This window comes from Bos grunniens, chromosome 29 (assembly GCF_055505025.1).
Source record: "Bos grunniens cultivar Pamir isolate PY7600 chromosome 29, Bosgru_T2T1.0, whole genome shotgun sequence".
In the NCBI taxonomy this organism is placed as follows: Eukaryota; Metazoa; Chordata; class Mammalia; order Artiodactyla; family Bovidae; genus Bos; species Bos grunniens.
In genome coordinates, this window is record NC_141193.1 from 14,177,327 (window position 1) to 14,249,415 (window position 72,089).

Below are 72,089 nucleotides of genomic sequence, written 5' to 3' on the forward strand. Positions count from 1 at the left end.
TTCCCAGATGCTTGGTGGTGGGTGGGTGGGTGATACCATGTGACTGGTCCTAGCCTATCACACCTAAGTGGATCTGTTACCCACTTAAAGTTCCAATGAGAGACATGGGCACTCTCTTTCCCTTTTGACTCGGCCACCTGCCAGCCTTAGCCCGAGTCCCCGAGTGACTGTGATGAGCAGGGGACCCCATCTCTCCAGTCTCCACACAGCACTTTTGTGAGGTATTCTGTGCTGTCCTTGTTTTGCAGAGAAAGAGCAGGCTCTGAGTCATTAAACGATTTTCCTGAGATGACACAGGTAATAAGTGACAGCCAGGAATGGCAATCAGGGGTGTTTGACACTAAAACACATAACTTTCACTTACTCTTACTCTCTGGCAAATCTGTGTTAAATAAAAAACGAATAGGAAAATGGGAATACCAGCCATTTCCTGGAAAACAGAAGCTTTGTCAGGGTACCACGGCTGTGGGCAGTAAAGAGGGCACTGGGGTCCTAAGAAACCCATGACCAGAGGGGATGTGAAGGGGATAATCTATGGACCACATTGTCCCGGTTCATATTTTTGCATGTTGAAGAGTTAGAATCCTTGGTCTGTAGCCTGATTCCTTCCACCTACAGACTCATTAATGCAGTAAAGGAATATGCGGGCTTCCCAGGTGAAGAACCCGCCTGCCAATGAAGGAGCCCTAAGAGACACAGGTTTGATCCCTAAGTCAGGAAGATTCCTTGGAGGAGGGCACGGAAACCTACTGCAGTATTGTTGCCTGGAGAATCCCATGGACAGAGGAGCCTGGCGGGCTACAGCCCACGGGGTTGAAAGAGTCAGATACGACTGAAGCCACTTTGCTTGCGCGTACAACACGCACGTAAAGGATTACGCAATGAGTCTATCCGTGTGCCAGGTCTTGTGCTGAGGGTGCCCTGATGGGCGCTCTCCAGCTCCCCGCTGTCAGGGACCTACAGGCTGTCCATAGAGCCCACTCCTTCCATGTTTCAGACAGAAGCAGCCACCCCTGTAGAGGCTAAGTGGCCAGTCGTTTGCTCTGAGAGTTCTTGAGAGTCGAATCTCAGCTCCCCCACGTGCTCTTGGGCACAACTTCTGAGACTCTCTGCTGTTCCATTTCTCATCTGCCCTAAGCTCCACTTGACCTTGTGGAGTGATCGCCAAAGTGATGGGATAAGCATCTGCAAGGACAGCCCAGATGTCTTTTAAATGGGAAGTGGTACATGGACGAGAAACCCTCTTCTCCCAACCCTCACGTTTAGTTTTTAAAGAGAGAGGAGACAGATGTATTTCCACCAGTTCTGAGGCTTTTTAAGAGGAAGGGGTGGGAACTCGACACTGAAAAGGAGCCACTGTAAATGCTGTGACCAGTGGAATTTTTGTGGCCTGATGGCTTTGAAAATAAACTCCAGGCTGGGTGTAATCGCACCTCCTGCCACAGGAGATTAGCTAATGTGGGTGAAGCACTTGGAGTTCTGAAAGCAAAACACTGTCATGATTAGCAGGATTCTGATACCTCCCTCTTGAGATTCTTAACCGACTTGCTCCGTGCCCTTTTGGCAAATCCTTGTATTGCTGCTTCCTGAACCGGGAACAAAATTTTCTGGATCAGATGGGCTCCTCCACTGCTCTTCAGAAGACCTGTTAGGTGGAAGGTCCTGGGGTCTCAAGGAGGAGGTGGAGACTGGGAGAAGGAGGAATCAAGAGAAGGAAAGAGAGAAGGAACACCAACACAGCTCAATTCTCTCTTCCCCTTAAGGCCTTCTCCAAAGCACTGCGTTTGTCTACAAGAGCAAATGAGGTGTAATTTGTTACCAAAAGCAAATCTTGACTCTCTCACTATAAAAAGTCTAAAATAAACAAAGCCCAGGGGAAAAGGGACCTAAAAAGAAAGAACACTGATGCAGAGAACAGATGGTTATCATGAAAATGGGAGGGACCAACGTATCCCCTGCTTGTGTCCCTCCCAGATGGTCCCTGCTTGCCACCTGGGTCCATCCCAACTGCAGAAGATCCCCTCAGCCCCCTTTCCCAGGCCGGCTGGTCACCCACCTCTGCGTGCCACACCCTCTCCCACACCTCACCTGTCACCTTGCCTCTGGCAACAGTGTCAGCATACTTTTAAAATTCCTTCTGGAAGTTGCTCATGGCCCTGGAGCAGGCATGCTGTTTCCTCTGTGTTATCATGGCAGGCTTACATGATGCAGCCGCCTTGGTTAGAGCTGTACAGTGGTCCTTCGTTTGCCACTAAAATGTGTTTCTCTCTGATAGAGTTTAAACACTTCAAAGGCAGGACTCTTATCTTACTTACATCTGAGTACATAAATGTGTGCCTTGATAAAACCACACTGCATTCACCAGTACACGTTGAACATTCCCCAAACGTGCCCACCGGTGCCAAACTACATGGAAGTGGCAGAAAAGCCTGAAGGTCTGCCTCCCAAGCAGGAGCCTCCTGCAGAGTCTTCCACTTTCCGCTAACATGGTACCTGAACTCTTCACTGCGGACAATCTCTTCCTGCAGGGACTTCCCTGGGGGTCTGGTGGTTTAGACTCTGCAGAGGCTTGATACCTGATTGGGGAACTATGATCACTGTGAGGCACAGACAAAAAAACAAACAAACAACAACAACAAAAACCCTAAAAATCTCTTCCTTTGGATGGAGACAGGGTTCTCCTCCTCCCTGGGATATTCTCAGACTCTCAGATAAAGTCTGGTTTTGTCCTGCTTCCAAACGACTGGCCTGAGAACTCCTACCCTCACCTCAGCACTGAGGTCTGGCTGAAATACCCCAAAGAGCCTGGCAATGATACGTATATCAGTTACAAGAATTAACATGCTCTCCAAGTCTTTCTCTTCTTAAGTGGCATGGCCCCAAAGGAACTCATTGTTACTGTCTGTGTTTGGGGTTGGGGAAGGCCAGGGCCCCGTATTCTCAGGAAGACTAAGTGGGTAAGAATAGATGCTACCCTGGGCAGAACACAGATCCCCTTCAGAACACAGATCCCCTTCAGCAGGGTCTGTCATGGGCAGGCTCTGGGAGATGAATGCAGCGTCGATGCAGGTGGTTCTGTGAGAAGTGTATTCCTTTCTGAGGCTGAGCAGATCGTGGAGAGCTGGGGGCCATGAGGGCACCTTTATTGAGAGAGACAGCTAAGGGCCTACAGAAGGATGAGTGATGGAAAGATCTGGAAAGTGATATAGCCTGGAAGGGGAGGATTAAATGGCCAGAGGGAAAGAGGGGTTTCTTTGTGGATGAGGATGGAAGTGAGTCATCAAAGCTCAGAGAGATGACTTGAAGACAGATACCCAGAACCTAATTTAGAAAATCAGGGAGGTGTTAGGATGACTCCGAGCAACCCTGGAATGTATTTGTAGGCTTGACCCTGACTTGCATATGTGAAATTGCATAATTTGAGGCTAATTTGTTTTGAATTTCTGCCTTATGGGTCTCTTTAGTTTGGATAATCCAAGAACATCTTGTGAAAAACTTTGAACTGGGGTTTAAGTTGAACATGCAACACAGCTGAGTGTGGAAAAGAACTGTGTACACATCTGAAAGAGAAACCATTTAAAACCATTCCTTAAATCCCTAAGCAGAACAGTGTGTGACTGGGAAGAGCAGACTCTTTGCCCCCATGTTCCCTGAGGCATCCCCCCTTGCTCTGTGTGTTGTTCGTGAGGCTGACCTGTGCTCAGCGTCTGTAGAGATGTCAGGTTACCTGTGACATTTTCCCGTAAAGGAAGGATGAGCTCTGGGGTCACACATACCTAGGTGCACATACCCCAGAGCCTCTGTCCCCTGTGGGTGACACAGGGAGGCCTGTGCTCACATGCCCTTCCTGTAGGCCTAGAGTACAGGTTGGGTGTCAGGTGTCCAGCAGGACCTTGACCCACAGGAGGACCCCATCTATCCCTCCGCTTCTCTGGGGACAGCAGTGGATGGACGGACACAGTGGTCACCTGCTGACTCCAGCAGGTCCTCTCACCTCCGTGACCTCTCAGCCGCTCTGTCTCCTCCGACTCTGCCCTCTTCCCTCCCCTTCCTTGGCAGCTTCAGAGCTTTTACCAAATCTCAAATCTCACTTTAAAGCCCCATTGGGAACACTCCAAGTGCTTCCTGTGCCCACAATCTCCCCAGGGATTTCTGAGGACTTTGATGAATGGGTCCTGCTCCCCTGACGTTCTCTCTCATAAACACATCTCGCCTTCACATTCTCCCTCCACTCCGCCCCGCCCCACCACACATGCCCATCTTCCTGCCCCTTAGCACCTGCAGGACGCCCTTTCCCGAAGGACACGCCTGTGAATATTTTGTCCCTCTGCCTGGACGGCCCCATATTGAACTCCCAAGGGCCTGTCTTTTATTTGATCAACTCCAGTCTTCCGAGTTCAGCTTCGAAGTCACTTCTAGTGTGCTGTCACCTATTCGGTGCTGCTCTTCATGGAATGGTGTCTTGTGTGTGTGTGTTAGTCGCTCAGTTGCTAAGTCACGTCTGACTCTTTGCTACCCCTCAGGCTGTATGTAGCCTGCCAGGCTCCTCTGTCCATGGGATTCCCCAGGCAAGAATACTGGAGTGGGTTGCCATGCCCTTCTCCAGGGAATCTTCCCGACCCAAGGATTGAACCCACGTCTCCTGCATTGTGAAAGTGAAAGTGAAGTTGCTCAGTCGTGTCCAACTCTTTGCAACCCCATGGACTGTAACCCACCAGGCTCCTCCGTCCATGGGATTATCCAGGCAAGAATACTGGAGTGGGTTGCCATTTCCTTCTTCACTCCTGCACTGTATGCAGATTATTTACTGTTGCGCCACCAGGAAAGCCCGAGGTGTCTGTAGTCCTGTCTTACTGTCTCTACTAAAAAGACCTGCTTACTTGTCCTTCTGCAGACCAAGCTCCCAACCTCCAGGAGAAGCATCTGGTCTTGTTCACCAGGGTCTCCTTGGCCCAGAGAACAGTCCAGAATAGGTGCTTAGTGAATCTATGTTTTAAGCTTCTGTGTGGAATAATGATGGGCTTAAAGAGAAGTTGCAGAATGCCAAGTTCCCATACATCTTTCACCCAGCATCCCCTCATGGAAAATCTTATAAAATCATGGTAAAATGATTGAAAGGATATTATCATTTGATCCAATACTCTTAACTAATCTACAGACCTTATTTGAATTTCACCTGTTTTGGTGCTGTAATATTGTGATTTATAATATGAAATATGTACTTGGTTCTTGTCCCCATTGCTAGCTCAGAGCTCCTAAAGCTCTCGGAATTTTCTATTAAGAAAGCAAGCAAGGTGTCTTTTGTTATGTTAATGAGGTGACATTTGGAAAGCCCCAGGTCACCTCTGACCTCTGGATGGGGGTTGGTTGGGGGGGTGGGGGTAGGGAACGACAAACCCAGTGATTAGAGGTTTGTTTTTCAGCCCTTCCCCCAACCCTAACTCCAGGGATGAGGTAGAGCTAGAGATTGAACTTAATTACCAGATGTCAGTGGGCTGACTGAGCACGCAGGCAGGGCCAGTGGGCTGTTCCATCACACCTACATAATGAAGCCTCCAGAAAACCCAGAAGGACAGGGTTATGAGAAACTTGGAGAGAGTGGACACTCAGAGGGACTGCTCTTTCTCCCCACATCCTGCAAGGTCTCTCTTCTCTGTGCTGCTCCTGAGTCATTTCCTTCTTTGGTAACCTGGTAAGCATAAGTGCGTGTGTGCTCAGTTGTGTCCAGGTCTTTGCAACCCCACGGACTGTAGCCTGCCAGGCTCTGTTAGTCCCTGGAATCCCTTTCCTTATGTTTGGCTTCCCAGGTGGCCCAATGTAGGAGACACAGGTTCGATCCCTGGGTGGGGAAGATCCTCTGGAGAAGGAAGTAGCTACCCACTCCAGTATTCTTGCCTGGGGAGTCCCATGGACAGAGGAGCCTGGTGGACTACAGTCCATGGATCACAAAGAGTTGGACATGACTGAACAACTGAGCGCACGCACACACACACACACAAACAAGCACAAGGGGATTCAGTTCAGTTCAGTCTCTCAGTCGTGTCCGACTCTGTGACCCCATGGACTGCAGCATGCCAGGCTTTCCTGTCCATCACCAACTCCCAGAGCTTGCTTAAGCTCATGTCCACTGAGTTGGTCAGGCCATCCAACCATCTCATCCTCTGTCATCCCCTTCTCCTCCTGCCTGCAATCTTTCCCAGCATCAGGGTCTTTTCCAAGGAGTCAGTTCGTCACATCAGATGGCCAAAGTATTGGAGCTTCGGGTTCAGCTTCAGTCCTTCCAATGAATATTCAGGACTGATTTCATTTACGATAGACTGGTTGGATCTCCTTGCAGTCCAAGGGACTCTCAAGAGTCTCCTCCCACACCACAGTTCAAAAGCATCAATTTTTCAGCGCTCAGCTTTCTTTATAGTCCAGCTCTCACATTCATACATGACTACTGGAAAAACCATAGCTTTTGACTAGACGGGTCTTTGTCGGCAAAGTAATGTCTCTGCTTTTTAATATGCTATCTAGGTTGGTCATAGCTTTTCTTCCAAGGAGCAAGCATTTTCTAATTTTATGGTTGCAAGGGGGTTAGGGTTTGAGAATTTTGGAGGACACCTCAGACCATAACAGCCCAGGCCTTCACAGGGCATTACTTGTCCAACAGGCTGTCAAAGTGGGGCATTTCTTATGGTCTCAGTTTCTGGCGGTGATGGGAAAGATTAAGAATTAAGGAGGGAGCAAGAAAGGTGGAGGTTTCTCTAAAAAAAAAAATGCTTTGCATGCATGCATCTTCCTAACTGCTGCTCAGGCCAACTGAGATAAGCTTAAAGGAAGCTCCCAGGGGCTTTGACACACACCCCTTGGATTAGGAAAGAATGTGGAAGAAGGTCTGAAGGGAAGAGGCCATTCCTGGCTTGGGGATGGGGAGGGCCGTGTTGGGAGGATGAAGAGAAAGCTGCAGTTACCTGAGTGGTACAAGAGGCTGGACAAGAAGAAGAATTTTCAAGATCCAAATACAGATCCCAGGGCAGAGCCCAGCCATGAAGCGGCTTGAAAGCCTCTCTACCCAAGGGGACCACCCACGTGGGGATGCTGGGAGGGTGACCTCAGCAGAAGAGGATCGAGCTGAACCACCAGCTGTGGGCTGGGAGGGTGTTGTGAGCAGCAGCCAAGGCAGGTGACACCCACATCAGAAAGTGGCGGTGACCGTGCCCAGTGGGAGGGGCTCAGAGGAACCTAGAAAAGCCCCATGAGAAAGAAAGACAGCCTTGGGTCCTCAGCACAGAAGGCCCCATCACAGCTGCATCTGTCACATAGGGAATGTGCACCCCACCACTGCCTTGCACCCCCAAAAAGCCGATGCAACAAGAAGCCTGAGAAGGACAGGAAGATCTGAGTGGGCAGCATGGTAGGGCTTAGTACCCTGGGTACTAAGCCCGGCAGGGGAGGCAGAGGGAGCCACCAGAAGAGAGTTTGATAAAAGAATGGAAATGACCTGAAAATTCTATGGGACCTGCAGGAAGGAAGAGGGAACTGAGAAAGAATTCAACACAAAGTGCAGAAAAGTCCCCTCCTATTTGCACTCTGCTACGTTCAGTCCTTCAGAAATAAGGTAGGACAGTTACAAACAGTTGTGCTCACCAATCCAGCCAGGTGGGGCTCAATGCTCTGTGGGCACCACCTTCAAATTCTTAATCATTTTTAACTGGAGGCCCCAAATTTTCGGATTTCCCTGGTGGCTCAGATAGTAAAGAATCTGCCTGCAATGCAAGAGACCTAGGTTCCATCCCTGGGTGGGGAAGATCCCCTGGAGCAGGAAATGGCAACGCACTTCAATATTCTTGCCTGGAGAACTCCACGGACAGATGAGCCTGGTGGGCTACAGTCCATGGGGTCGAAAAGAGTTGGACACGACTGAGTGACTAACACTTTCACCCAGGTTTTTACTTTGCACTGAGCCCTGCAAATCAAATAGGTAGTTTTGGTTATATAGAGAGCAGGGACTTAGACGTGTTCTATGTAACCCCACGGGATACATTAGATCTGATCCAGGGGAGGTAAAAAGAAACAGCTTTTAGCCCAATATTAGGAAAAGTTCTCAAAACTGGTGGTTGCCCAAAATGGAACAGGCTATATAAATAGGAAGAGCTTCTGACACCAGCCTCCTTACAGCAGAGGAGGGTCAGCTACTTGGCAGGAATATTGGAGACACAGTTTAAGCATTGGACTCTGTACCCTCCAAAATCCCTTCTAACCCTGGAATTATCTAAGTCTTTGATTAATGAATCTCCTTCGAGGTGTCTGCTTTACCCTCTTCACCAGGAAATGAACTCACTAGTGCTGAGACAGGTGAGGGTCTTGCCAAGTCCAGCCTCTAACCCTCCACGGTTGGGAGTTTTGCTGACTCCCTGGGTTTCTGTCCAAGTCGTGAGCTGTTGTTTTCCTTGATGAGGACATTACTGCCATTACTCACTGTATTTTTGATCATCGTTAAGTTGGACGTTGTTATGGCTGGCACACTGTGACTTCCAGCTTCTAAGAAAAGGCCTAAAAAGACTCAGAAAGTGTCTTGGGCTTAAAGCCATGTTCATTAATCATCGTTCTGACAACAAAGCATAAACAGACCTAACAAATACTGATTAAATGCAACTTTAGACATCTATGCTTGTGTTTTGGTTCTTGTCTTCGGCATGATTATTAGTCTTGGGGAAGAGGTTTCTCAGAGAAGGAAAGAAAGTCCAAGGCTTGCTGAGACCTTCCACAGGTAACCGCTCAGCCTCTACCTTCATGGGGCTGGTCTCTGAGGCTTCAACCTGAAGGACCAAAGCTCCAGTACAGACACCATCGGGGATGGTCCTGGGTCAGGAACCCACAGGAAATGGGTGTACTTGGTCATGCCCAGTAAACTCATATTGGAAAACTCTGGGCTTCTTTCATAACCACATTTTGGCCTTGACCTTTCTAGCATTTAGCCTCCCGACAATGGAGTCTGTGTGTCTCCACACCCTCCGTGCAGGCCCCCTAATTACCACCATCCGTTAAGCTGTCAGGAAGAAACCCCTAGCTCAATCCCGTCTTTATCAGACTCCGGCTGCCAATGGGGTCAAGACAGGCGTCAAGTCTGACCCGCCTGGAGCCCCTGTCCTGTGCTGGTCCCCACGCTCACTGGGGCCTTTGTGATGGGGCTGGGGACAGCCACCTGGGGCCCCAGCTCAGTCCCCTCAGATGCACTGCAGACAGGGCGGAGCCAAGAGCAACAATGGGGCTGACTCAGCGAGGGCCTCCTTGTTGGCTTCATCTTCGGGGAATTTTGCACACAGGAGTTATGCGGGGTTGTCAAAGCCCTAAACTGGAAACGGAGACTCTACTGAATAGGCAGGAATCTGGTGTCAGGGAAAAACAATTCCTCAGCTTGGACCTGCTGTCAGAGACCATGGAGTCATAGATGTTATCACTGCCAAGGAACTTAGTGGTCATCCGACTCACCCTTTATTTTACAGGTCAGTGTAAGTGTGGCCAAGGGAGTAGGGTTTGACTTTCATCGGTGAGCCTGGTTTTCTTGAGTTCTAGGTGAGTAATATTTTAAAGTGAGCTCTATATAATAAATCCAGGCGTGTTACTATGTGGCCCCATGTTACTCGTTGTCTGTTTGATGCACGTGTGTTTTCTTTCAAACAGAAGATCATAGATTCTCTCCAGGACAATTATTTCTTCTCTATTCCCCACAGAAAAGTGCTAGCAAAGAAAGTGCTGAGGGTTCGTTCATGATCTTTTCTGGTTTTTTCTTGTTTTTCTGTCCGAGTGTGTTTCTGTGTGTCAGTGTCTCCCTAAATAGATGATAAAGGCCATGTGCAAATTAAAATAGAACCCTCACATCTCATTGCTCATCTTGCTACTCCATTTAAAAGATGAGAACACTGAGGTCCAGAGAAAGGAAGTTATTTGCACAGGATCACTCACCAATAGATGATCTAAACGCAGGTCCACAGTTTATGCAGGGCTCTTCCCATAACTCCAAGGTAGCTGCTTGTGATCACATATTAATAGATACAGGTTGAAGGGGACAAAGGAAATGAGGCATCAGAATAGACCCTTAGTACTTTCCTGACCAGTGGTTAAGACTCTGTGCTTTCATTGCAGGGGGCCCATGTTCAATTCCTGGTTGGAGAACTAAGATCCCATATGCCACACAGTGCTGGCAAAAAAGAAACACAAAACAAAACCAACCAAACAACAACAACAAAAATTGACCCTTAACTGATAACATGATCATTGTTATTAGTAATACTACTTGAAGCGTGCAGAGCTATTAGTTTACAAAGATAAACACTGTTAACAGTTTCTTATATGTCCCTCAGTAAGCCACGTGCATTCTTATTTACACAAGGGGAAATTCTGCCATACCTGTTGCTCTGCACATTGCTTTTTTCACTTGCAAACATTTCTGAGGGATCCTCCCACACCCGCACATGCAGGTCCACTTTATGCTTCTTCAAAGGCCCTTAGGGTTGGAGCGACCACAGCTTATTTCACCAGCCCTATAGTGACGGACAGTTGTTTCCAGATTTGTGCTTAGAGGTATCTATTTTTCACACTCTGCCCTGAAGAGTTTTAAGTAACTAGCTTGACATCAGATTAGCCAATCTTTCATAGTTTTATGTCTTTATTTTAGAAGATGACAGAATTGAAGTCCAGAGAAGTGTGGTCATTTCAGCTGCTAGGGGCAAAATCCTAAGAAGCAGGACTTTGTATTCCTGCGTCCTCTTCCACAGGTCACTGCAACATGCTTGGGCCACTTAAGGGCGCTGGACCTGCTGGCCTTGGCTACTTATAGAGGCAGTCAAGAGCCACCACCAACATCATCTCCAAGGAATAGCCACAATCTGACCCAACAATCTTCGCTGAAAGAACTGATTCATCAAAAGACTCTCATCATGGTTTTAATTTTACTAGCCCAAAGATCACTGGATTAAACTTCCCATTTCAGTGGATGAACCCAACTGCTTTGAATAAAGATATAATTCAATAAAAACTTAATACTCTCATAAAATTGAGTATTCTCTGGTTCCCCAATGAACTCCAAAACATATTAGATTTCTTCTGCAGATGACATGAGATGAGTGGCTTTCACTGACTAACCCTATTTACGCCTTTTAAAAATACATTATTATTTAAATGTTCAAATTTCTTTTATCCTACAAATCTACAGAAGAGCAATCACAGTGTTCCTGGACAAGAAAGAGCTGGTGGAGGGGTTTTATCATGTGGGGAATTTTAGGACATTCATTCAAGAATTAGAAACAAAAATCATGTTGGGGTTGTACATGTGTATCTCATGAATGGTCTCAGGCAGTGGCTCCTTCTGCAAATCGCCACGTAAGGAGTTTATCACAGATTGAGAAAAAGAGAGAGCTTAAGGAGAAGGAAATGGCAACCCACTCCAGTACTCTTGCCTGGAAAATCCCACGTATGGAGCAGTTCTGGTAGGCTACAATCGATGGGGTCGCAAAGAGCCGAACATGACTGAGCGGCTTCACTTCACTTGAGATTAGGACTTTCTAAGGGTGAGAATCTGAAAGTTACACTGACTTTTAGACAACTGCTTTTTGCTTGCTTGCTATAAAGAAACAAACAGAGCGTCTTTATTAAATAGCAAAAACCAAAGTTTCTGGTTGGGTTTCAACAATGAAAATAACAGTAGCTGCCATGCATGAAACCCCTGCTCTGCAGGCACTGTGATCACGGCCATACATTTTAGAAAAATCTAAGAGAGAAAGAGAAATATCTGGGAACTTCTGGACACCAATTTCTAAATAACTTCGAAACAATCACCAAGTGCCCACGGGGTATGTCCCAGTGTAGTCTTAGGTTTATGTAGAGTAGTTGGAAAACAGACGAGCAAAAGTGCAGGGTGCTAATGATTGTCCATCATTCCTTCTGGATGATCAATGGGAAGCAAGGTCACCTAACATAGCATCTTGGACCAGAAGAAGGACACTCCCATAAAAAGGGATCCTGGCTCAACTCTTGTGTGCTTTCTGCGTCAGGAAGATTCCCTGGAGGAGGAAATGGCAGCCCACTCCAGTATTCTTGCCTAGAGAATCCCATGGACAGAGGAGCCTGGCAGGCTACAGTCCATGGGATTGCAAAGAGTCAGATGTGACTAAAGCAACTTAGCACTTAGCACAGCACCAGAGGGGGCATTGCAGGCAAGCTGAGGCTGGCCAATTTCTTGGTCTTAACCCTAATCCTGCTCTTGTGCTCCTTCCTGACCTGGATCTCTTCTTTAGAGAGTCCTCGATCCCTGGGAAAGTTCCTTCTGTTCCTCCCTCTCTTTCAGCTGATTTTCCTAAAGCAGTTTTTCTTTAATCTTTCAGGTATCATTTCTGGTCCTTTTTCATTCTCTTTCCAATCTGTTGCTAAGTTTCCAATTTTAGTCCCTGCTTTTCTCCAAGTGAGTTTTTAGAGGATTTTCTCACCTATGGGTCTAAAAAGAGAATTTTAGAAGACCAGGAATTCCACTGTACTTGGCATTTGACTCAGATGTAAAGGAGGAATAAAAGATTACTGGGAACAAATACTCTATCTGTTATTATGTGCCAATACTTCCATGCTATACCTGGTCTATGACTTTCTCCATATTACATCCATGGACTCAGAAACAGAAACTTCTATCTTAATAAAATAACTTAACACATGTTCAATGCCCATTGAAATAATTATCCTCTAAGTCAGTAGAAATTCTCTGCTTGCTTCTGTGTTTTTTCTTTTAAGCTGAAAGATTCTACCTCTGTCTTTCCTCTTGGGGTACAGTGTTCAAATGAAAAGGTCCCACCTTTCTCTCTTAGTGTTTCTTCATCTCTACCCTTTAGTATATTTTGGAAATCTATGAGGAAAACATAATATTCTATTTCTTTATAGGCTCATTCATCTAGTTCCTCCCAACCAAAGTTACCCTTGTAAATCAAGATCAAGAAAAGCATGAACGCTTCCCCAGATTTTTTTTTTTTCTTCTAGAGCAGGGGTCAGCAAAGTTTTTCTTCAAAGGGTCAGACAGTAAATATTTTAGACTTTGCCAGCCAAACAATCTCTGCCACAATTACTCAGCTCTGCGCTGTAATATGTATGCCCCGGGAAATGTGTAAACAGATGGACATGGCTGGGTTCTAATAAAACCATTTATAAAAACTGGCTGTAGGTCATAGTTTACCCATCCTTGTTCCAGGTGAGGAAGAGGAAAAGGAAGAGGAGGATATTGATGGCCAACTGCATCGAACATTGAGTGCCTTTTCTGTGTGAAATACTGTGCTAAGCATTCTATGAGAATTATCCTGTTTAATCTCTGTAATTCCACAGGGTAGGTGCAATTACTGTATCCATTTTATAATTGATGAAACTAAGCTTTAAAGAAGCTAAACAAGTTTCCCCACGGTCAGACAACTAATAAACACTGGAGACAGAAGCTCAGCTCTGACACCAGTGAGCATGCTTTCCACCCCTAAGTTGTGCCGTAAGACATACACATTCACTGTTGGAAGCTTTTTGATCAACTTCTCTTAAAAACTACCTCTGAACACAGTGGGTGGGAAAGCTTACTGCTGCTGCTACTGCTGCTGCTAAGTCGCTTCAGTCGTGTCTGACTCTGTGCGACCCCAGAGACGGCAGCCCACCAGGCTCCCCCGTCCTTGGGATTCTCCAGGCAAGAACACTGGAGTGGGTTGCCATTTCCTTCTCCAATGCATAAAAGTGAAAAGTGAAAGTGAAGTCGCTCAGTGGCGTCCGACTCTGTGCGACCCCGTAGATGGCAGCCCACCAGGCTCCTCCGTCTATGGGATTTTCCAGGCAAGAGTATTGGAGTGGGGTGCCATTGCCTTCTCTGGGGGAAAGCTTACTAAACTCACAGAATTCAGTTTCAGTCATTTTAATTTGCTTAATCCAAGTAGACTTTGAGCTATGGAGGTGTTTATTTGAACAAACATTTATGATGCCACTACTATCAGCCTCCAATTATAATAGTGACTTGAGGAGGAAAATAATAGAATATGGTTGTCTTATGCCAGACACACCTGGGGTTTTTGGTGCGAAAGCCCCCCTCCCCTTTCTTCTCTTAGAGCCCGTCTCGCTTGGAGAAAGCAAGCCCACAGCTGGCATTGCTTAAGGAATGCGACCAAAATTCATTTTCTGTTGTCTTCAACCACAATGTGTTTGCCTTTCCAACCTCTGAAGACTAATGTTTTCACATGGATTATTTTTGTTCGTTTTATTATAGTGAAATAAGCAGTTTCTAGGGAATTTCAAGTGATCTTACATGAAAAATCTTCTCCCAAGATTTAGAGCCCCAAGTCTTGACAACCTTTCCCAGAACATCTTAGCCTTGATGTTTATGACTGAATATCCAACCCCAGTGAGCATCCCAAGTTCTCTGACCCAGTGTCCCCAGTTGTCTCGAGAACCCCCTCCCTCCTGACCCTTGTCCTTTCATAAAGCTGCACTTGTGCAGCCACAGGGTGTTTTGTGTTCTGCTGCTGCTGCTAAGTCGCTTCAGTCATGTCCGACTCTGTGCGACCCCATGGACTGCAGCCCACCAGGCTCCCCTGTCCTTGGGATTCTCCAGGCAAGAACACTGGAGTGGGTTGCCATTTCCTTCTCCAATGCATGAAAGTGAAAAGTGGAAGTGAAGTTGCTCAGTTGTGTGTGACTTAGCGACCCCATGGACTGCAGCCCACCAGGCTCCTCGGTCCATGGGGTTTTCCAGGCAAGAGTACTGGAGTGGGGTGCCATTGCCTTCTCCGGTTTTGTGTTCTAGCAGTGGGTTACTTAGTGCAGAATCACATAAGTAATAGTGAATGTCCTGACTCTCATAAAGCTAATGACTCCTAATAGTCCATACCTCCAGCAGTTCTAGTAACTGTTCTCTCTACTGCCATTCATAGAATTTCTTCTCTGTACCCCCTCTCTTTACTGCAGATGAAATGCCTTTTTAATTTCCTTCCCCTCCAAAACCATGTGGTTAATTGTTATCATGCCTCATGTGCACTAAACCCAAATGGAAAGCAGCCTATGGTGGTGAGGCTTGGTGTTGCTTCTCCCCAAAGGTCAAACCTCACACAGCTGTTCATCATGAACCACCTCCAGCTCCAGCAGCTGCCCAGCGTTTATGTTATGTTAGTGATGTTCTCTAGCTGCAGAGCCAGAGAGCTTGCTGTTCTGCCAAAAAAACCCTCAGGGAAAAGGGAATGAATGCCTGCAGATTGCACACAGGGTTGCTGGGCACCTCCTTTGTGCTGTGTTTCCCATAGAGAAGCCAGTGCAGACCAGTGCAGGGTCACTAGTCAGATCCGTAGCTATTGGGATATGACCTGGTTCCCCTGCATCTTCAATACGCAGAAAGGTGCCATGGGCAGAATTCCTCATACTGGCTCCCGGCAAAGGCACCGTCAAAAAATCCAAGAATATCTTAAGGACTTTCCTCTGGGATTGAGATGTATCTCTCTGATTACCAGCCACTAGGAAACTCTGAGAACAAGGGGAAAACTTGCATACCACCGGTGCCTTGGAGAAGCATAGGATTCAATTCTGTATTATTATAGTACTGACACCTTTTTTAATGGGTGGAATTTGATAAGAATAGAAGAGAGAAAAGAAAGAGGCAGAAGAGGAGAAATGAGATGCTGCGTCTACGCTGGTGAGTTCTGCTTGGTAGAATAACACATCTACTTACAAGGCTGTAGCACAACTGCCAGGCTTCAAAGACATTTGACCCTGCCCACTCCCCATCAGCATCCCCAGTCTTCACAAGTACCACCTTAGCCAGCTCACACACACCCTTGACCAATGGCAGAGTCCACTGCTGCCTTACATATGCTGGGTAACACCTCAGAGATAGATGGGAACCCAGTAAACTCAGGATACGAAGCTCAAAGGAGAGATGGAGCAAAGATTGAGTGCCCCCAAGGGCAATTGCTCAGCTCCCCAGTCTTCTTTGGGGAAATTCCTGGGAATGGATGGTTCTGTCTGCTTCTTGGGGGAGTTCAACACAATGGGCAGAATGGGGCCCCTCCTGGCCACAGAAGCAGCCACTGATGCAATGTTCTCATATTGGCTTTTTCTTCTTGTCTATTACTCTCACCCATCCTCATCTCTGCAACTTGGAATCACCTCCTAAATAAACTACCTGCCTAGATGCTCTTGTGTCTGGCTTTGCTTGCAGGGAAACTGAGTCTTTTCAGAGCTACCTATCCAACATGAGACACCATTGGATCAACCATGGTAAAACCACCACCTGGTCCAGTTACACTGGGATAGGATGGTATGGTGCTTGGGGGTAGTGGTTGAGGTCGGAAAAGCTGGCCTTCTTAAGGCCTCTGCTTCTCATAGCTTGTTGCTCCTAAGCAGTGAGATACTGCCTGTGGGAGAAACTCATCCATCATCCTGTGTGTGCCCTGATCTGTCTTCCTTTCCATCTGTCAAGGATATCCATCAGCAGGGAGTGAGAAGGAGCCATAAAAATGATAATGGAGAGAAACACCAGTAAAAGAAATGGCAGACTAGGAAACTGCCTTATTTCCTCATGGAGACATTTAAAAAAAAAAAAAAAAAAAAGCCAACGAAAAACTGGATAAAATAACTTTGTATGAGTTATGGAAAAACAAAGGTCTACAGCAGCCTAGCAAACACCCAATTAAGGAAATGCCACTCTCAGAACAGTAGGAAAGTCTGTGGTATGGATATTTTTGCCTGCCCTTTTCCCACCCTCTCCCTGGTGGTCTTGGTCTGGAGGACACAGCAGCTCCCAGTCCCCTCCCTTGAACGGGAAGGAAGAGAGCAGATTTGCAAGGTTGTAACCTCTCTGGGGGCTGCTTGAAGGAGTGGCCTCTGTGTCACCTAATTCAGATCCAAAGCAGAGAGAAGCAGCTGGCACTGCTCAGAAAACTATGGATGTGCTAGTGTCAGGGACAAAGGATTACAGGTGGAGACACACCATCAACAATCTAAGGTCCTACGGAGAAACTGAGGTGAGACTCTACCGTCAAGACATTTATAAGCAACTGTGTATGTGAGGTGATTGAAAAGCCACACACAAGCCCAGACAAGACGCATGCTCCAAGAAGACCCTAAGCTTTTTCCATGGGATGGTCCAGAGACTCAAATTGTGCCTGGCTAATTACTTAAGGATTTCCCCAGCACAAAGCCATTCTGCACTGGGAGAGGAGGTCATTTTTACAAATGTTCAGTTTTCAACCAAAGAAAATCATCAGCATACTAAGAAATAGTAAAACACTCGAAGGAAAAAATAATGGCAGAAACCATCGCCAGAGAAATACAGGCACTGGATACAAGACGAAGACTTCAGACAATTATTTTTTTTTAGTACTAGGTTGACCAGTGTGAAAATTACTGGCTTTAGGAGTTACTGATTAACTTCCAGAGAAACATGTAAATAAGGTATGTGTTTCTATGAGGATCTTCTTTGATCCTTTATGTATTGCAGGTAGAATTATTTTTGAACAATGCTCCACAGAGAACATTAGTTATTAGCTTATTCATTTCTTCACTCATTTCCTCCCTCCTTCCAAGCCCACAGCCTGGTTAAATGGTTAAAATAGAGAACAAACAGACAGAGTTTGTGCCCTTAAGTTCCTGAGAATACCTGTTCATTCTATTCTGTTTGGCAGAAAAATCTGTCACCTGTCATGCATTGTCATCTGACATGTGAATTCCTTCTAAAACAAGCCTGCAGGCTTCCAGTTCTTCCTTAAAAGAAATAAATGGCTGGGGGAGAAAAATTCAGAGGCAATATCCCATCTTTAATTATTTGGAATAATTGAAGTGGAAGAAAGTTTCTGTTGGTGAAAAGCCTAATGATTCTATAATTTCTGGAGGACTGTTTTTTATTTCTTTTAAGTTTAAAGAAACTAACTGGACTGACTGTTAAAAGAATATGGATTGCAGATGTCCTGTAACATCTGCAATGAATATATAATTTCTTAAGATATTTTTATAATTTTAAAAATAATTTATGTATTGTATAGATGAAGCACAAGCTGGAATCAAGATTTCCAGGAGAAATATCAATAACCTCAGATATGCAGATGACACCACCCTTATGGCAGAAAGCGAAGAAGAACTAAAGAGCCTCTTGATGAAAGTGAAAGAAGAGAGTGAAAAAGTTGGCTTAAAACTCAACATTCAGAAAACTAAGAACATAGCATCTGGTCCCATCACTTAATGGGAAATAGATGGGGAAAAAATGGAAACAGTGACAGACTTTATTTTGGGGGGGGGGCTCCAAAATCATTGCAGATGGTGACTGCAGCCATGAAATTAAAAGACGCTTGTTACTTGGAAGAAAAGTTATGACCAATCTAGACAGCATATTAAAAAGCAGAGACATTACTTTGCCAACAAAGATCCATCTAGTCAAGGCTATGTTTTTTTCAGTGGTCATGTATGGATGTGAGAGTTGGACTGTGAAGAAGGCTGAGCGCCGAAGAATTGCTGCTTTTGAACTGTGGTGCTGGAGAAGACTCTTGAGAGTCCCTTGGACTGCAAGGAGATCAAAAAAGTCCATCCTAAAAGAAATTAATCCTGAATATTCATTGGAAGTACTGATGCTGAAGCTGAAACTCCAATACTTTGGCCACCTGATGTGAAGAACTTACTCATTGAAAAGACCCCAATGCTGGGAAAGATTGAAGGCAGGGGGAGAAGGGGAAGACAGAGGATGAGATGATTGGATGGATTACTAACTCAACGGACATGAGTCTGAGTAAACTCCGGGAGCTGGTGATGGACAAGACGGCCTGGTGTGCTGCAGTCTGTGGGGTTGCAAAGAGTCGGACATGACTGAGTGACTGAACCGAACTGATAAATTTAAAAATAATTTATGTATTGTATAGAAAGTACTGAAAATACAAAACCAGTACAAAGAAAGAAAGCATATGATCCCAGTACTCTGCTTCTTTTTCATTGGCGCATAGTTGCATTACAGTGTTGTGTTAGTTTCTGTGGTACAGCAAAGGGAATCAGCCATACGGATACGTATATTCCCCTCTTTTTGGATCTCCTTCCCATTTACGTCACCATAGACCACTGAGCAGAGTTCCCTGTGCTATACAGCAGGTTCTCATTAGTTATCTGATTTACATGTAGTATCAATAGTGTATCTGTGTCAATCCCCGTCTCCCAATTTCTCTCAGACCCCTCTTCCTTCTTGGTGTTCACATGTCTACATCTGTGCAGAGACAACTGCTTTCAACACCAGTCCACATCCTTTATCTGATTCTTGGACCTGTGTCTGAGAATTCAGAATTTCTCAAATTTTATTCATTACAATTTTTTTAATTTAAATCATGAAAGTATGATAACATATTTACAGGAGACTCGGAAAATATAGAACAAACTTACATATAATTTCACTTATATTACAATTATTTTTAAGTAGATAAATTAAGATTTTTAGTTGGAGTTTTAATATCAAATTCTCAAAAATTAATAGAATGAATAGACAGAAAAGTAGAAGGATATAGTAGACCTGAAAAGCATTCTGAACCAATTTAACATAATTAAGATTTATACAATTTTCACACAATAGCAGGATACAAATTCTGTTCATGTTCCCATAGACTATAAACCAGGAGACATTGGAATATATCCAGGGACATAAAACAAGGTGCAAAACCTTCATGGTCTAAAAGTATTGAAATCATACAGGGTCTGTTCTCTTATTATTGTGTAATAAGGTTAGAAATCAGTATCAAAAGATATTTGAAAATAACCCAATTATTTTCAAGTGCAATGTGACATTTACCAAAAGAGAGCTTTGACTTAGCCATTGAAAACCTCAGTGAAGTCAGAAGACTGGAAAAGCACAGAGGGTGATTGCAGAGAAGAAAGCATTTAAATGAGATGAATTTCTCAAATTTTAGTAAGGAAATTCAATGTTTATACCAAAATTTGGTTTGATTTGGTATTGAGACATAATTGAAATATAACAGTACATTAGTTTTAGGTGTATAACATAATGATTTGATATATGTATATATTGCAAAATCATCACCACAATAACTCTAGCTAATACCCATCATCAGAGTTGTATTTTTTTCTTGTGATGAGAACTTTTAAAGATCTTAATTTTCAAATATTCTATACAGTATTGTTAGCTGTAGTTACCATGGTGCCCGTTACATCACCAGTGTACATACATCATCAGGACATATTTATTTTACAACTGGAAGGACATTTGACCACCTTTACTCATTTCTCCATTGCCCCTGGCAACCAGCAATCTGTTCTCTGTATCCATGAGAAAACAGTCATCTAAAATATTCTTAGAGAGCTAAAGGAAAGCATGGGAAAAGAGCTAAGGAGAATCAGGAATCAACATATGAGCACAATGAGAATAGAGATAGAAGAGCTAAAGAGAAGCATGGGGAAAGAGCTAAGGAGAATCAGGAATCAACATATGAGCACAATGAGAATAGAGATAGAAGAGCTAAAGAGAAGCATGGGGAAAGAGCTAAGGAGAGTCAGGAATCAACATATGAGCACAATGAGAATAGAGACAGAAATTATGTAAAGGAACCAAACAGGAATTCTGAAGCTGCAAAATACAATAAGGTTTCCCCCACTCCCTGAAAGCAGAGCATTTCTGTGAAACTTTTTCATAAGCCAAAGTGGCATAAAGTGAAGAAGCAATTACCTTAGGTTACATATTGCTAATGGATGCACAAAATAAATCAGGATAAAGCACAGATGCTCACATACACAGTTCAAAACTATGGTGGCTTGATGCTGAAATGCTGAGTGTAGTTCCTGGAGAAGTACTGTCTCTATAATAGCTCACTGCAAAACAAATCCTGAAGGCTATTTTCACTTTTTTTCTGTAAAAGCAAATATTCTTTTCTGACTTCTTTTGGTTAGTAAAAACAGTTACTAATATTGGTCTTTAGTAAAAGTGAAATGACATAAAGCTAACTTTCAAAAAGTGTGAGATACCTGTAACTAAATTGAAAAATTAGCTAGAGGGGTTCAACAGCAAATTTGAACAGGAAAAACAATCAATAAACCCAAAGATAGGACACTGGCAATTATTAAGCCTGATGAGCAGAAAGAAAAAAAGAATAAAGAAAAGTGAACAGAGTTTAAGAAACTTACAGAACCTCATCGAGTAGACTAAAATATGCATTATGGAAGTCCCAAAAGTAGAAGAGAAAAAGGATCAGAGAGCTTATTTGAATAATAGCTGAAAACTCTTCATATTTAAGGAAAGACATGAATCTGATTTCAAAAAACTCAATGAGTTCCAAGTAGGATAGAATGAAAAAGACCCACACTGAGACACATTATAATTAATCTTTTGAAAGACAAAGAGAAAAATCTTGAATCAGCAAGAGGAAAGTTACTCATTGTATATAAAGAATACCCAGTAAGATTATCAGCCAATTTCTTATTGGAAAATTTGGAGGCCAGAAGTCAATGGGATGATATATTTAAAGTCCTGAAAGGAAAAAAAAAAAAATTATCATGTAAGAATTCTATATTCAGCAACACTCTCCTTCAAAAATAAGGGAGATAGTAAGACATTCCCAGATAAGCAAGAACAAGGAATTCATTACCACTGGTTGGTTGTGCCCTACATGTGATGTTGCAGGGATTTCTTCAGGTTGGAGTGCAAGGATGTTATAAAGCTACTCACAGCCCTGGGAAGATGTTGGTCTCTGGTAAAGGTAAATACATGGAGAAAGTCTTTGTTAACTAGTATATAAGATATAAAGATGTAATTTGTGGCATCGATAGCATAAAGTTGGGGGCAAATAGAATTGTAAAGGAGTAGAGTTTTTGTATGTCACTGAAGTTAAGTTGGTATCAATTCAAAATAGATTGTTATAACTTTAGAATGGTAATATAAATCCCCATGGTGACCACGAAGAAAACACATGTAGAACATACACAAAAGGGAATGAGGAGGAAATCAAAACATGTCACTACAAAAAAAAAAAAAATCAACTAAATACAAAGGAAGGCAGTAATAGAGGATATGAGGGACAAAAAAAGGCTATAATACATACAGAAAACAAATAGCAAAATGGCATGTCTTTCCCTGTTAATAATTACTTTAAATGTAACTAGCTTAAATTTCCCAATCAAAAAGCATACACTGGCAGAATGGATAAAAAGTAAAAAGTATGATCTACTTTTATGCTGCCTATAAGAAATTTAGATCTAAGGACACATAAATTGAAAGTGAAAGATGGAAAAAGATATTCTATACAAATAGTAACCAAAACATAACTGAGGTGGCTATACAAATACCAGATAAAATATACTTTAAGTCAAAAACTACTGTAAGAGACAAAGACATTATATATTGATAAAAGGGTCAATTCACCAGGAAAATGTAACAAATGTAAACATATATGCAACAGGAATCAGAGTCCCAATATATAAAGCAAATATTGAAAGAATTGAAGGAAGAAAAAGACAGCTCTGTAATAATATATTGTAGGAGACTCAATACCCTACTTTAAGTAACCAGACAGAAGACCAATAACGAAATGGAAGACTTGAACCAACCTAGAAACCAGCTGGGCCCAACAGACACATACAGAGCACTCCACCCAACAACAGCACAATACACATTTCTCTCAATTGCACGACGAACAATGTCCAGGACAGGCCCCCAAACAAGTCTTAATAGAGTCTTTAAAAAGACTGAAATCATACAAAATATCTTTTCCAACCACAATGGAATGAAATTAGAAATCAATAGCAGAAGGAAAACTGAAAAATCCAGAAATATGTGGAAATTAAACAACATACTTTTCAACAACCAGTGAGTCAAAGAAGAAATCACAAGGGAAATTGGGAAACTACCTTGAGACAAGGGAAAATGAAAACATAACATACCAGAACTTACGGGATGCAGTGAAAGCAGTGTTAAGAGGGAAATTTATAGTTGTAAATGCTATAGAAAGGTCTCTAATGAACAACCTAACTTTATGCTCTAAGTGTCTAGAAAAAATGATACTGGCTGACAGTTTATGTTCTAAGGCCTCAGAGACCATGCTTCCTGGATGGTATGACCCACCCTGACTTCAAATGTTCCCTCGGTGTTTCAACATCTGTAGCTCCAAGCTTTCTCCAGCCCACACATCCATATTTTGCAAGATAGTTTAACATGAATGTTATGTTCAGCACATCCCAAAATGAACTCTCCACCTTCTCCAGGAAACTTGGCTTGGTCTCTGTGGTTCAAATCCCAAGTCTTCTCTGGTTCCTTTCTCTCTCTGGCCACCCCCCACCCCACTCACCTTGGAGACAGTGTCTCCACTGCTTTACTCCATCTGTCGCCTTTCTTGTAAAGCCAGAGTTCTCACAAAATAGAGCTAACTGGATTCATCCTGAGTACAAAAAAAGAGCGAGCACCATTGTGTCCTGTTTTCTGTTTCTATCTCCTTAATTTCAAACTATTGTTGAGCATCTCCTAGGGGTCAAACCAAGATAAAAATCACTTTACTGCCCTCAAGGAGATGTCAGTTTCCCTGGGGGGAAGTCAAGTCATAGAAACATAAAGCCAAGTGGTGAGACTGACAGTGGAGGCATGTGTAAGATGCTGCAGGGACACAGAGGAGAAAATGTCGGTCAAGACTGGTGAGCAGAGAAGGTGTTAAGATCGGTGATATTTGAGCTGAGTCCTGGACGATTCATTGGAGCAAAGTGGATCAGAGGGGTGGCATATTGGTGGAAAGGATAGAGAATGCATGGGCTTGGCACTGTTTAAAGAAACTCTGGCTAATTCTGTATGACTCACACTTTTATAACAGCCACATCACGTTATTACTACAACAGCCCTGTGAGGCAGGGACCACTATTATCCCCATTTTACAGATGAAGGATTTGAGGAGAAAAGAGATTAAGTGATCGGCCTATGGCTACACAGCTGCTCAGAGAAGCTGAGTTTTCAATCTAGGAGGAGGGGATGGATATTCACTTTGAAGCCCAATACTCTGAGCAGAAAAGACAAATCTCTTGACACTTACACCGAACAGCTCTGCTGAAACATTGCATTTCCTCTTGTGACCCAAAACAAACTCAGACCTGAAGCTACATTTTTACCACCTCCGCCCCTACCCCCATGCTTAACAAGACACAGTATCTTGTTTCTAAGGGGGTAAGACATGCTTATAAACAAGACTGCAAAGGCATCTTAAGACAACAAATCACTCATAAAAAAGGGAACATTTCTGATGAGTAAAGTGTAAATGAATCAGAAACATATGGATTCAATCTACTTTAAAAGGCCCAGTGGAGTTCTGAGCGAAGGGTAAAACCCTTGGAGGAGGTTATACTGGGGGATATTTCCAAACCCAGGGCTATTAGTTCTGGCCAGGCCCCGAGATAGGCTGGTATGTGGGTCTCTGAGGAAACTGGCAGAAAGAGAGCTTCAGAAAGGTAGGAGGGTCACTTTATCTCAAATCTTCAAGTGCAGACTTGGAAATTTTCAAAGCCGCATGCCTCCTAGAAACACCTTTCCTGAACATCTCATTCTGGCCCTGGGCTGGGACACTGAATCCAGCCAGCCAACGATTTCTCTTTAGAAACTCCAGCTTGTCCAACTCCAGAAGGGTGTAGAGGCTGGACCAAAACGCTTCAGCTTTCGCAAAGGTTCTCTCCCTTTGACTGTGAACCTTATCCAGGCCATGGCCTTGGAAGAGGAAATAAGGGCCATGGTTCCCTTTGGCAGCATCAGATAAGAAATTAATATGCACAGAAATACTGAACACGTTCCACTAAACAGGAAACAATATAAGAAAAAGAAGCATGCAGATTCATCAGTCTGCATGAGTTACATTAGCCACGAAAATAAACACAGGACTAAAGAGTCCAGGCTGGCTTAATGGAAACCAGGCAATGAACAGGTATGTGTCCCTAGGCATAATCATCTTGGGGGCGCCCTGTGCCTTTCCTGGGGTCCCACGTGGGATGAAAGTTCAACCACAGGGAGCATGGTGGGCTCAGGGTCACCCGGGATTTGCTCTGTTTCTTTACCCTCCTGGTGCCCGCTTCCAGATGAGAGCCCAGCCTGCTCTGTTGCTGATTTTTCTCATTCTCACAGTGGTGTTGCTATGGTAACAGGCCTTTCTCATCCACGGCTGATCGAATCAAGTTTTGGGGGGAGTTCTAAGAAGAATGAGCAAGTGGAACAGTATTCTCCGCAAACGCTGCCTGAAATTGACATCGTCTGTTTTCACAGCCCAGCCTCCCCCTTGCAAGACCACACCCAGGCAGCCAGGAAGGTGGGCCGGGCAGCCACACTCCCCGACTGCTGACCGCTCGCCACTGGACTGGCTGCAGTCAGGGGCTGTGTTGAGAAGAAAGGCACCCTAGGGCCGCTTTTGCTCAGCCCCCCGCATCCGTGTCATCAGCTTTCATACTCAGATGGGCCTCATCCAGGCTCTGGGTGACTCCCTGCTAGTGCCATCGAGCTAACACAGGATGCTCTGGGTGAGGCTGGTGGGGGAGCTGGGTCTCAAGGGAATTTTCTGTGCCTCTGGAAGTCCCCATTGTCACCCCCTCCCCAAGACAGGCTTTCCTCTCTCTTGTTGATGCCTGAAGTCTGTCATCTTAGAGATTTATTTCTTTAGCGGAAGACTTTGATTCTTAAGACCACTGATGAGACCTTGTATGTGCATTTAACATCAAAAAATGGAGGAGGGGCGGGAAGCTGTGGTAACGGGCTGGAGCCGGGGGAGGCAGGTGTGGCACTGAGTGGTAAAGGTAGGCAGGATGGCAGGAGAGAGGCTGAGAACCTTGGAGACACCCTGTACTCGCTTCTCCGCCCCCACCCCTGGTTGTTGTAGGAGGAAAACAGGGTGCTCCAGAGCGCTGAGAGCCCCCCTGCCCCTCTCCACAATGCCCATCCCCAGTCAAGGTATATTTGAGGCCGCTGAGTGCCAGGCATGGCTCTAGACCCTGGGAAAGCAGGAGCCGCAGGGACCCTGATGCTGGTCAGAGGATCCGGAGCAGCTGGAGCCTGGGAACCGAAAGGGACCAACGCTCTCCCTGTCACCCCTCCCTAGGCCCCTCCAGCTCCAGATCCTTCTTCAGCTGGTCCTGCCTTGGCAGGGAGAACCTGAGCTCTCTAAGGAGTTTCTTTAGACACAGTGATGAGCTTGACGGAGTGCAGAGCCCGAAGGGGTGGCCTGGGGTGACCACAGCCAAGAGGGGAATGCATAGGCGAATGTATGCCCTCCGGCGACGTTACTCCCTGCACAGGTGCAGGGCCTAGGCTGGATCTGACACCGCCTCCCAGAGGACAGAGGCTTCTGGAATCCAGTTACTCGTCCCCGGTACCCCAGAGTCTCCGAATCCACAGGACTGAGCGCCCTGGTACCCTGAAGTCCAGCCTCTGGACCTGGAGGGCTGTTGGCTGACGTTCTCAATCTCCTGTGGATGGACAGAAAGGTGAAGAGAGGGAGAGAGAGCTGGGATGGGGGTGCAACAGAAGGGCTGGAATTGGTGGTGGGCTTCTTGCCCAGCTTACCCATCTGTTTCTCTGTTGCTTCCCTGTAAATAAAGTCTTCAGTACCATTTTTCTAGATTCCATATATATGCATTAGAATATAATATTTATCTTTCTCTTTCTGACTTATTTCACCCTGTAGAATAGTTTCTAGGTTCATCCACCTCATTAGAACTGACTCAAATGCATTCCTTTTTATGGCTGAGTAATATTCCACTGTGTATATGTACCACAGCTTCTTTATCCATTCATCTGTTCATGGACAGCTAGGTTGCTTCCATGTTCTAGCTATTGTAAATAGTGCTGCAGTGAAGAATGGGGTACATGTGTCTATTTCAATTTTGGTTTCCTCAGGGTATATGCCTGGGAGTGCAGGGTCATATGATTGTTTTCTTCCTAGTTTTTTAAGGCGTCTCCATACTGTCTTCCATAGTGTCTGCATCAATTTACATTCCTACCGACAGTGCAAGAGCGCTCCCTTTTCTCCACACCCCCTCTAGCATTTATTGTTTGTAGACTTTTTGATGAGGGCCATTCTAACTGGTGTGAGGTGATATTTCATTGCAGTTTTGATTTGCATTTCTCTAATCATGAGCTATGTTGAGCATCTTTTCATGTTAGCCATCTGTATGTCTTCTTTGGAGAAATGTCTGTTTAGGTGGCAGCTGGGTTTTTTTTAGCCATCTGGGCTTCCTCTAGAGTCAAGGGGCCCAAAGCTAAGACCATGGGCATCTGTCTGACAGTGTGATGCCACCTGGATTCCAGCTTTCCATTTCACCAACACTTGCCATGTGCCTCAAAGCAGTAGCAAATCAGCCAAACACTGTTCTAAAGGCAGCAGCCTCATAATGCAGGCACTCTCGCCACGTCCATTTAACAGATGAGCACACTGAGGCCCAGAGAGGGCAGTTAACTCTCCTGAGTCCCAGGGCTGAACAACAGAGCAAGGATCTGAACCCAGACTGCCGTGCTGATGGCTGTACCCCCTGGATCATTGAGCTAGTCTGGCTACTTGGACAAAGCTCCATGCTGGGTTACACGAGGGAATACAAATAAATAAGTGGTGTGGTCATGGCCCTTGAGGGCTTGACCATTGCCAAGACTGAAGCAGTCTTCCTAGACTGGCCTGACGGGCCCGCTGCCCAGGCTGGATTCCCCACACTCTGCATACGGCTTCGGGCTTCTGCACCTCAGGGATACCATCAGTCACCTCCCCCCTTTCCCAGCACATCAAACCCTCACAGCAACTGAAATCCCACCTCAGCAGCCTCCACCTATTCTTCCAGACAGGCTGGCCAGAGCTCCTCCCCTCCCCAGAGCATGATTCTGGAGTAACAGAAAGGACTCAGCGGTCCTTGCCAAGCTTCATGACAAAAATGCTGTGTGAGGCCAGAGGACGCGGCTGAGTCGGGCCTGCTGCCTGGGCTCCGGCCTCAGCCAGCAGTGAACCAGGTCAGGGTGCCGGGTGACAGGACGCGCTGCACCGGCCGAGCCCGCCAGGCCCTGCTCGGGCAGCAAGGTCACCCTCATCTATCCACTCACAAATGGGCCACTTGGCACTTCAGATGCCCTGCCTATGCTCGCCTGCGGGACCGGAGGATAGGGTCTGGCGTTTGGTCCAGGCTCTGTGCCCCTGGGACCCCAGAGGCCATGAAGATGTGTTGTAAGTTAGCAAAAGCCAAAGACAGGGTTTCATCAAGGGCTTGATGAAATAGCGTCAAACAGGGCTCAAAGGAGCCTGATGCCATGGTGACAGAGACATACAAAGAAGGTCCCTGGGCACAGGATTCCTTCTGGAGCTCTGAGCCCACTCGTGGGGCTGTTAGAAGCTGATACAGGATGCTGAAGCCAGAGTCTCGTCTCCTTCCTGGGGGACCATTAAAAACCAACTGCATTTGGAGACGAGGTGGGTGAGGGGTGGATATGTACAGAGGTTCGTCTGCCTTGCTGTTCTTCTGTGGCCCTGGGGTCACTGAGTCTCTTTCCAAAGGGCCAGTGTCTCTCCTTTCCCATGGGGGGCAGGCAGCCACATCACTGGGGTGCCAGGGGCCCTAGGGGCAGCTTATCACAGCGCCTTGACCAAGGAAATGCTGCCTGGAAAAAATATAGTGGTTGAACCGATGCAGGCACAATGTCCACGAGCAGGAAGAAATGATAAACCAAAGGAGACAGGAAGGATGCCCCCTTCCCTTCCTGTAGCCTGACTTGGTTTTGAAAACCTCCAAGGGGGCTCAAGTCTCTTCCAGGAAGGAAAGCAGGCTTCACCAAGGCAAGGCTGCCCTAGCACGACGCCCCCACCTCTGGCACCCAGAGCTGAAACAGCCTCCAGCATCGGGCTCCAGGGTCAAGACCACTAATGCCATTACCCACCCCTGCCCTTCCCTTAAGTGCCCACCTGTGCCTCACAGGAAAGGCCTAGAACTTGGGCAGGTGGCTGCTTGGGTTCTGGCAGGTTCCAGGTGGTAGCAGACACATGTGGGATCCAGCCCCACATGCAGCCCTGGGGACAGGCACCTACTACAAGCCATGAAGAAAATTGAAGGCCGTATTCTGCCCACAGTGATACACACCCCCCGCTTCCCTCCTCCATCACCCCATCAAACCACCGTCACCTCCTCCTCACACCACTCCAACCTCTCCCTATTCCCTCCTCCTCCCCTCCCTGTCTCTCCCCTAGCTCACAATCCATAAACCTCATCTACAAACTGCCCTGGACATTCCTCTCAGACACAAATTCCAAAGACAGCCAAACAAGAAGAAAAATGGTGGAAGAACAGTGTATTGATTTGGGATCACCAGCTGATATCCTTTGGCCCCTGCCTGATTTGGGAAGGATCCCAAATAAATGCTCATGGGTTGGGCCTCATGGGGACAGAAAGGCTGCTGGGGCTATGCCCATCATACAGCTATCCCTGGCAATGAGGACAGCTCCAAGGCATCCCAGTGCCATCTGTTGTTGAACCAAACGACCTGCCTTGACCAGCAAAGTGGACAGACCTGGTTTTTATTTTCCCTCTCTGGAGGAAAAAGGAAAAGGAATTCTGGCCAGGGTGATATCTAGACTCCGCAAACATCAGGCTTGGGTCTATCTATGCATGGAAGTAACTCCTCAGGCTTCCCTTCACCACACCCACCTCTGGAGATACACCATAATAAAGTATTAACAACTGGCTCTGCTCTTCTGACTGATACAGGGCAACTTTCTTGTAAAGATTTTTGTGCTCTGTTGGTGCCAAATCATTAGTGACTCTGCCTGTAAGGCGAGCTGAGGCGGCTTTCTCTGGAGAGGCTCCATCAATCCGTGCCCCTGGTGGGCAGCAGCTGTCCGAGGCTGGGTTGCAGGGGCAGGGGGGCGACGCTTCACTCACCCCGGCCCAGCAGGGAACTTGGCCTGGCTCTCGGACACAGGTGCACCCTGCTGGGAGGTGCCTGACAGCACCATGGGGAGGGAGAGGCGATGGGGGTTGTGTCGCTCCTTCCCTGGAAGCCCAAGGGGCATCTGCTCCAGGCTCTTAGGAGGGACGAGGGATGGCAGAGGCGCAGCTTCAGAGAGAGAGAACAGCATTGGGCCTGAAATATTCTGCAGTCCTTGGGGAAAAGGGCTGGAAAGGAATGTTCAGGACAGTCATGTCCCGTTCTCTTCCCTTTCAAGTCTTCCATGTTGCTGGAAGCACTTCAGAAGGTGAAAATGGAAGGAACAGGAAGTTCATGGATGGATGTGGGGAAGGAAAGGGAGGCAGAGTTAGGGGCAGGGGAGAGGACACGGCTGAGCAGCAGGAGGAAGAAGAGGACACAGGAGAGAGAAAGCCAAGGCAAAGGGGAGTCAGGAGGCAGAAAATAAAGAATGGGGTGTTCTGAGGGGTGGGAGCTTAAAAACACAGATAAATTAAGGAGGTCAACTGTACCACAACATAAAACAAAGATTACAAACTTCCCTAGTGGTCTAGTGGCTAAGACTGCCCGCTCCCAGGGTAGGATGCCCAGGCTCAATCCCTGGTTGGGGAACTGGATCCCACATGCTATAACTAAAGATCCAAAGTACAACTAAGACCCGGTACAGCCAAATAAATAAATATTTTTTTAGAAATAAAAAATTAAATTTTAAAAAAGGATGAATGAAGAAGAGAGGGACTGCGTTCCTTCTTTTTGAAGACTGAGTAATGTTCCCCTGTGTGCACATTTCACATTTTCTTTATCCACCTGTCTGTCAATGGACACTGAGTGCCATTTGCAACAACTTGGGTGAACCTAGAGGACAGTGAAATGAGCCAGACTGCTGCTGCTGCTGTTGTTGAGTCGCTCAGTTGAGTCCACCTCTTTTTAACCCTGTGGACTGTAGTCCACTAGGCTCCTCTGTCCATGGAATTCTCCAGGCAAGAATACTGGTGAGCTGCCTTGCCCTACTCCAGGAGGATTCTTCCAACCCAAGGATTGAACCCGAGTCTCCTGTTTGGCAGGCAGATTTCTTACACTGAGCTGCCTGGGAAGTCCATAGTCAGACAGCAAAGGGGAAATACTGCACAATGCCCCTTATATGAGGAATCTCAAATAGTCACAGAAGCAGAAAGTAGAACAATGGTTACTGGAGAAGGAGGAGGGGGAAGTGGGAAGCTGCTGTTCAGTAGGTATAAAGTTTCAGCTGTGCTCTCCTTCAGTGGTGTCTGACTCTTTGCCACCCCCTGGACTGTAGCATGCCAGGATCCTCTGTCCATGGGATTTCTCAGGCAAGAATATTGGAATGGGTTGCCATGCCCTCCTCCAGGGAAAGTTTTAGTTATGCAAGATGAATTAGTTCTAGAGATCTGCTGTACCATGTAGGGCTTATGGTCAACAAAACTGTATTGTACACTTAAAACTTTGTTAAGAGAGTAGGTGTCACATTAACCTGTCACTAGGCACACAACCATCAAACAGAGGGACACAATGACAGTGTGTCCCGGACAGTGTTCGGAGGTGATGGTAGGTCAGTTACTCTGAAAACAGGGTGATGGTATCACGGGTGCACGTTTGTGCCCAAACTCCTGAAACTGCATTCATTAAACATATGTGGTTTACCGTATATCAACTATGCTTCAATCAAGCTGTTAAAGAGAAGAAGGAAGGGACTATAATTAGGGAAGGCGGGCTGGGTTTTGGAGAGAAAGGTTAAAAGCTGTCAGCTCTTCCAAAAACTCAGACACATTCCCGGATGAAAATTTTCCGTATTCAAGAACTTTGCCCCCCTTTTTCAGTCTCAGTTGCCAGAGAGTTTAAAAGTCAAACTTGTTGTTGTTCAGTCGCTCTGCTGCTGCTGCTGCTAAGTCGCTTCAGTCGTGTCCGACTCTGTGCGACCCCATAGATGGCAGCCCACCAGGCTCCCCCATCCCTGGGATTCTCCAGGCAAGAACACTGGAGTGGGTTGCCATTTCCTTCTCCAATGCATGAAAGTGAAAAGTGAAAGTGAAGTCTCTCAGTCGTGTCCAATTCTTTGGAACCCCATGGACTATAGCCCACCAGACTTCCCTATTCTTCACTGTCTCCTAGAGTTTGCTCAGATTCATGTCAATTGAATCAGTGATGCTGTCTAACCATCTTATCCTCTTTCATCCCCTTCTCCTCCTGCCCTCAATCTTTCCCAGCATCAGGGTCTTTTCCAATGAGTCAGCTCTTTGCATCAGGTGGTCAAAGTACTGGAGCTTTAGCTTCAGCACTTCCAATGAATATTCAGGGTTGATTTCCTTCAGGATGGGCTGGTTTGAGCTCCTTGCTGTCCAAGGGACTCTCAAGAGTTTAAAAGTTAAACTTACTGCCCAAGTTTTGTGATCTCTTCAGATTAGGTGAGTGAAAATACCTCCATCTGTTTCTCTGAGAAAGTCCTGGTAGTTCGATGCTCAGACTGTTGCTAACCACAAGGCTCCCCAGCTTCAGCCAGCATTAGCCCTTCAGGAAGTGGGGAACCTCAGAACTTGGATAAAGACCCAGGAGGAAACATTCTCCAGACCCTTCTTGTCTCTGGAAGGGAAAAACGTGTGTTCTGCAGCAGTCAGATACAGCTTGGTAGGGAGCAGGCTCCATAGATGAGGATGCCCTGGGACAGGCAGGTCCTGAAGGGGCAGCCATCCAGACACAGTGACCAGAGCAACCAGTTGACCAGTTAGGGGTTTTGCAATTGTCTTATTGCTTTGATTTATTTTTATTTACCTGATAGTTTAGTTGGTACCATGAGAACAGGTAGGGATTTCCTAATATCCCAAAGGCTATGGATTAAGAAGTCGGTTGCTCTCTTCTACCTACGGCCCCCTCCCCTTCCCCCATCAGGCAAATGCTGACAGCAGATCCCCTGAAAGGAGAATGTGGCGTTCTCTAACAGGCTTGACAAGGGACCCTGGCCCATCCCAGAGATAGAGTTCGAAAGGCTCCTCTGTGGGAGCGACACTTGAGCTGAGAGATGAAGGACAAGCAGGGGTTTGTGGTGAAAGAAGGAACTGCATGTGCAAAGGCCCTGTGGTCAGTGTGGTCACAGCACAGGGCAAGCAGGAGGGTGGCCTGTTCCGAGACAGTGAGGTGGGGGCACATTCCAGAAGAGTGAGGTGGGGGCGGGCAGGAGCAGTGGGCAGAGGTGGCAGGGCTCCCCAAGCCATCTTAGGGTTGTGACCTTTATCCATACATGCATGCATGCTAAGTTGCTTCAGTTGTATCTGACTCTTTGCGACCTATGGACTGTAGCATGCCAGGCTCCTCGGTCCATGGGGTTTTCCAGGCAAGAATAGTGGAGTGGATAGCCATTTCCTTCTTTAAGAGATCTTCTCAACCCAGGGATCAAACCCGCATCTCCTGCCGCTCCTGCATTGCAGGCGGGTTCTTTACAGCCAAGCCTCCAGAGAAGCCTGATCTTTATCCACAGATTTAAGCCCTAGAGTTTGGAGTGTATATGTGACAGATCCAGTTAATGTTTTGAAAACATAATCACTGTTGCTCCTGTGCAGAAAAAAGCAAGGAGCCAGCACGGAGGAGGGCAGAGATGGTACAGGAAGAGATTATACAGTTAGGAGATTGCACAGGAAGCCTCGGCAGCCCTGCCCCTCGCCTGTTCAGCATCCCCTTTGCGTTCAGCCTCGGCCGTGGTGGACACTCCCAGGCAGTCTCCGCCTCACACTCACAACCCTAGCCTGAGGTTCACCTTTTCCTGCAGTGACCTCAATGATGAGGAAGCTATTGGGGCACCTGTAGGAATGACTCAAACTACAGGAGAGCTTGTGCTTCCAGGAGCAGTCCTCAGCCAGTGGAGAACAGGAGACGATGGATAAACCCTCCTCCTGGGCCGTCAGGCTCTACTCTCCACAGAGGTGACCCCACTTATACACTTGTATATGAACATTCCTTCTCTCCCCGTCTGCCTGTCCCTCCCTTCTGATTCCTGGGACTACTCCTAAATAAGTGATCCTCACAGAAGACCATGTAGGCTCTGCTTTATCTGTGTATTCCAGGTAAGAAGGAGGCACCTGCAGGTGTGTAGGTAAGGCAGGATGGAGCTTGGACTAAAGTGGCAGCTGTGGGAATGGACAGATTGAAGAGCTATTCGGATGGTGAAATTAAGTGTCTGATGCAGCCACGTTCTCCAGCACCACTGTCTCTTCCATTCCCTTGACATTTGGTGCGGTCCATCCAGGCTCACAGCTTGTGGTGAGTCTAGGTGGAGAACGTGTTTTATAGCTGTGCAAATGGCCACGATGTATGGAGGCAGAACTCAATAGCCATTGCAAGATGAAGGTTACAGGAGATGAAGATGGCATTTCCGGCAGTCCTTAATTCAGTTCAGTTCAGTTGCTCAATCGTTTCCGACTCTTTGCGACCCCATGGACTGCAGCATGCCAGGCTTCCCTGTCCATGACCAACTCCCCGAGCTTGCTCAAACTCATGTCCATTGAGTTGGTGATGCCATCCAACCATCTCATCCTCTGTCGTCCCTTTCTCCTCCTGCCATTTATCTTTCCCAGTGTCAGGATCTTTTCCATTGAGTCAGTTCTTCACATCAGGTGGCCAAAGTATTGGAGTGTCAGCTTCAGCATCAGTCCTTCCAATGAATACTCAGGACTGATTTCCTTTAGGACTGACAGGTTTGATTGTCCTTAATTGGTTGAGTTTAAAATGGGGTCTTTGGGGCTTCCCTGGTGGCCCAGTGGTAAAGAATCTGCCTGCCAATGCAAAAGACACTGGTTTGATCCCTGGTCTGGGAAGATCCCACATGCCTCACACAACCAAGCCTGTACACCACAACCACTGAGCCTGTGCTCTAGAGCTCGGGAAGTGCAACTACGAGGCCCTGTGCTACGACTACTGAGGCCCGTGCGCCCTAGAGCTTGTGCTCTGCAAGAGAAGCCTGCACACCACAACGAGAGCATAGTCCCCGTTGGCCACAACTAGAGAAAAGCCCAAGCAGCAAGGAAGACTCAGCGCAGCCCAAAATAAATAAACAAATAAACAAAACTATAAAATGGGGCCTTTGGCAGGCATTGCTGGCATGAGCATCTTCTTCAGACAAGATGCACGGCCTCTGTAGCAGGGAGAGAAGCAACAGGAGGACATGGAGGAGGGGTGATGGCTGCTCACCCAATGACAAAGAAATGGAGACTCTCAGAGAGAGAGGTCGTCCTCCCAGGGCCCCGAGCAGTGCCTGATAGAACCAGTACACACATTGCGGTCCAAATGGCTCCAAAGGCTGGCTTTTAACAGCGACCTCCTTTTCAACTTCCCTCTGCTCCAAAGCAGGGGAGGAGCCCCGCCAGAGCCCAGCCACAACTATCTCTATTTATGCTAGCTCATTGGACCAGCTGATTGTCAGATTCTGTTACTCGGTAAAAGAGGCTCAAAAATTTTTTTTCCCATAAAGGGCTTATTTTAAATATTTTAAGGATAGAATAGATTTACATCATAATTATAAAAATTACTTACAGAATTATCAGGTTTATATTGTTTATACTTCCAAATGTAGAGAACAGGGAATTGTCTACACGTTGAATTGTGTACGTGTGAAGGCATTTCAGTTGTCTGACTCTTTGCAACCCTGTGGACTGGAACCTGCCAGGCTCCTCTGTCCATGGGATTCTCTAGGCAAGAATACTGGAATGGGTTGTCATGCCTTCCTCCAGGGGATCTTCCCAACCCAGGGATTGAAGCCAGGTCTCCCACATTGCAGGTGGATTCTTTCCTGTCTGAGCCACCAGAGAAGCCCAAGAATACTGGAGTGGGTAGTCTATCCCTTCTCCAGGGGATCTTCCTGACCCAGGAATCGAACCAGGGTCTCCTGCATTGCAGGCAGTTTCTTTACCAGCTGAGCTGCTCTTTTGCGACCCCATGGACTGTAGCCCACCAGGCTCCTCCATCCATGGGATTCTCCAGGCAAGAATACTGGAGTGGGTTGCCATTTCCTTCTCCAGGGGATCTTCCCGACCCAGGGATCGAGCCCAGGTCTCCTGCATTGCAGGCAGACGCTTTAACCTCTGAGCCACCAGGGAAGCCCAAGCTGAGCTGCTATGGCGCTTCATAAAAGGAGAATTCCAACGTGGGAGGTGCAAAGGGATGATTTGCTGCCTAACAAACTGCTCTAACACTCAGTGGTTCACAAGACACCTACCTGTTGTCTCACGCAAGCTGTGAGGGGGTCCAGGCAGTTCTTCTGTCTGGGGTTGGCTCAGCAGTGCCGGGGTGTCCAGGGGAGCCTGGCTCACCTGTCTGGGATGGCTGAGATGGAGAGGATGTCTTGTCCTCCAGTTGTGGTCCAGCCTCACTCTCCTGGTGGAAAAAAGTTTCGGATCAGCTAGATAGAGGAAAAGCCCTGATGCACACACGCTTTCCCAGCCCCTCCATGTGTCGTGTTTGCTCATATTCCATTGGCCAAAACAAGCCTGTGATTCAAGGGGTGGAGAGACCCGCTCCCCTCTGCTGGGCACCAGCACGTTGCAATGAGACATGCTTAGCAGGACTGGACAAGAGTGTAGTTTGTTTTGTTTTCCATCAGTCAGGATCAGAGGAAGCTTCACAGAAAGGATGGGCTTCAAGAAGTGGCTGGGGCTGGGCATTTCAGCCAATCTCTCACAGGTGTCAAAAACCCACAGAGGTGAGAGAGAGGAAGGTCTGAAAGGACCTGCCAGTGGTCCATCTGGGCTAGGGAGAGCGTCGGGAAAGAAAGCTGGAGCCGAATCAGGGAGGGAAGGGGTGATGTCTTTCAGAGGTGGGATGGCAGCCAATGGCTGAACTAAGAGGTTGATCTCCACTTGCAGGGCAATGCCCCTCTCAGAAAGCATGTTCCTTCACACGCCGGGCAGCCGTGGTGGCACAGTTCTCTTGCTCCTGTAACCTGAAGGGCAAGCAAAGGACCTGGGGTAGCCGGTCTACAGGCTGCCAAAGCTAAGGTGGCTGGAAAAGGTGAGCTGAGGAGTGAGGCATGAGTAGCAGAGGTGAGATGAAGCGTCCATTGAAGTTAAGTCAAAGCTGGGGAACCCAGAGCGGGGTCCCAACTGGCTATGTGGGAGCTGAGAGCAACGAAACCAGCTGGAGAGACAGGAAACAGCATTTCATGAAGGTAAAAATTAACCCAATGAGGGAAGACCAGTCCCTGCAGCAGCCTCAGGTCTCAGTAACATTCCCCGGTGAACTTCCCACCCATGTTTTTGTGTGTTTACAAGTAACTCTCTTTCTCTGCAGGGGTTGAATGCATCTGTCCCACATCACGTGATGGGCTGTCCTCTCCTTAAGTCCCCGGTTAGAACATCAGTTGGAATGAAATTTTGAAAAGAGGCACGGCGACCGGGAATAGGAGAATCTGTTGGTCAGACTGCAAAGCAGGGTGAATGTTCATGACCACAGTTGTTTTATTTTTAAAATATAATTTTTGTTTATTTATTTCTTTATTTTTGGCAGTGCTGGGTCTTCATTGCTGCGTGGGCTTTTCTCTAGTTGTGGAGCAGGAGCTACTCTCTAGTCGTGGTGTGCGGGCTTCTTATTGCAGTGGCTTCTCTTGTTGCAGAGTACAGGCTCTAGAGCACGTGGGCTTCAGGAGTTGCAGCTCCCCAACTCTAGACCACAGGCTCAGCAGTTATGGCTCACGGGCTTAGCTGCTCTGTGGCATGTGGGATCAACCTGGTCCAGGGATCGAACCTGTCTCCTGCATTGGCCCGCAGATTCTTTACCTCTGAGGCACCAGGGGAACCCAGGACTCAGATTGTTTTTTAAAAGGAGCTGCTCTTTTACTACCTCCCCTAGCAACTGCTGCTGCTGCTGCTAAGTCACTTAAGTCGTGTCCTACTCTGTGCGACCCCACAGATGGTAGCCCACCAGGCTCTGCTGTCCCTGGGATTCTCCAGGCAAGAACACTGGAGTGGGTTGCCATTTCCTTCTCCAATGCATGAAAGTGAAAAGTGAAAGTGAAGTCGCTCAGTCGTGTCCAACCCTCAGCGACTCCATGGACTGCAGCCTTCCAGGCTCCTTTGTCCATGGGATTTTCCAGGCAAGAGTACTGGAGTGGGTTGCCATTGCCTTCTCCCCTAGCAACTAGACATACCATAAAGTGAAAACGGAAGCCATCATATTTTCAGAAAATTTCTGGGATTAGGTAAAGTCTTAAAAGCTTCAAGAATGTTAGTTTGTAGTCTATTATTTCTTTCAGAAAATGCGTCAGTTCTCACTCTAGGTGCCAAAGAAGCCAGAAGCCACAGCTCACTCTGCCTTATTCCTTCTGGAATTTACCCAGTACATCTCAGCAGTGGCACAGGAAACATATTTCCCTGGAAACCAGAAGTCACACAATAGGTCTCCTCCTCACAGCCCCATGGGGTACAAAAATTCCCATTCTATTTGAAATCCAATTATTCTGCTTTTATGTCGCCTCTTCTGCTGTAAATGAGGGCCAGCCCCTCTGCCCGAGCACAGAATGACACGGACACAACGTGGTGTCAGCCACTCATGATCCTCTTTTGTGAGATCAACCTTTATAACATGTAGTCAGTCCACTGCCAGACTGTTAACCTTGGCTTGTTGGAAACAGACACATCAACCATGAGACATCATTTGTCAGATACCGACCCGGCCTCTTAGGGACACAAGTTGGTCCTTACAGAGAGAGCTACTAGGAACGGGAGCCTGAGTTGCAGCTCGGGCTGTATAGGCACCTGCCCAGGCGATCATAAATACTGCTCCTTGTGAAAAAACACCACACTGAGTCCCACCATAAAGTCTGTGACGTTTGTGGGTTAGCATCGCGGCCCATGAATCTTCTTCCAGGAGAATTCAGAGTGCTCGAGTCCAGCCAAATGTTACCGTCAAAGCCTTTTCTAGTCTATTTGTGGCTACAGAACTGTCTTCTCTTTTGAGAACCCAGAATGCTGACAGCAAGAGTCAGCTCCCACTTCAAAGGCAGAGTTCAAAGCAGATGCTTCTTTGGATTCGAATGCCAGCGGGAGGAGGAGTCAGTGTCACAGGCTGGCCTTCATGCACATTCCACCCCGTCCCTGTCTTACCTTCACTGGAAGCTCAGAAACCACCGCTGTCCCCCGACTGGTCTCCTTACACACCAAGGAGACTGGAGTCTCCTTACAGACCAGACAAATCTGGAGAGTGTCCCTGGTGCCACGGCTCTGCTCCCTCTCGAGCTATGTCTTGGTTTGGGCCATGACTTTCTTCCCCCAGTATATCAGGCACTCAGCTACAGATGAGAGGCAACTCAGTGAAGCTTCCTGATGCCAGCACTGCTAAAAAAGCACGTCTCCATGGCAACCACAGCGTTACCTCACCCAACAGCATTCAGATGTGACCGACCACAGAGCAATTATTTTTTTCGATGTAGAGGAAGCATTAGCTCTGTCTACAGAGTGAACTCCGGGAGTTGGTGATGGACAGGGAGGCCTGGCATGCTGCAATTCATGGGGTCACAAAGAGTCGGACACGACTGAGCGACTGAACTGAACTGAACAGAGCCAAGAGAGTTTTGCCTTTTTTTTTTTTCTTTTTGGTTTGTTTTTGATGTTATATCCTTCTCTTCAGAGTTTTTGGCATAACATCATATGTTTGGGGAGCATTTTGTATATAGACAGTATTCTCCCTCGTGCCTCAGCACACAGAGATAGCTTTGCTATGAAAATAAGACGGCTTCTTCTAGGGAGTCATGCCATTATTCATCTCTGCTATAGTCACTGCCTATTGCCAAAGGGTTGTTTTTATGTTCTGAATCCAGAATTTCTCTTTCCTCACAGCCGCAGCAGGGTCTGGCCCACTTGGCGCTTGATTCGGTTTGTTCATGGGAAACCCAGGTGCTTGGGGTGGGCGTGGGAATAACTGCAGTCACAGTGACCTTTCACCTATCGCCCAGACTGGACTGGTTAACTCAGGCACCCACCTGCTCTGCACTTCTCCACTCCATCGACCTGCTGGGGATCAGCAGCATTGGGAATGACATCTTCTGTCTCTCCGGGCTCCCCTAAGAGCTAACTTAATTGTCAGAAAACAATGGAGAAAAAAGATGTCCCTACATCCCCTTACATCACTGGTTCTCATCATGGGGGAGAGAAGGGATTCCATCCCCTGGAAACAACTGGGCAATGCCTGGGAGTGTTTTTGGCTGCAGGACTGGGAGAGAGGTGCCAGAGGTATCTCGTGGGTGGAGGTGGGGAGGCGCAGCTAAACATCCTGCAATGCACAGGACCGCCCTCCCACCAACAGTAAATGATCCAACCCAAAACGTCACTAGTGCTGCAGCTGAGAAACCCTGAAATCCAGGGTGGCCTCAGAAAGGTGTGGCCTCAGAGCAGCTCGATCTCTAATAGTATTACTGGGGGGACAAGCAAGTTACTCATACTTAGTGAGTAAACACAGTTATTTACTAACTGTGTGAATACCTGCCTCCAAATGTATTCACCAGGAAATCCCAGTGCACAGAAGGACTTCTTGTGACTGCAGAGTTTGCAGGGTGTGGGTTCTTCCCAGAAAGCGATTTCTTCTCTGAATTCTGATCTGTCTGTGCTGTCTGGCACTGCTTCTCTATTTGTTAAAATTCCTTTCTGCACAATTCATGTGAGCATAAGTCCTTTCTTTAAGTTCTAACCAATTAGACTTAGAAAAAAGTAGCTTGTTTACTTAAGAGCCATAATCTTACCTCCAATCTCTCTCTCTCTGGAAGTTTTAGGACAGGTGGAAACAGGGCAACACATGAAGTGATCTTCAGAAGCCATCTCATGGCCATGTCTAAAATCTACTGTTTTTGTTTAATTGGCACTTCTTTGCTATCACTAGCTTTCTAGCTATATGTCTTAGATTATTACCTAAGGTGTGATGTGTTTGCCGAATTATATGGCTTGCATTTTTATGTGTTCCTTAAAAATAAGAGGGCTTCCCTGGTGACTCAGTGGTAAAGAATCTGCCTGCCAATGTAGGAGACCTGGGTTCTATCCCTAAGTAGGGAAGATCCTGTGAAGAAGGAAGTGGCAGCCCACTCCAGTATTCTTGCCTTGAAGAAGCCCATGGACAGAGAGAGGAGCCTGATGTGCTACACGGTCTATGGGGTCACGAAAGAGTCTGACGTGACTTACCAACTAAACAACAGCAACAAAAATGGGAATAGTAGGAAGCATGAGAGGAGTTTAGTCCCTGGAGTCCACCAGCATGTAAGCCAGCAACAGAGGTGGAACTGGACAAGTTTTCATAGTCAGTCGCTCCTGGCTTTCTCACCAGGACCACTTTTGTTCCATAGCATGAGTGGCTAAGTCATCTCAAGGCAAACTCAGGTCAAGATGACAAACGTCCAGGCCCTCTGAATGTCTTACCCATTTGTTCACTGCCATGGGGAGGATGGTGTCAGGCCAAGGGAAAAAGCTTGCTCTGTGGGCTCTCAAGGCAGAGTGGACTGGGTTGAAATGGTGGTCCCCTGGGAAGCACCACGGATTGGAGAGAATGTTGTAGAATGTTCCACAGTGCTTCCGCTCCAGCTACTCAGACCTGTCATATTTAAGAAAACATTCAAGGTATTCAAGTCGAGAAGGTATTTTAGAAGCGGATGTAGATATATTCACAAGGTAGGCAGACACATAGCAGACAGTCATCTCAAGAAGCTACAGCAGCAAGCCCCACCTCACCATGGAAATGTTTTTAAACGATCCTCTTAGTGGACTTTGAATTCATGCTCAGCTGATCTCTGGGGCTGAGAGCTTACTGCGTGGTTGCAGCACAGCAAGGCCTGCAATCTCCACCAGTGCTGGGACACAGCACGGCTGCCCCTGAGAGGGGAGCAGGCTTCCCAGGGAGCATCGCCCACTGATGTCTGGGGCAGAGTCTGGGCCTGACTGGCCCACCCTCTCTGGGGGCACCATGCGCTCTTACTTCCCAAGATAGGAATTGATCGGCTTATTTCATAATTTGAGCAGAATTTGTCTCTTGCTTCCAACTGTGAGCCAGCCAGCAGGGTTGGTCTCACTCTACACCCCTCACCCCCATGGCCACTTCCTGTAGCAGGAATTTCCTGGCTTCTGTCGTTTGGGGATGGGGGAGAGGGATAGAGGGGACAGCCCCTTGGGGTTTAACCCAGTGTCCGGTTTAAGGTCTTCACCACTCACGCGCCTCACTCCTCACCTGGACTGCCGTCCCTCCCTAGAGGACGCTCCACTGCCTGGTCTGGAGGAACAGAGCCCTTTGTAATCGAGGAAGAACTTCTTGCCTTTGCCTTGCAGGGCTGTCAGCAGCTTTGCTGCACACGGCCCTGGAGGAGCTGAGCTGGCCCTAGCTTAAGGAAAACCGGCAGATCCATGCAGATGTTTCTGTGCGAGCTGTTACAGGCAGGGCTCAGGGATTCCGCCCTGCCTGGTATCACATAGCACGGGGGTGGGTTGGTGGGAGGGGTGGGTGGGGGTGGGGAGACCCACTCTGAGGGGCAGGAAGTATATTACATGAAATCAAAATGTAAGTGTGTTCTTTTTGGATTAGGCCATGTTTTCCTCTTCTATTTTTCTTTACGTAACCTCGTCACTCAGCTTCTTTATTTTTCCCTCCACCCTCCTTGGCTCCCACGCCCACTCCTGTCTGCAGGATAAACTGGACCCACGGGGCAGGCGCTCTGAGTGGCATGGTTTCCAGCTCTTCTCCAGTCTCATCCAGTTCTCACTAAGGCTTTACTGACCTCGTTTTCTTATCCGATGCAGAAATCCTACTCCACCTAATTTTTCAGTTCGCAGGAGACCTCTGATTTACAACCAAGAGGCCAGGGAGTGGGGTGGTGGTCCACAGCTTAGCCCAACCCACTCCCCAGTGGTCTGCAGTGCCTCTCGCTGCCCACTCTTCTCAGCTGCCCTCTTTGCCTACCAGAACATGCTCCGCAGACAAGCATCTGATATGCTTTAAGAGGGTGAAACAGACTTCCCACACCTCATATTTCTTTAACTGCGTACAAGGCATTTCATTTCATAATTTGAGATGAAAGGGTTCATGCGAGTCCCCCTGGGAGAGCAATGGGAACTGAATTCACGGGGAGGCACAATTGATCTCGTCTCAGCTCAAAACACAGGTTTCTTTGTGTGTGTGTGTTTGCAGGCGTTTAGCTTTGGGCTTCTGGTTAAGGGGCGTCTCTCGTGGCTCACATGGTAAAGAATCTGCCTGCAATGCAGGGAGATCCAGGTTCGATCCCTGGGCCAGGAAGATCTCCTGGAGAATACTATCCACTCCAGTATTCTTGCCTGGAAAATCTCATGGACAGAGGAGCCTGGAGGGCTACAGTCCATGGGGTCCCAAAGAGTGGGACATGACTGAGTCACTGACACTTTCACTTTTTTCTAGTTAAGAGGGTTGAGGGCAGAGGGACAACAGAAGAGCAGAGAAGCACTGGGCTCCTGAAAAGGAAAGGCGACAGGAAACAGGCTTGTCCTCTTCCCAGCTTTCATTAAGCCTCCCGTGCTAACTCTCCCCATCCACAGTCTTCCGCCGGCCCACCTCCTGCATCAGCCAGACCTGAACTGATGGCCAGCGTGGGCTCTTCCACTCTGCCTCACATCCATCCTCTAGCCAGTCTTCACGTTCCCACAAAGTGCTTTCCCCAGAATTTGAGAAAAGAGCCTGTGTCCCAGAAGACAGCAGTTCTGCTTCCTCATGACCCCCAAATTTTGAAAGGAACCGAGAAGTCTATAAGGAAAATATGGCAAAGGGGGGAAGAGCCCTGGGGTGTAGGAAGTGAAGAACCCACTGAAAACTCAAATTAGCTAAATTGTGCTAAATAAGCTTACATAGTGATGTGACGCATCTTTGAGGCAGTCCTGGCCTGTCGGCACACGGATTCCTCCTCAAGCCCCATCTGCTTGTCTCCCAGGGGCGGATCCTCTGGGCTGTTTCTCAAACTCCTGGAGAAGTGGGGTTCCCCTGGATTCATCCATGAGGGCACTAGCCGGAGACAGGTGGGCAGGGAGAGAGGAAAGTGGAGAATCTCTCCCCCTTCTCTGTCTTATATAATTTGTATGTCAGTATGTCTTATTTTTTTTAGTTTTACTTATTTGTGTATTTTTGGCTATGCTGGGTCTTCACTGGTGCTCAGGCTTTTCTCTAGTTGCAGCGAGCAGGGGCTGCTTTCTGGTTGTGGTGTGCGGACTTCTCATTGCAGTGGCTTCTCTTGTCATGCAGCACGTGCTCTGGGAGCAAGGGCTTTGGTAGTTGCAGCTCCTGGGTCCTAGAGCACAGGCTCAGCAGTTGTGGTGTATTGGCTTACTTGCTCCGGGGCTTGTGGGATCTTCTTGGACCGGGGGTTGAAACCTGTGTCTTCAGCATGGGCAGGCAGATTCTTTACCACTGAGCCACCAGGGGAACCCAGATTTCTTATTGTTGGCACAAAATCAAAACACAACAAACAAATCTATCCAACAGGGAACTCGGGCTTTTATGACCCAAATCTAGGAGGGGCAGAGCATCATTCAGAAAGCCCCGTCTCTGTCTGCACACCTTTTCCAAACGCTGATGGCAGAAGAGGCCATGCCCAGCTGTTTCCCACTTGTCTCCCTTCTTTGGGGGTTTTGGGCAGGCAGGTGACTGAAAGTCCCAGAACTAGATGGAGCAAAATCAACCTTCAAGCCTGCCTCCTACCAGGGCCACTCTGGGCTGCTTTGGTTCCAGTTTAGACACCGTGCTTGAGCTGCTGCCTCCTGCTTCAGCAAATCTAACATGTGGTTCCTCTGCTTCTTCCTGTGATGCTGCTAGAATATTGTAGAACAGTCACAGTATTTTAAAATGTGTCCTGCCTGTATGATTCCTTCAGCTAGTTTGTACTCATCAATCTGCCTCATAACAAAGGGGTCATTGTATCACTCCATAAAGAAAAAAGCAGTGCTTTCCAAATTTGCTGCCCTGTTAAATACCATTCAGAAACAAAACAACCCATTTCACCTGGGAATTGTTCAAGGAGCAGACTGTAACTAGGGAGTCAGATTGGGGAGAATGTACAATGTCACTTCAGCTCCCCAATTGCCTCTTCCAGCCCTTGATTTTTTTCTGAAAACAATGGAGTGCACCAGAGAAGGCAATGGCACCCCACTCCAGTACTGTTGCCCGGAAAATCCCATGGATGGAGGAGCCTGGTAGGCTGCAGTCCATGGGGTCGCTAAGAGTCAGACACGACTGAGCGACTTCACTTTCACTTTCCACTCTCATGCATTGGGGAAGGAAATGGCAACCCACTCCAGTGTTCTTGCCTGGAGAATCCCATGGACGGAGAAGCCTGGTGGGCTGCAGTCCATGGGGTCGCACAGAGTCGGACACTGAAGCGACTTAGCAGCAGCAGCAGCATGGAGTGCACAGTGAGAGAAGAAGAAAGCTAGGAGAACGGGTTGACTCAGAGGCCAAGGGTCTTTTAGAAAGGGATGCCCTCCTTAATAAATAAGATTATTCCTAAAATAGCTTTTCCCTCCGGTGGCGTCTCTCTCCTGCCTGTTACTACCAAGGTCTTAAACAGCGCTGCCACCCTGAGAAGCTCTCACAGCACCCATCCCTCCACTCGCTCTGCACACTGACCCCCTCCACCTCCTAGAATTGCTCTGTCAAAAGTCACCTACTTTTTGGGAATTAAATTCAGGGACATCTCCACCTTCATCCCCCAGATGCAGCTGCAGGAACGGATCACATTGAGTGTCTCCACTGTCCTCTCTCCATCCTGGCACTCTCTTCCTCCAACCCGGGCTGAGTGCTCTCAGAAACTTTCGCAAATGTGTCTCCTCCTTCCCTATCCCTGTTGGCCCTGTGGGGATCGAGCCTTCAGGTTATTGGAGCAAATGTCCACATTAGCCCTTTACCAGCTCCTGGTTAGAGTTTTGCTGCATTTGCACCACTTGGGACATCTGTGCCAGACCAGAAGTCATACATTGAAACCAGGATGGCATTGCTGCCCGGCTCAGAAATCTTCCACTTTCTTTGTTCACAGAACACAATAAAAATGACCGATTCTGGACCCCAAGTCTTCCTCAGCCTACACTGCAGACCTGTCCCCTCACACGCCTCATTCCTGGCTGGCTCACCATAGCCCAAGAGGGCTCACTTCCCCACCTCCACCTGCTCACTCACACTCTCCTGGTCTCTTCTCTGCTTTCAAGTCCTAGCAGGAATCCAGCCTCTGGCGTGACATTTATCCTGAATCCCTGCAACTGAATGCAATTGCTTCTTTTAAAAAAGAGAGAGAGAGAGAGAGAGAAAATATCCTCCTTAAAATGAGTATTATATGTTTAAATTTTAAATGTAAAATATTTTTTAAAAAGAAGGTACAGCTAAAGTTCCACTTGACTACCTGCCCAATCTCGGTCCCCTCCTGATGCATTTATTATTATATACACACCTGAGGATGTGTATATAATACACATTATATACAGTACAGTTCTGGTGCAGTCACCAGATGGGGGCTCAGGACCTGCTTCTCCTAGTGCTGGTCGCCGCTTCTACCCCTGGTACCATTTGGTTAGAGACCACTCCTCAGAATGTCGGGAGCTCTGGTTTCTCACTTTACTTTGCTCCTATCAAATGTCTCTTAGAAATTCCTAATAATTTCCAGTTGACGGAAGCCATTTCTTTAATCTGCTGTCCTGTTAGGAATTTTTGTAGTTGGTGATATGTCACTTTTTGTGTCAGTTTTAGGACAGGAGGGAAAGGGAGCCACAGGGGCTCCCATCTTGATGGTCTGCCCACCTGCTGTTTTAGTTCAGGTTTTTCCTCAAAATATTTGCTTCTCACAGTCCCCTTCACCTGGGGAATCTCTGGGTCTTCTGTGATACCTAGCTGGAGTGCCCGGCAGGAGCTCAATAAGTATACAAGGTTTCAATAAATGGTAGGAATGTTTTTGTTTTTTTTCCTCACCCGCATGACTCAATGCTATCAGTGTGCTGCTAGGAAGCTCTGATGGCTGTCAGGGACGCATGTTAACACGATGCATTCTTAGAAGGTATTCCCTGGGAAGCCCCTTTTAAAAAACAGTTTATAAACTAAAGTATAAAGGATCTAAAACTGTGAAAACAGTCAAATCCAATTAACAGGGAGAAAATAAACCACTTTTAAGGGAATGAATTTGAGAGAATATATCAGTAATAAAGTGTTTTAATTATGGGCTTCCCTGGTGGCTGGGGTGGTAAAGAACCTGCCTGCAATTTGGGAGACCCAGGTTTGACCCCTGTGTTGGGATGATCCCCTGGAGAAGGGAATAGCTCCCCATTCCAGTATTCTTGCCTGGGGAACTCCAGGACAGAGGAGGCTGGCGGGCTACAGTCCATGGGGTCACAAAGAGTTGGAGGTGACTAACACTTCACATTCTAATTATATTTAGGAAAAAAATACATTTATGCAATCAGTGTGTTTAATGGCTTAAGGTAAAAGTAAAGAGAAGGTATAGAAAAGTTATAGGGTTTAAGTGTTATTATGCAAATTTGTAACAGCATGTGAATTGAGAAATCAGGAACTGCTTGTCACTCACTGAACCCCTGGTGGAAGTTGCAGCAGGATGGACCCGGCTCGTCATTCTCATGCGTTCACAGCTGATGCTCTCCCCTTAGCCAGCTCCTCTTAATTCTGATATCAAGTTGGTTTCAATGTTTATGAGAAAGGCCAAAATAAATATCCCTTGTAGGCAAGATTTCTGGAAATCAAGGGGAAAAAAAGAGAAGGCTCCATATCTTCCTTTCCTTAAAGCAATTCCCATCTCACAAGCCTTTACCACCTTCTTCCCAGTTCTCCTTCCAGAAGGATCTTGATATGTGTTTTAAGCATGTTTCACATCCCTAAACCAGCACCTCACTGATCAGGCCTCAGTCTGACTTGCAAGTAACCTCCAACCATCACAAAGGCAGCAGGCTCTGGAGGAAATCAAAGCTCCCGTGTGAGTCACTGAGCAGCCTCAAGCAACTTTTGTGACAGATGTACCAGAAGCCGTCAAGAAATCTCATCTCTCTTGGCACTGTCTGGAGTTTAAGGTGTTGAGTCAAAATGTGCTGATTTACACACTGGGCATTGGAAGCATGTAAAGTAGAAGCGCTACATAGGGTGTCAGCCCAGGACCCCGTTGGCTCGCGGCAGCTTTCTGACCGTAGACAAGGCAGCTACCCCCGGCCTCAGGTCCTCCATCTACAGAATGACAGGCTGAATTCATGAAATCAGAGCAGTATAAACAAGGCTCTGGCCAAATGCCTCGAAGTCATTGTAACCGTTCATCGGCAGCACAATCCTGCATGGTGTGTATATTATCTCCATTTTACAGAGCATTTCTTTTGGGTTTTTAAAAATATTTTTAAAAATGTTATCAAGGGACTTCCCTGGTGGTCCAGTGATTAAGATTCCACACTTTCAATGCAGAGGGCATGGGTTTGATCCCTGGTCAGGGAACTAGATCCCACATGCTGCACAACATGGCCCCCCCCCCAAAAAAAAAAAACAGTTATTGAAATCTAGTTGACTACCGAGCATTTCTAACATCTCCACTCATTCTAATATTTTTAGACTCTATGTAATTAAGTTTGATATCCATTTGGTTCTTATTTTTCTGCAAAGTGACTTGCATTTATTTTTTAAAAGGTTTATTATAGGCACTTCTAAAATGAAGAAAAGTAATTACCCAATGGACTCAGGAAATGAGATTGCTAATTTGGACGCTAAAAATGGTTTCTGATTACACTGATGAGCTGTCTATTCTTCCTGAATTAACCAGTAATTCATTTCTTTTTTTTTTCTCCAGCTCAAGAGACTTGATTCATCTGCACCCTCCACAGACTATGCGTTTCAGATGTATCATTATGCTGACTTCAGCAAATACATCCAGTAGACATGTACAGACATGAGAGCTGGACCATAAAGAAGGTTGAGCACTGAAGAATTGATGCCTTTGAATTGTGGTGCTGGAGAAGACTCTTGAGAGTCCCTTGGACAGCAAGGAGATCAAACCAGTCAATCCTAGAGGAAATCACCTGAACATTCATTAAAAAGACTGATGCTGAAGCTGAAGCTCTAATACTTTGGCCATCTGATGCAAAAAGCTGACTCATTTGAAAAGACCCTGATGCTGGGAAAGATTGAAGGCAAAAAGAGAATGGGACAGCAGAGGAGGAGATAGTTAGATAGCATCACCAACTCAATGGACATGAATCTGAGCAAACTCTGAGAGACAGTGAAGGATAGGGGAGCCTGGTGTGCTGCAGTCCATGGGTCACAAAGAGTTGGATACAGTAATTGCAAATACACTTTGGGATCATTTCAGACAGCGGAGTGGGACAGCAAAGAGGTCCAAGCAAGAGGTTACAGGACTGGGCTTCTCCCAATCTGTGGCTTCCCACTCGGCACAGGCCTTTATGTTGGCCTCTCCCACAATTGTGAAAAGCTGTCTCATGTCTGAGTCAAGTGACTGACTGGGGTCTTTAATTGGCGGTTGGGCCAATTAAATGGCTGGACCACTTATCTTCTGGCATTTTCAGCAGATGCAAAGTAGGAAAGAAGCTGTCAAGTCTGAATTAAATGAGAAAAGCCCTGGAGATGAGGCCAATATTGCTCAACTTTTAAAAGACACTTATTTTGAAGCACCTGCAATTTGGAATAATTTGAAGGACTTCAGTTTCAGGCTCTTCTCCAGCGCAAGTCCAGCAGGAATCCTGTGGACTATGAGGCCACTTGGGAGGTGACAGAGATGCTAAAAATTTATTCTTGGGAAATTCATAGCCAGAAAAACCTTCCAGGCATCTCTGGCTGGGATTCTTCCTAAATTCCAGGGAGGTCCATGACCATCTGGCTTCTGAGATGAAGAACTCACAACTGTGTCTAAAGGACACCAGGACAGTAAAGAAAACTTAAGAGGTCTGGTCAGCAAACCCATTTGTTTAACCTTTTTGACGCCAATCAGTACTTCGTTTTCCCAGAGTAGCCCTGGTCTGGGGCGGGGGATCAACTTCCAGCCCAGTTCTGCCACTTACTAACAGTGAGATTTGGGGACGGCTAACCCCCATCTCTCTGGCTTCAATTTCTAGACCCATAAAACCAGTGCTGGACAGGTTGAAATTCTTTCAGCCGTAGCAAAACTGACTCTATAAAATATACCGTTTGTTTTGTTGTCATGGAGACAGACTGGAGCTCAGTTAACCCCATCAGCTCCCCCCGCAGGACTTACTTGAGGTGGGTCCTATCTTAGGAACCTCAGGGCAGGAAATCTGTGTGGGACAGGAGCCCACAGCCTGCAGATGTCAGGGCAGCTTCACCTAGGGGTGGTTTGTCCTCCGAGCATACAGTCTTCTAAAAGGAGAGAAGTGGATTCAGTAAATGTGGGTGAGAGATGAGTGCCCATGTTCTAAACATTGAATGGACTGACGGCTCAGGGGTCAAGCTGGCCAACAAGAGCTGGTTTGAAATCAGGATTCTGATAAAGGGGTACATGAACATTTTTCCAGGGGGCTATCCAGGCATTCGGAGAAGGCATTGGAACCCCACTTTCACGCATTGGAGAAGGAAATGGCAACCCACTCCAGTGTTCTTGCCTGGAGAATCCCAGGAACAGGGGAGCCTGGTGGGCTGCTGTCTATGGGGTCGCACAGAGTTGGACAAGACTGAAGCGACTTAGCAGAAGCAGCAGCATTCAGGCATTGACAGTCTTGAGGAAATTAAATTTCAGATGCTGGAGTTAATTTCTATTTTTCCTGCCTGAGGATATATAGTTCAAATTTCTCAACTTTTCTTTTCTTCTGACGGTGTTGGGTCTCCCTTGCTCTGCAAGGGCTTTTCTCTAGTTGCCGGGAGCTGGGGCCACTCTCTAGGTGCAGTGTGCAGGCTTCTCACTCCTGTGGCTTCTCTTATTACAGAGCACATGGGCTCTAGGGCTCTTTTTTGACCATAGTCATCAGTGGCTCAGACAGCAAAGAATCTCCCTGCAATGCAGGAGACCAGGGTTAGATTCCTGGGTCAAGAAAATTCCCTGAAGAAGGAAATGGCTGGGGAGGGAGGAGGGAGGAGGGTTCGGGATGGGGAACACATGTATACCTGTGGCGGATTCATTTTGATATTTGGCAAAACTAATACAATTATGTAAAGTTTAAAAATAAAATAAAATTAGAAAAAAAAAAAAAAAAAAGAAGGTAATGGCAACCCATTCCAATATTCTTGCCTGGAGAATCCCAAGGACAGAGGAGCCTGGGGGGCTCCAGTCCATGGGGTCCCAAAGAGTTGGACACAACTAACACACACACACACACACAATCTTTCTCCCATTTTGAAAAACAAAAACAAAAAAGACTGCATGTCCCTCATCCATCCTGAAGCTCATGAGGGTGAAAACCTTGTGGGCACCACACACAGAGATGGTTCTAGAACACACCTCTCCTCTGATAGGGACAGAGGGAAATGCCCTTAGAAAACACTGGAGCTGGAGGCCCTGACTTCACCCAGGTGACAAGGCTCAATGAAGGCTATTTATGCCCCTGTAAGAATAGGGATTCAAAAGCAAGATGATCATCATAGGGGCACAGGGAAACTTATTTGAGCTCAAAAGTGAAGTCAGGGGACTTCCCCAGCCATCCAGGGGTTAAGACTCTGAGCTCCCAATACAGGGGGCCCAGGTTCCATCCCTCATCAGGCAACTAAGATTCTGTATGCTGCAACTAAGACCCGGGACAGCCAAATAAATAAATATTTTTAAAATTCTTAAAAATAATGTGTCCTTATCTTAATGTGGAAGACAGTTTAAAAAAAAAAAAAACTAAAAAAAAGAAGTCAGAGTTGTTCTGATAATAGTCAGAGTGTCTAATTGGTCTGAGGAGGCTCTTCCTCTAGGCTGGGTTCTGGATACCGGCCACAAGGAGCTACATCTGGGAACAAAAATTTACACAAACATATATTAAAGCACTGGATAAAATGATAGCCTCCACTGTAAAATACCATATTTGCAAAGGTGTGTTTAAATGAATAATCATGACAAACACAGAGAAGAGCCATGAGAGACCCTTGGGGACTGTCAGATGGTGTCAGCTCCCAGCCTCTCAGCCCCACCGCCACTCCTTCCCTCACCTCCGCCAGCGTCCAGGCCTGTCCCAGCTGTGTCCTCATCTGGTCATACCTGAAGGTGCTACCTCCATGTGGAGTCCGTTGGTAAAGCCTGTGGCCCGGGGCTGAGGCTTCCAGAAACGACCCACATGTGTCCAAATGGGGGGAGGGAGGGGGTCATTGAGCTTGGCCTGTGCCTCACCCAGGGGGCGACTCTGACACGCTTTCAGGTTACACTTCCCCAAAAGTTGTAAGCCTGTTTTTTCTAAGATTTTCTGGGCTTCAAGCCAAAAGAGAGTCAGCAGGAATCTAAAAATGGAGGCTGAAAACTCCTAACAATTGGGATAATTGGGAATCCCATATTAAGCAGATCAATCTGCTTAATGCTTTTCCTTTTTTTAAAAGAATTATTTGATGTGGAACATTTATAAAAACCTTCATTGAATGTGTTACAATATTTTTGTGTTTTATGGTTGTTTTTTTTTGTTTTGTTTTGTTTTGGCTGTAAGGCGAATCTTAGCTCACACACCAGGGATCGAACTGGCACTTTGCACTAGAAGGCGAAGTCTTAACCACTGGACCTCTAGGGAAGTCTTTCGTGTTGCTTTTATTTTCATTTATTTTTTATTTTGTTAATCAATTTTCTTTCACACAGATGGCTCCTGGTTTAAATATCTTCGTCCAAGTCACCTAGTTAGTGATTTGGTTACTCCTTAGAAGCCAGGTCTTCTCCTGGGAAATTACCAAGTGTCAGAGCCCCTGGGGATGGGTCGTATGAAAGAGACACATACTCTTATGCTATTAAAATCTAAGAGGTGAAATGCTGCTCTCAGGCCTGCTGCAGGGCCTTTGCACATGTGACTCCTCCGTCTGGAATGGCCTCCTCCACCCCAATCTTCTCCTGGTTAATTCCATCTTATCTGGAAGAATCCACAGGACAGGTCAGGCCCCTATTACTTGCTCTGCTAGCAGCCTTGCTTTTTTCCTAGCACTGAGCAGTGGGTACACGCAAAGTCTCTCAGTCATGTCCAGCTCTTTGCAACACTATGGACTTCAGTCCTCCAGGCTCCTCTGTCCATGGGATTCTCCAGGCAAGAATACTAGACTGGGTTGCCCTGCCCTCCTCCCAGGGGATCTTCCTGATGCAGGAATCGAACTGGTGTCTCTTATGTCACCGGCATTGGCAGGTGTTTTTTTTTTTTACCAATAGCACCAAGTAGAAACATAATTCAATAAGTAACTGGATGTTTATTACCAGGATCTCTCTTTGAAATGTAAATTCCAGGAAGACAGAGAACACTGTATCTCAAGGGTGTGATACCACCATGCACATAATAGGTACTCAGGAAGTCTTACAGCATAAACGCAACTTATTTCCTCTCACCTCACCTTTTCCAATAGTTTCAAAACTCTATTCTCCATTTCAGGCCAAGGTTAAAGCCTGTTGACAACGATCCAATATGTAAATTCATCACTCATTCTTCTCTGTTCCCACAGCATGCTATACATAAGACATAATAGTATCTGACTGAACCATAGGAAATTTCGTGGTTTTTAATAGAGCAGAGTAAGTGGTTGAATGTCCACAGTTTTCATGCAATTCACTCTAACAGTTCACGCTTTCATCTCTCTTGCTAATACGTGAGTTCCTTGAAAACAAGACCAGCATTTGTTCATCTCCAGTATCTGACATTTCTAGCAAAGGGCCTAGTACACAACAGATGCTTAATCAATGTTGTTTATAAGAATGCCTGAGTGGCTGACAAATCTCTCCTCGGGCTCCATGTGGATTTCCAAGACCTTTACCCAACAGACTCTTCCAAATTTGGGGCACTCCCTGATGACAAAATGCCTTTATGGACTAATTTTATTTTTTTACTGTTTCCAATTGGACACCTTCCTTCAGAGTCAAGGAATTCAGTCCCAGCCTACAGAAACCACAAGCCATGGAAAGCTGAGGTTATTGCTTGTTGAGAGAAATAACATCAAGATGGATGAGGTCAGTCTAATGGTTCAGGTTATGCCTGCCAAGGGGATTGTGAAGTTCTGTGAAACACCCCACCTTCCTCCACACACCCAGACAGCCAGACCCCTCTAGCATCCATCTGCCCCCTCCCTGGACAGCTTATCATAGAGAAGCTGGAATAACCACACAATTCGTTTCGCACTGCTTGATTGGTCTTGCCCACCTACCTGTGGTGACGAGTGAGGCCTCCACACCTGTCACTGGCATGCCTCACCACAAGCAGCTGTAAACCACAGCAGAAATGGCAGGTGTCCCTCAACTAGCCCCACTGCTTTAGCTCTTCAAGAACTTAGAGCTAGTTCTCTGGCAGCTAAACCTGCCCTAAGGCACTTCACACATTAACCGCTCATGATTGCTCCAAAGCCCCAAGAACCTATTTCCATCAGCCTCAACCTTAGGAATTTTTTTTTTTTTTTGCAGTGTGGCATGTACAATCTTCTCCAATATTTGTGCCTGGAAAATCCCATGGACAGAGGAGCCTGGTGGGCTATAGTCCATAGGGTCACAAAGAGTTGGACACAACTGAAGCAAATGAGCACACACACACAAATGCACAAGCTTAGTTCCCAGACCAAGGATCAAAGCCATGCCCCCTGCATGGAAGCGTGGAGTCTTAACCACTGGACTGCCAGGGAAGTCCTGGAAAAATCTGTTCTTAAGGCTTAAAAAAAAATCACATAAACTTGCAGATAGATGAGAACTCATCACAAACAGAGAACTGAAATCATCATTTCTCTGTCACTCCTTAAGTCTGAGAGGAAACAGAGTTCATAACAACTCAACCAGAAGTAAGAATGGCAGTCTGACCGATTCCCTAGGAATTAGAGGGGCTCGAGGCATGTAAATCCAACCCCCCACTTTATAGCTGAGTCTATTAAGAGGCATGAAAGTGAAAACTCACCTAAAATCACAGGTATGTTATCCCGAGAGCCATCTCATCACTTTGCCTCCTGTGCAGTTAGGTTGAGCTGAGATGTTTGAAGAGGTCCCATTTGCTTCATTAATGAACTGAGGCAAACCTGTGTATTCATCTGCTGGGGCTAACATTGCAAAATACCACGAATAGGGGGCTTGGACAACAGATTTACTGTCTCACAGTTCTGAGGCTGGAAGTCCTAGATGGAGGAAGCGACTGCCTGGGTTCCTGGTGAGAGCTCTCCTCCTGGCCTGCAGATGGCACCCTCTTGCTGTATCCTCACCTGGAGGAGAGACAGGAAGCTCTGATGTCTCTCCTTGTAAGGGCGCTAACCTGGGCACAAGAGTCCCATCCTCACCTAATCACCTCACCCTCAAAGGCCCCACCTCTAACGACCATCACACAGGGAGTCAGAGCCTCAGCACATGGATTTTGCGGGGGACAAACACATCCTGTCTTCAGTCCAAGACTCAGAATATATCTCTTGATGTCTTTAGGGAAAATGTATATTCATGATTTTAAGTAAAGAATTACCTTTTGGGGAGCCATACTGTCACATTTCTAATTAGTAAGTTAAATACATTTATAGGGACTTATGAGGCAGTCCAGTGGTTAAGACTTCACCTTCCACTGCAGGAGGCTGGGTTCGATCCCTCGTCAGGGAACTAAGATCCTACATGCTTTGTGGCCAGAAAATCAAAAATAAAGGGAAAAAGAAAAACCCATAAAACAGAAGCAATGTTGTAGCAAATTCAATAAAGACTGTAAAAATGGCCCACATTGGGGAAAAAAAAAACTTTAAAATAAATAAGTAAATACATTTATAACTGATAAGAGTCATAAAATACTGTATTTGAGATATTCTCTCTGTGCTGTCCCAATGTGAGTAATTTCTCCCTAGGCCTTTGGAATTACCCATTGAGAGCAAGCATCTGTACTCTGAGTGGTCATCATGCTATGAGCTCAATGTCCACAAAGTTTTCCTTCTAAGGTATCATTCAACATTTCCAAGGAAATTCCAAAAAAACATTGACTGAATTCCCCATTCTGTCCTCTCTCACTTTTTCCATCACCTTCCAGTGTTAGAGGTCATTCCTGACTCCTGTATAACCAGAGTGAATTTCCTCAACTGTCCTTCAGACATGGATACTGAAGAAGATGAATTACTTGGTAGGAGCATGAGAGGTGGAGCCTCACAACCAACCACCCAGCCCTCAGCAGCTGCATCCATCAAGGCCTTGGGCCTCTAGATGGTTTATCTCTGTCTGCTATCCCCAGTCCTACCAGAAGTGTGCTTTTATATGTTTAAATTATCATTTAAAGTCCTTGAGGATAAGGACCTGGCCTGTCCCTCCCTTCCTTCCTCACTCCCCCCTTCCTTCCCACATTCTTTCCTTCATCCTTCCTTCCCTTTCTCCCCCCTTCCCTCCATCTCTTCCTTCCCTCCTTCCCTCCTTCCTTCTCCCCTCCCTTCCCTCAATCCCTTTCTTATACCCATTCTTTTATCCTTCCTTTCATCATGATCCATTTTTGCTGATTCTCATCTTATCTGGCGGATAGACAGCAACTCTTGATTTGATGCATGGACCTGAGGGATGAAGGCTTGACCCTTGAGGTTGACATGCACACCAGTCTTTGCTTCTGCCTCCAGCTCATGTTTGCCCCCGCCCACTTCTGTGCTTTCCCTTATATTGGGCCCCACACGAGAACAGCTCTGGAGTCAAGAGTCCATGGTCAACAGCTATGGATGAACATTTCTGGTTAAATAGGTGAAGTAAGGCATGTTATTTCACCTCTCTAACCTCACCTTTCTCATGTATAAAAAGGAAATAATACCACCACTGATACCTTAAAAGAAATGACATACGGAGTCTCAGGGCACTGCCTGGCACAAAGTAAGAATTCTGTAGTGATTATCATCTCACTAACAGTGAGTACCAGGAAGGTATGGTCTGCAACTGTTTTGTTCTCTTTGTTGTTTGGGGGGGGCACCTATGGCTTTATGGGGGTTTAACTGACATGGAATAAATGGTACATATTTAAAGTTTACAGTGTGATGATTTTTGATGTGTGTGAAACCACAGCCACAATCACTATAATGAATACATCTTTCACTTCCAAAGTTTGTTCTTGTTCCTTTAGATCCTCCATCCCTACTCCCATCTCTGGGCAACCACTGAACAACTTTCAGACCTATAGATACATTTCCATTTCCCAGAACTTTATGTAAAAGTCATGCAGCATATTATTTGAGGTTTATCATGTTGTGATTAATGGTATTTCTTCCTTCCTGTTGCTAAGTATGACTCCACTATATGGATGTGAAGTGAAGTGAAGTGAAAGTCGTTTAGTCGTGTTCAACTCTTTGTGACCCTACGGACTATAAAGTCTATGGAATTCTCCAGGCCAGAATACTGGAGTGGGCAGCCATTCCCTTCTCCAGGGGATCTTCCCAACCCAGGGATCAAACCCCAGTCTCCCTCATTGTGGGTGGATTCTTCACTAACTGAGCTAGCAGGGAAGCTTAGATGGATATACCACAGTTTATCAACTCATCTGTTAATGAACATTTTGAGATGTTTCTGTTTTGGAACTACTAGAAGTAGCTCCAGTGTTCTTGCCTGGAGATTCCCAGGGATGGGGGAGCCTGAGGGGCTGCCGTCTATGGGGTCGCACAGAGTCGGACACGACTGAAGCGACTTAGCAGCAGCAGCAATAAAGATGCTCCGTAATGGCTGCATCAATTTGCATTCCCACCGTCAGTGTAAGAGGGCTCCATTCCCACCGTCAGTGTAAGAGGGCTCCATTCCCACCGTCAGTGTAAGAGGGCTCCATTCCCACCGTCAGTGTAAGAGGGTCCCCATTCCCACCGTCAGTGTAAGAGGGTCCCCATTCCCACCGTCAGTGTAAGAGGGTCCCCATTCCCACCGTCAGTGTAAGAGGGTCCCCATTCCCACCGTCAGTGTAAGAGGGCTCCATTTCCACCATCAGTGTAAGAGGGTCCCCATTCCCACCATCAGTGTAAGAGGGTCCCCATTCCCACCATCAGTGTAAGAGGGCTCCATTTCCACCATCAGTGTAAGAGGGTCCCCATTCCCACCATCAGTGTAAGAGGGTCCCCATTCCCACCGTCAGTGTAAGAGGGCTCCATTTCCACCATCAGTGTAAGAGGGTCCCCATTCCCACCATCAGTGTAAGAGGGTCCCCATTCCCACCATCAGTGTAAGAGGGCTCCATTTCCAGCATTTATTGTTTGTAAATTTTTTATCATGACCATTCTAACTGGTGTGAGGTAATACACGCATGCGTGCTCAGTCACCCAGTCACGTCCGATTCTTAGCAACCCATGGTCTGTAGCCTACCAGGCTCCTCTGTCCATAGGATTTCCCTGGCAAGAATACTGGAGTGGGCTGCCATTTGCTCCCCCAGAGGGTCTCTCGATCAGGGATCAAACCCGAATCTCTTGCACTGCAGTCAGATTTTACTGCTGAGCCACCTGGGAAGCCCTCCTCATTGTAGTTTTGATTTGCATTTCTCTAGTAATTTGTGATGTTGAGCATCTTTTCATGTGTTTGCTGGCCATTTGTATGTCTTCTTTGGAGAAATGTCTATTTAGGTCTTCCACTCTTTTCTGACTGGGTTGTTTGTTTTTTCTGATATTGAGCTACATGAGCTGTTTGTATATTTTGGAGATGAATCCCTTGTCAGTTGCTTCATTTGCAAATGTTTTCTCCCATACTGACGTAGATTGTCTTGTTTATGGTTTCCTTTGCTGTACAAAGGCTTTTTTAGTTTAATTAGGTCCCGTTTGTTTATTTTTGTTTTTATTTTCATTACTCTAGAAAATGGGTCAAGAAGACCTTACTGCAATTTAAGTCAAAGATTGTTCTGCCTATGTTTTCCTGATCTAAATGGGAAGGAAATCCAAAAAAAGGGGGGATATATGTATACATATGGCTGATGCACTTTGCTGTACAGCAGAAACTAATGCAACATTGTAAAGCAACTCTACTCCAATAAAAAATATTTTTAAAAAAGAAATAAAGCTGCTAAAAGCATCCATGTTCATGAATATGTGCCCATTTCTCTTAGGCAAATGAAATGACTAAGTCATGTGAAAGGTGAATGTTCAACTTTTGAAGAAACCACCGAACTGTTTTCCAAAGTGACTGCATTAGTTAGAGCTCTCCAGAGAAACAGAGCCAATAGGATGTGTATACACAGGGAGATTTATTTTAAGGAGCTGGCACACGTGCTTGGAGGCTGGCAAGTTTAGCATCTTCAGGATAGTCTGGAAGCTGGAGACCCACACAAGAGCCAATGCTGTCATTTGAGTTCAAAGGCCGTGGCTGGCTGAGGTCCTTCCTGCTCACAGGAGGTCAGTCTTTGTTCTAGTCAGGTGTCTACTCTGCTGCTACAACAAAATACCACAAATGGGGTGGCTTAAAAGACAAATTTTTATTTCTTACAGTTCTAGAGGTTAGGAAGTCTAGGATCAGAGTGCTAGCACGGCAGGGCTCTGGTGAGGACCCTCTTCCCAGCTTACAGATGACTGTATCCTCATTTGTGGAAGAAAGCAAACCCCGGTGTCTCTTTTTCTTCTTACAAATCTCATCGGGGGACTTCCCTGGTGGTCCGGTGGTAAAGAATCCTCCTGACAGTGCAGGGGACATGGGTTCGACTGATCCCTGGTCCAGGAAGGTCCTACATGCCGTGGGGGCAATTAAGCCCATGTGCCATAACTACTGAGCCTGTGCTCTAGAGCCCATGCCCCACAGTGAGGAGTCTGGGCATCTTGCTAGAGAGTAGCTTCTATTTGCTGAAACTAGAGAAAAGCCTGCATGCAGCAACAAAGACCCAGCACAGCCAAAAACAAACATGAATTAAAAAAAAAATCAAATATCATCATGGGATTATCTAAACCAAATTGCCTATCAAAGACTGCACCTCTTAGTACCATCACATTGGAGGCTGGGGCCTCAACACACGTATTTGGGGAGGACATAAATGCTCAGTCCAAAAGGTCAGGCCCTCACCTCGTGGGATGAGACTCACTCACATTATGAAGGACAATCTGTCTCACTCCAAGTCCCCTTATTTAAAAGTTACTCTCTCCAACACCACACTCAGAAACATCCAGCATAATGTTTGACCAGATACTTGGACATCATGGCCCAGCCAAGTTAACACATAATACTAACCATCACAAGACCACCCTTTGTCAGCCTGACACTTACACACATCTCTTTAAACCATAATTAAGCTCCAAATGAAGACAATAACAAGATCATCCTTCCATCTAACATGATACAACTATCCTGCATATAACTGAAAATGCACGAACTCTTTCCCCAGAAGAGGATGTAAAGTCCTTGAGTCACATTCAGTCTTCTCCTTGATATCCTGCAGCTTAATTACCACGATGTAATAGTAACCCCAGGATGTAGTTGAGGTCGTCTCTGAGGACCTTGAGCTTCTCAGGTGGTTCAGTGATAAAGAAGTCACCTGCCAATGCAGGAGTTTGTCCCTGGGTCCAGAAGATTCCCCTGGAGGACATGGCAACCCACTCCAGTACTCTTGCCTGGGAACTCCCATGGACAGAAGAGCCTGGTGCGCTACAGTCCATGGGGTCACAAAAGAGTCAGACAGGACTTAGTGACTAAACAACAACAATAGCAACAATACATAAACAGTGTGTACTGTAACAATAGTAACAATACATAAACACTATATATAAAGTCAACACATATTTCATATCATGTAACACACACACATAACAAAATGAGGAAGACATACTACAACTCAGTAGCTGCGGTTTCTACTCTGAGATCAGCCCTACAGAGAAAAGCAATCACCAAGCTCTCCAAGGACACTGGAGCTCCACTCACAACTTTATCCCTCACAGCAGTGGTGAATGGTGTGTCTTTTGGACCCTCCCAGGGCAGGTGAGGGGGTCTTCAATGACAAATCTACTCTCGCATTTCCATGTCCCAAAGCCACTGGTGACATTCACGTGCCAGATGACCAACAGGCACATGAAAAGTTTGAATGGTGAGACCAGACATTCTTTCCTTGTGGCTGATCTTAGGGGGAAAGCATAGAGGTTTTCAACAGTAAGAGTTATGTTGGTTGCAGACCTTTTGTAGATTTTTAAGATTGAAGATTTCCCTTTTATTTCTATATTGGGGATCTTTTTTAAAAAACCAGAATTGAACGTTGGATTTTTCATATGATATTCTGTATATCATTTAGAGATGATAAAAGGGCATTTTTTTTTTGCTTGTTGATATGGTTAATTATATTGCTATTCTCAGAAATAAATAAGAAACTATACTGATACAGGCAATGATTTAAATGAATCTCAAAGGCATCATGAGGGGTGAAGAAGCCAATATCAAAAGGTTATATACTGTATGATTCAACTCATATGAACTTCTAAATGTTTTTAACAGCCTGTGGCAGGGTAGTCCCCTTTGACATCATCAACAGTACAACATTTAGTGAAAAGGTTTGCCCCCAGTTCTGGGTGTTGGGGTGAGGAGACTGGGCTTCTTTGTTATGTTTTTCTTGTTGGGCTCTTTTTTTTAAATTTTTTGTTTTATATTTTTTCCCATCTCTGCATATGCTGAATGACTAGTTCTGTAACATTTACAAAATAATCCCACTGCAGGAGCTCCAAGGAGAGGGTGGAAGTGCCACTCCTTTAAAATGCCATGGATTCTGGCCCCAGTTCTGCTGTGGTTACAGTGGGTCCCCATCAAAGAACAGATGCTTTCAAATTGTGGTGCTGGAGAAGACTCTTGAGAGTCCCTTGGACTGCAAGGAGATCAAACCAGTCAATTCTAAAGGAAATTAACCCTGAATATTCATTGGAAGGATTGATGCTGAAGCTGAAGCTCCAAAACTTTGGCCACATGATGCGAAGAGCTGACTCATTGGAAAAGACCCTGATGCTGGTAAAGATTGAAGGCAGGAGGAGAAGGGGGCAACAGAGGATGAGATGGTTGGATGGCATCACTGACTCAATGGATATGAATTTGAGCAAACTCCGGGAAACAGTGGAGGACAGAGGGGGCTGGCATGCTGCAGCCCAAGGGGTTACAGAGTCGGACATGACTTAGTGTCTAAACAACAAAAATTCTACACGGTCCCAGCAGCTGTGAAGAAGCATCAACTGGAGAAACTTGGCCTCAGGAGATGTCCAGCTGGGCTCTACCTCTCCGTGCCACCTAGAAATCTTTACTCATAGGTAAAGAATGTGGCAGCCTGCCCTCTGAGGAAACTCACTGCCCCAAGCATTTTCATGCAGATCATTCAATACATTGCACAGGATTTTGCTAAGTATATCTAAGAAAAACATCTACGTTTTCCTGGAAGGCATTACAATTCTCACATTTGAAATGTAATCTTCTGAGAATCTTGAGCGACTCTGATGATGTGTTAAAGGACAGGTTACAGCATCCAGGGCACAAATAGTAGTAAAAATCCTGACCTAGACTCCAAGAAAGGCTTGACGTGAAGATTTAGGTGCTGTGGAAATGTCACAGAGAGAGCTCTGCTGGATTCAAAACAGACTTGGGCAGCAATAGAGTTTCGTCAGCGATAGACTTTAATGACTATTCATTGCAGCCTGCAGTAAGCATTGCTGATAGTTCACCAAAATGAAAGCTTAGTTTAATTCTTAAAACTAAAAAAATAACTCATGCCGAGTCTTATCAGCAAACTGCCTCCATATTCATTTTCTCCCATTTCTCCGGACACATAGGTGGGATGAATGACTGGTCAGCTGCAGGGTGCTGAGAATGGGAAGCAAACAGCCTCAGGGCTACCAGGGGGCAGGAAGAAAGCTGGAGGGATTCTGGAAGAACGTGTCCTCTCTTCCTGCTTTATCTAAAGACTGGTGTCTCTTATTCATGGAGAAAGTCCCAAGGTGGGCGGTGGGATGGTGCCCTCTGTGATGCAAAGACTTGTGGATGAAGTTGCCATGGCAGCAGCTACATCCCATCACCAATGGTGATGCAAGCTGACTGAACTCTCCCTCTGGTGGAGGGGTCAGCATGGAGGCATCAGGGCTCCAGTTAATGTAGGGCTGCCTTTCAGGGTGAGGCAACCCAGTGCAAAGAGTGTGTGTAGGGCACACTGGTACCCCAGCAGAGAGTCAGCACTGGGGTGTCTGCCACCCCAATATCAATGGCACCAGCCAAAGATTCCTTCATCTCTTCCTTCCCCTCCATCCAAACTCAAGCAGCACCATGAGAGGAAAGGTGAGGCAGGAAACAAAGACAGCCCAGACTCAGGTTCTGAGTGCACTGTGGGCAAGTGGAGAAGCTTCAAAATGGGAATTAGATGGAAAACGAGACGATGCCCAAAAGTACCTGTGAGAACAAGGGATTTGCCAAGAGTTCTTGGACTTGGAGCAGGGAGACTGGATGGAGAAGACTGATGAGCAGTGGTATAAATGCGTAGTGGAGTCCCTACCACTGGAAACCTTGAGCCGAGCTTCCCCACTCATGGGCCTCAGCAGCCTGTATTAGGATGAGCCAGGATAATAACTTCTCAGCTCTCAGGGAAACTGTGAGAGTGCTGGAGAAGCAGAACCCCCGAAGCTAAAGCATCCAAATCTCTTTGGTGGTAATATAACTACTACTTTCTGAATACACTGATCTGAATGGCATCAGGGCCTTGCCTGTTGCTCTTTCAACAAACTGGTTACCACTGGCCGCAAGTAATTGATTGATGTTAGCTAAGGCAGGGACACATTGCCTCAGCAACCATCCAAGGAGTCAATAAATCCTTGTTTGACCAAGTGACAAGGAATGAGCCTTATATCCTTTGGATGGAAATGTCGTTTTCCTTCTGCTCAGTGTGGAAAATACAGTATGTACATAACATGGTTGATTTCGTCAAATTATGTCAGAATATTAGAAGATTCTTAAAGCCTCCAGAGGAATGAGTCAAGAAAGGGAATTTGAGGAAGGGGGTGGTACCGAGAAAACGAAGCAGGAAAGACTGGATCTGTCATAGAGCAAAGAGCTGTCAGTCGCTTCTACTCAGCAAATCAGGTCCCAGCATACTCACTCACAACAAATTAGATCCCAGGAAAGGAAAACCCAGTGGGTGGTCCTAAAGAGAAGTCAAGGTTTGAGAGGAGATGTTAGGCAGGCTGACCCTGGAGAAAGAAGTGGCTATCACAGAAGCCAGACCCTTCTGCCATGTGAGGTGATGGATGAAGACCAGAAGCCTTAGAGAAGGGAGAACAAGTGCTTATTTTTGGCGAGTGGACGTGCTACAGCCAAAACCCGCACAGAAACAGAACGGGCCTGGAGGACAGGATCAGAAGCAAAGGTGGAATTTGGGACCGGGGAAAACTCCAGGAGAGACAGAGGGAAGGCTGGCGCAGAGCCCAGAGAAAAACACAGAGGGTTCCACTCACTTAAGGGACCAGAAGAGGGTTGGCTTCAGAGGGAGGGTCTAGAGGAGACAGACACCAGTCCTTAGCTGGAAAAGGACTGTGGAGAAAGTTCCGTGAGAGATCAAATTCTTTCCCAGCTTGGCGGCTAGAACAGCCCAAGTCTGCCATGAGCTTGAAGTCATTAACTGTCATTTATCCAGGTCATATCCAGGACAGCCAGGTAAGGATGGGATACTTTTTAAGCTCTGGCAACCTGCAATTGGTGATTATACTCTAAGAAATCTAAATTCTGTGTGTGTGTGCGCTCACTTGTGCCTGACTCTTTGCAACCCCATGAACTGTAGCCTACCAGGCTCTTATGTCCATGGGATCTCCCAGGCAAGAGTACTGGAGTGGGTTGCCATTTCTTCCTCCTGACCCAGGGATTGAACCTCCGTCTCCTGCATTAACAGGCAGGTTCTCTACCACTGTGCCACCTGGGAAGCACCAAGAAACCAGCTTTGCTCACTTGTTTCTGTATTTGTGTGTGTGTTTTCCTTTTGCAAATGTTAATGGAGGTTTTAACTAAGCTCATATTTAAGAAGCATCAAGAGATTCTTCACACTACTACTGATGAGAGGAGAAGCCTGGGTGCTTGTAGCCCCGGGGTCAGGGGTCAGGGAGCAGTGTATTCTCAGCATACCTGCCCCACCCTTTTCCATGCACACAAGATTGAAATTGGAGTTGCAGCGAGAGCAATGGATTAAAAGTTTGTAAAACTGTCCCTTACAACTTAAAATCTGAAGATAAGCCAATGCTCTTAGAGATAAGTGGACTGAGCTTTTGGCAAAAATCTAATATCCCAATTCTTTCCCTCATATTTTTTGTGTTTAATAGTCACTGAAATAATGATAGCTAACATTTTTCTGTGCCAATCAGTCTTCTGAAACCCTATAATAGGTTGTCTCTTTGTATCTTCATCTATCCTTCATCATCCTTGAGGGGGTCACTATTCTGACCCATTTTACAGATGAGGAAACTGAAGCCAAAAAGGGTATGAAATGTGTCAAGCTGAGAGCCATCTGACTCCAGCGACTGCGTTCCTCACGGTTTATGTCGGAGACCCAGGTGTGATTTCTCTTTTAAATAGTTGCTTTACAACACCGATAGTTTCTACTGCTCAGTAAAGTGAATCAGCTATGCATACATATTTATCCTTTTTTGGATTTCTTTTCATTAGGTCACCATGAAGGATTGAGTAGAGCTCCCTGTGCACTACAGCAGGCTCTCATGAGCTACCTGTTTTACATAGAGTATCCACGGTGTATGTGTGTCACTCCCAGTCTCTCGGTTCCTCCCACCCTTGTTATCCGTACATTTGTTCTGTACGCCTGTGTCTCTATTTCTGCCCTGCAGACAGGTTCATCTGTACCATTTTTCTAGATCTTCACATGGTGCCCAAAGTAGGTCAGTTCAGTCTGGGAAACAGGGGACAGTCAAAGTGTTGGGAGGCAGTCATCCATGGTCTAGAGCTAACAACCAACTGTTGCCACAACTTTGTACTTTTCAGCCTGGTTTTGTCATCATACAGACAGTTCCTCTGCAGGAGGAGAGAGAGGTGCGTGGAGGGGAGTGTGCCCATGGGGGAAGAGAGTGGGTGCATGTGGAACTGGCTTGGTCGGTGCACAGTTCACCTCCATTCAGAATTACAGGGTCTTAATTTCTTAAAATTTAAGAACATTGCAAGGATGAGTTAAAGGAACTTGAGTAATTTTGCTGTGGGCCAACAAATTTAACAGATGAGGGCAGGTCACCAAGATAGGGAAGATTTTTCGTTTTCTTCCTAAAAGAACTCTAAACTAATAGGAGTCTAGTTTATGTTTTTGCTGGTTGAAGGAGGGCATGAGGTATGATGATGTCATGAGCACAGCAGTGACATGGAAGCCAGGAGGCCAGATCCAGACTCCTTCTGAACAAATTATTTTAAACTCTCAGCCTCAGTTTCCCTTCTGTAAAACAACCCATTTGGATTACTTCTCAAATTCTTTCAGCTGTAAAATTCTAAGATTCTCCAATATGTCTGTTGCATTGACAAATAAAATGAGTACTTTTAAAGTAGGAAAAAATGATAGAAAATGACTTTTTCAGTTCATCCTGCCTCTGCCACCCGGCTCCACGTCTCACTAACGGCTCCAGGCCTCACCAAAGCCCCCAGCAGGACCCAGCATCTTCACTAAAGACCGAGGTTCTGACAGCTTCCATTGGGTGTAGCCACAGGCACTGATGAGAGATTGTATACCTAGGAGGAATTTCCTCCAAGCTTGAACACAGAGCTTGACACATGCTGGGAGAGGGAGTACTTTGATAGGAAAGGGGCACTGATGAAGGTATTTATTGGAAAACAGGTCTCCCCTGTTCCATGAACTCTGAACCATGCACAGCGTGCATGGACCTTGTCTTCCTGCAAACGGGGACTCCGCCTGCATCTTCCTGCCCCCTATGTCTGCTGCATCAACAGGTCAGTTACTCGCTCTGAAAACCCCATAGTGTGGCCCCCGTTCAGTCCTGCCTGTCATGTCTACCACAGATGTCTTTCTTTCCTGAGGTCAAGTTCACGTGGATCCTGGCCATACACAATGTCCTGGGGTTTACAGCATGTTGCTTAGCTTCTTGGGCAGAAAAGAGGCCCTTTGTTTTCCTCACAAGTCCATCGCCTTGGGGGGCTCCCAGGATTGAATATTTTGTATCTGCCTTTTCTCTGCAGCTTCCCTATTCCCCGCTGTTATCTTTGGCTCTGTTGCTATGGGTGGGAATATTTTCTTGTCCTTGTTTAATAACTGCTTGGCTGCCAGACGGGCTCATTTCTCATTGTATCGGTGCGGGATTAGCTGAGATGTTTGGGAAATATTTCCTGTATTAAGCAGCAGGGGAGAGTGTGTTGGGCCCGTGCCTTCTTTTGACATCGCGTCATACTTTCTCTCCACTTTTTCCCTTGGAATGTGCTGAGGCCAGTTCTTTGCATCCAGAGCCTCAGCCCCTCCCTGACACTTTGCAGAACTGGGTCCCTTTCCAGGTGCCTCCTGTAAGCACTCCTAGGGAGGCTGCAGGGAATCGCAGGCAAGCGTCTCAATTGATTTTTGATATTTGGGGTCCAATTGTGAACTGCACCATCAACCTACTATCCAGGCGGAATTGCCTATAAACTTATTTCATACTTCAGATTCTTTGACAATTAGCTCACCGGCCTCCTATCAGAGCTGCCAACTGATTGACAATGAACTTGAACATGGTCTTTGCTGTTGCCTAGAAGTGACAGCAAGTTTACAGCTCTGTCTGAAACTCTAACCGCTCACAGATTTTTTGGCATTCTTGTATTTTCTTGCAACAGCCCTCCAAGGATTGAGAAAAACTATCCAGAAAAGTTACCAAAGGAGGACAAATATCTATGAATTTTTGGCTCTAGGTTAAATTGAGATAAAGACGAGCGTGTGCTCAAAATCTGGCCTAAAGTCAAAGCCATGAGTTTGGTTGCGTTGCAGTAGCAATGACACAGGCTTGTCTCAGAGTAGGAGTCTCTGTGGTTGAAGTCTAAGGTCACTTCCTCAAAGCCCTGGGATCTTAGGTGGGTCCCCTCTGTAACGTGGGGGGTGACTGACTCGTACAGTCATTGTGGAGAATGAGTATGAAAACACCTTGTAAATGGCAAACATAATATTATTAGAAATATGGGGGACTCCCCTGGTGGTCTAGAGGTTAAGACGTTGGGCTTCCAATGCAGGGAGTGCAGGTTCAATCCCTGGTGGGGGCACTAAGATCCCACATGCTTCATGGTGTGGCCAAAAATAAATGCATAAATAAATACATTTAAAAAAGAAGTGTAGGAAAACGTGTATGAAAATATTTGTAAAATGAAAAAAAAAATTGGCACAGGAGCTAATAGCTGTAGAGGCTACAGTGAAAACCTCACAGAAATGTAAGCACACTTCCAAGGGGTGGGAGAACCATTTTCTGCTAGCTGTGGAGGTTAATGCTTCCTTTTAAAGATGATCCAAATCTCCTTCCTGACCTGGGCAAGGCGGAGCCCAGCTCCTACCTGAGAATTGCAGCTGTCCGAGGCACGCTGCCCCAGTCAGGGTGACCCAGGCTCAGAGAGCCCTGCTTCTGCCTCAGATTTGCTCCAGGAGCCAGTCCTCTAAAGAAGTTCCACCCTTGTTGCAGGAGGATGGAGGTGACCGCTCCATCCCAGACAGGGCAGTGGTGAGAGACCCATGGCCTCCATTGGTCACCCTCCTGTGGAGAATTTGGGGTGCCACTCCTTGGTACCATCCTGACTTGGCAGACAACTCAAGATTCCCTAAGCTCCCCAATATCCTTTCATATAAAACTCGCTATGGAACATTTTGAGCATTCAGAAAAAATCGAAGGGAACAGCATAAGGGACCTCCATGTACCCATCACCCCATTCATCAGTAGTCAAATTTTGCCAATTATTTCACCCATTTCTGCTCCTCCCTTTGCCTCTTGTTTTGTTTTTGGCTGTAGTATTTTAAAATAAATCCAGGATATCATATTATTCCACCCAATGCTGGAGACCCAGATGTGATCCCTAGGTCGGGAAGAAGCCCTGGAGAAGGAGAAGGCAACCTGGATTCTTGCCTGGAGAATCCCATGGTCAGAGGAGCCTGGTGAGCTACAGTCCATGGAGTTGCAAAGAGTCGGACATGACTAAGCAACTAGCACATATACATACATTTTAAAATAAATCCAAGACACCATATTATTCTACCCGTACATGTCTCAGTGTGCATTTAGAACTGATAGAGGCCATTTTTTCTGGCATAACCATAACATCATTTTCCCACTCAACAGGATTCGTAGTATGCTCAGTACATCCCAATGGTCATTTCTGCTCAGATTGGCAAGAAATGCTTTGTGCTAATTATAAGACCCCAGCCTGACACACTGTCTCCCCTGCTTCTATCATCTTGGTACCCCAAGCAGAAACCTCAGCCTGAGAAGGTGTTGAGAGGAATACATTCCTTTTCCCGGGTCCCCTCTCTTGCTGGAGAGGCACTCACCTGCCCAGTGGATTGGGACTAAGGACCTGGTGAGAGGCTGGGCTCCTCAGGCATCTCTCCAGGATTGGTCTGTCCCCAGGGTATATCGTCCACCCAACATGGTGTCCACAGGCTCAGTAACCGTGGCCCCAGCCCAGGCCCACCTTGTGGGGTGAGTCTGGAGGGTCGTCTCTCACTTGCGGAATGAGGAAGTGATTCTGGGTCAATAGATCTACTATAGAAAACCATTTGACCGGCATCTCTGCTACAGGCTCTAACTTCATCAGCAGTGATGCTGGTATTTTGGTCTCTGTTTCTGCTGTGGGGCTCTAACTGACGGGTGGGCACAGCTCTCAGTGCTTCACATCTTTCCCTCTGCTCCTCCACCACCCCCACCCAAGGGGGCTTCAGTCTGCTGGGGAAAAAGCAGGACTCAGGGATCTCACCTCCCTCTCAGGCTATCTCTGTGTTAACACTTCCCACTGGACACAGGGCTAGACTTTCTCTCCTCTTGGGGAAGGAGGGGGCTTCCTACAGGGTCCTGAGACTTCTCTAACCTTGACTTATGGCAATTTCAAGATTTAGCTTCTCCAAACTGGTTCTTGGTATGTTATTGGTATATTAGTTGTTCAGTCACTAAGTCATGCCTGACTCTTTGTGACACCATGGACTGCAGCATGACAGGTTTCCCTGTCCTTCACCATCTCCTGGAGTTTGTTCAGCTTCATGTCCACTGAGTCGGTAATGCCATCCAACCATCGCATCTTCCGTCATTCCCTTCTCCTCTGCACTCAATCTTTCCCAGCATCAGGGTCTTTTTCAATGAGTCAGCTCTTCACATCAGGTGGCCAAAGTATTGGAGCTTCAGCATCAGTCCTTCCAATGAATATTCAAGGTTGATTTCCTTTAGAATGGACTGGTTTGCTGTCCAAGGGATTCTGAAGATGCTTGGTATTTTAAGGAATGTAGAAAAAAGAGATTTTTTTCTCAATGAATTTTGCTTCAAAGACTGATCTTATTAGGAACTCAAAAGTCCTGTTGGAGGTCAAATACTGAATATTGGCCCCCTTTCCTTGTTGCAATAGAACAGCCCTCTCTGCTACCAATTTAGAGATAGCATCCCCTAGCTGTGTGAATTGGGAGAAATCCCACATGTATGGAAATGTGAAACAGAAAAAGCAATTCTTTTACAAACTTCCCCAGGGTAGGACAAGGGCCAGATCTGATAGGATCCCAAGACTCTTGTTTAAATGTGTGAGAGTGAAAGATGATGCCCAGTTTCTGATTTAGGGGGTCATGCGATTATGCTGACCCTGGCCAGTAGATGTGAGAAGAGGACTAGGGGAAATACTGGGTCTACAGCAGCGGATGTTGGAGGCAGGGTGCTTACTGGACATATGGGTAGAGGTGCTCAGGTGGCTCCTGCAATCATGAGCTCCAGAGAGGCTGGCTGAAGATAAGGATTTAGGGCTCAGAACCACTCAGTGGTGATTGATGTGGGGATTAGAGATTTCCCAGGGGTTGGTTGCAGGTTATAGTTTAGGCAATGTCAAGGTTCTAGAAGTAGTTTGGAGCTTACACAAATCCTCCTAAGTTGCTCTGTCCTGGCACTAAGAAGGTAGCTTACACAGACCTAGAAAACAAACTTATGGTTACCATAGGGGAAAGGGAGGGGAAAGATAATTTGGGAGGTTGGGATTAGCACATACATACTGCTGCATATAAAATAGAGAAACAACAAGGAACTACTACTATATATAAGATATAGAAAAAAACAAGCATACACTGTATAGCATAGGGAACTGTACTCATATTTTGTAATAACTTATCAGGAAAAAGAATCTGGAAAACTATATATATATATATATATATATAAATGTATATACATATTGAGTTTCCCACGTGGTGCAGTGGTAAAGAGTCTGCCTGCCAATGCAGGAACTGCTGGAGACTAGGTTTCAATCCCTGGGTTGGGAAGATTCCCCTGGAGGAGGAAGTGGCAACCCACTCCAGTATTCTTGCCTTGGAAATCCCACGGACAGAGGAGCCTGGTGGACTACACTGCATGGGGTCGCAGAGTCAGACAAGATTGAAATGACTGAGCACACACGCACGCTGCATTTCTCAAACGTGAGCCCACCCAATCCTCTACACTGTTAAAACTCGACTTTCAGGGACTCCTCTAGTGGTCCAGTGGTTAAGACTCCGTGCTTCCAATGCAGGAGGTGAGGGTTTCATCCTTAGTCAGGAAGCTAAAGTCCCACGTCTCAGGGTCAAAAAACCAAAACATAAAACAGAAGCAGTGTTGTAACAAATTCAATAAGGACTTTAAAAATGGTCCACATCCAAAAAAAAAAAACTTAAAAAAAAATTCCCTTCCAAGACCACACCCTAAAGCCACTGAATGAGGATGTCCAGAGTGGTGTTCAGAAACATGCATTCTGGGGCTCATGTGTCCCTCAGGGGCCTTTATGCCATGGAGAGAATATTTGACTTCTCTCTTGATAGCATAACTGCTAAGATAAAGATAAGACACATGCAGCAATGCTCTGAAGGTGGCATGGTGTAATTCCAAGGGACTGTGGCATGAACCATGGAACCCCAAGCTTGCATTTTCATTTCTGTTCAGAAATCCCGTGCCTTCTTCCTTGACCTTGGGCTCACCTCTGTCCCATTCTGCAGCGGGCACACATGGTTTTCTGGGG

General features: G+C 46.3%; 2 long non-coding RNA genes across 3 annotated transcripts; both read right to left on the reverse strand.

The window, feature by feature from the left end:
* Positions 1–33,946: 33,946 nt before the first annotated feature.
* LOC147342172 (uncharacterized) lies at positions 33,947–45,743 on the reverse strand. Of its 2 annotated transcripts, XR_015157377.1 has the most exons (4): positions 45,562–45,743; positions 41,308–41,479; positions 36,129–36,286; positions 33,947–34,689 (listed from the first exon to the last, which is right to left on the reverse strand). It is a non-coding gene; the product is annotated as an uncharacterized LOC147342172 (long non-coding RNA). The 2 variants fall into 2 exon arrangements; XR_015157376.1 differs by lacking the exons at positions 41,308–41,479; positions 45,562–45,743 and adding an exon at positions 39,010–39,217.
* Positions 45,744–47,324: 1,581 nt separating this feature from the next.
* Positions 47,325–50,460, reverse strand: LOC147342173 (uncharacterized). The gene is made up of 2 exons (XR_015157383.1): positions 50,133–50,460; positions 47,325–47,621 (listed from the first exon to the last, which is right to left on the reverse strand). It is a non-coding gene; the product is annotated as an uncharacterized LOC147342173 (long non-coding RNA).
* Between the last annotated feature and the right edge of the window lie 21,629 nt (positions 50,461–72,089).